This window comes from Cervus elaphus, chromosome X (genome assembly GCF_910594005.1).
Source record: "Cervus elaphus chromosome X, mCerEla1.1, whole genome shotgun sequence".
NCBI classification, from domain to species: Eukaryota; Metazoa; Chordata; class Mammalia; order Artiodactyla; family Cervidae; genus Cervus; species Cervus elaphus.
In genome coordinates, this window is record NC_057848.1 from 166,100,866 (window position 1) to 166,172,954 (window position 72,089).

Below are 72,089 nucleotides of genomic sequence, written 5' to 3' on the forward strand. Positions count from 1 at the left end.
ACACAGTCACAACTGGAAATGGCTTAAGAGTGGCTGGTGATAATACTGAAGGGCTGGGGGAGGAAATGGACAGGGATCCCAAAAGGGCAGGACATGGAGCCTCCTGACATTGTCTCCCACATTGCTGGACACGGGCGTCTTCAGCTACTGAAACACCTGTGTTCCCTGTTTGTGTTAATGTCCCTGTATCTTGCACGAGTGTGTGTACACAGGCGTGCTTGTGTCGCCTGTGTTTGTGCGTGTGTCTGGCCGGCTGCAGACACAGAGGTGAAGGCGACAGAACATGAGACGTGGAGCAACCAGAAGAGGAGGCACGAGGCATCCACAGACTCGGGGAGAGTGGTCGTGGTATCTCCACAGTGCCCATTTCCAGGACAGAAGTGAGGAAAGGATGGCCAATGATAACTGTCCTGCAAGTGCCAGCCAATCGCACAAATAGTAGCTCCTGAACTTCTAGGCCATTGCAATGCAATTGGTCTAGTCTGGTATTCTGCCCTCTCGTGGAGATATAGGAGAATGTTTATGAATGTAATTTATAAAATCCAGATGTATTCTTTACATGTTGAAAAAGATACCGTATAATTTGGATGACCACAAATTGTGGGAGAAACAGAGACAGCATCACCAGACCCCTTTCAATGAGTCCTAAGCCCACTGAAACATGCCAGAACTGGGGTATGACAGGACTCCTTGACATTCAGAAGCATGTCAGGTGGATTTCCCTGCCAGGACTGTGGCATTTATTGTTCCTTCTGCTTGGGATGCTCTTCCCTTAGGTACCAATATGGCCTGCTCTCTCACTTCCTCCAGATCTCTGCTTAATTGCCATCTTTCAGGGAGACTTTCCCTCATTATCTTGAGTAAAAGAATGACATCATACCTACACACACCCTTTCCGTGATCTAGCAACTCATGTCCATCGAGTCTGTGATGCCATCCATCTCATCCTCTGTCGTCCCCTTCTCCCCCCACTTTGATGTGCATCTCTCTAATAATTAGTGATGTTGAGCATCTTTTCATGTGTTTTTTGGCCACTTGTATGTCTTCTTTGGAGAAATGTCTGTTTAGATCTGCCCATTTTTCATTGAGTTTTTTTTTCTTTTTTGGATACTGGCCTACATAATCCCTTTGTATATTTTGGAGAATAATGCCTTGACAACTAATGAGGTTTGTGACATTACACAGGAGGCAGTGATCAAGACCATACCCAAGAAAAACAAATGCAAAAAGGCAAAATGGTTCTCTGGGGAGGCCTTACAAATAGCTGAGAAAAGAAGAGAAGCTAAAGTCAAAGGAGAAAAGGAAAGGTATACCCATTTGAATGCAGAATTCCAAAGAATAGCAGGGAGAGATAAGAAACCCTTCCTCAGTGATCAATGCAAAGAAATAGAGGAAAACAGAATGGGAAAGACCTCTTCAAGCAAATTCGAGATACCAAGGGAACATTTCATGCAAAAATGAGCACAATAAAAGACAGAAAAGGAGTGGATGAACAGAAGCAGAAGACATTAAGAAGAGGCGGCAAGAATACACAGAAGAACTCTACAAAAAAGATCTTCACAATCCAGATAATAATAATGGTGTGATCACTCACCTAGAGCCAGGCATCCTGGAATCTAAAATCGAGTGGGCCTTAGGAACCATCACTATGAACAAAGTTAGTGGAGGTGACGGAATTCCAGTTGAACTATTTCAAATCCTAAAAGATGATGCTGTGAAAGTGTTGCACTCAATATGTCAGCAACTTAGAAAACTCAGCAGTGGCCAGAGGACTGGAAAAGGCCAGTTTTCATTCCAATCCCAAAGAAAGGCAATGCCAAAGAATGCTTAAACTACCACACAATTGCACTCATCTCACATGCTCGTAAAGTAATGCTCAAAATTCTCCAAGTCAGGATTCAGCAATACGTGAAGCGTGAACTTCCAGATGTCCAAGCTGGTTTTAGAAAAGGCAGAGGAACCAGAGATCAAATTGCCAATACCCACTGGATCCTCGAAAAAGCAAGAGAGTTCCAGAAAGACATCTATTTTTGCTTTATTGACTATGCCAAGGGCTTTGACTATGTGGATGACAATAAACTATGGAAAATTCTGGAAGAGATGGGTACCAGACCACGAGACCTGCCTCTTGAGAAACCTGTATGCAGGTCAGGAAGCAACAGTTAGAACTGGACATGGAACAACAGACTGGTTCCAAATAGGGAAAAGAGTACGTCAAGGTTGTATATTGTCACTCTGGTTATTTAACTTATATGCAGAGTACATCATGAGAAATGCTAGGCTGGAATGAGCACAATCTGGAATCAAGACTGCCGGGAGAAATATCAATGAACTCAGATATGCAGAAGACACCACCCTCATGGCAGAACATGAAGAACAGCTAAAGAGCCTCTTGATGAAACTGAAAGAGGAGAGTGAAAAGTTGGCTGAAAGCTCAACATTCAGAAAACTAAGATCATGGCATCTGGTCCCATCACTTCATGGCAAATAGATGGGGAAACAGTGGCTAACTTTATTTTTGGGGGCTCCAAAATCACTGCACATGGTCACTGCAGCCATGAAATTAAAAGACGCCTACTCCTTGGAAGAAAGGTTATGACCAACCTTGACAGCATATTAAAAAGCAGAGACATTACATTGTCAACAAAGGTCCATCTAGTCAAGGCTATGTTTTTACCAGTAGTCATGTATGGCTGTTAGATTTGGACTGTAAAGAAAGGTGAGCCCTGAAGAATTGGTGCTTTTGAACTGTGGTGTTGGAGAAGACTCTTGAGAGTCCCTTGGACTGCAAGGAGATCCAACCAGTCCATCCTAAGGGAGATCAGTCCTAGGTGTTCATCAGAAGGACTGATGTTGAAACTGAAACTCCAGTGCTCTGGCCACCTGATCTGTAGAGTTGACTCCTTTGTAAAGACACTGATGCTGGTAAAGATTGAGTTCAGGAGGAGAAGCGGACGACAGAGGATGAGATGGTTGGATGGCATCACCAACTCAGTGGACATGACTTTGGGTAAACTCTGGGAGTTGGTGATGGACAGGGAGGCCTGGCATGCTGTGGTTCACAGCATCGCAGAGACAGTCATGACTGAGCGACTGAACTGAACTGAACACAACAATGTAAATCAACTATACTTCAATTAAAATGTAGCATGACTGAAAAAAAAGATTGGTATATTTCATTGTGTCCTCTGCATCAGCAGGCAGACTCTCATTCACTGTGCCACCATCTGTTCTCTTAGGTTATTAAAACTAGTGTAAGAGACATCAAAACCATAGGTTTTGACATGAAGAGAGATACTTCATAGGGAATACATGCCCCATGGTTCACCATACCTCTACAGAACTTTATTGACCTTCTTAACAATTTCTGAGTGTAGGGTACACTCTTGCTAACTATGTACACATTGCTCTACAACCAATCTGTAGAAAATTTTCATCTTGCATGATTGAAGCCCTATACCCATTGAGCAACAATTCTCCAATCCTTCCTCCTCACAGACCTTGGCAACCAGAATTATATTTTCTGTTTCCATGGATTTGATTACTGTAGATACTTCATAAAAGTGGAATCATGCAATATTTGTCATTTTTGATGGGTTCATTTCACTTAGCATAATATCATCAAGGCCTATCCTTGATGTAGCATATGACAAAATTCTTTTTTAGGGCTTCAAAACATTCCATTGTGTGCATGTGTATATAATATATATATAAGGTATATATAATCTTTATCTGTTTATCCACCAATGAACATTTAGACTGCTTTCACATCTTGCCAATTGGGAATAATGCTGCAATGACCATAGATGTGCACACTATATATTCAAGATCTCGCTTTCAATTTTTATGGAAATATACTCTAGAGTTGGATTGCTAGATCAAACAGCAGTTCCAATTTTCTGAGGAAACTCCATACTGTTTTCTATAAAGGTTGCAACATTTTACATTTCCAACAAAAGTGTATAAGGGTTCCAATTTCTCCATATCCTTACCAAACTTGCTATTGTCTTTTTATTCATATTGGCCATCACAGAAGGTATGAGATAATTTATGGTGTGGTTTAAATTTGTATTTCCCTATTGATTAGTAATATTGAGCATATTTTCATATGTTTGTTGGCCATTTGTGTATCTTCTTTGGAGAAATGTCTGTTCAGTTCCTTCTCCCACTGGGTTAGTCAGCTCAGGCTGCCATAACAAAACAGACTGCATGGCTTAAACCACAGAATTTGTTTTCTTCCAATGCTGGAGCATGGAAGTTTGACATCAGGGTGCCATCGTGATCAATCTGGTTCTTTTCCTGGCTTATAGGTAGCCTTCATATTGGTGTATGCTTATCAACCCCTTATCAGATACATATTGTACAAATATTTTCTGCAGTCCTGTAGGTGGTCTGTTCACTCCTTTCCTTTGTTTCACTCTGTTCCTCTTGTTTCACTCTGTGTCTTTTGCTGCACAGAGGTTTTAAGGTTAATGAAGTCTCATTTGTCTATTTTTACTTTGTTACTACTTGTGCACTTGGTGTCAGATCTAAGGAATCATTGCTGATTCAATGTCATGAAGCTTCACCTCTATTTTCTTCTAAGAGTCTTATCAAGTCTTACATTTAGGTCTTTAATCCAGTCTGAATTGATTTTTCTTCATGATGTAAAATCTTCATTATTTTGCATATGGATAGTTTGTTTCCCCAGGACCATTCATTACAGGGATTAAACTTTCCCTGATTTCTTGACACCTTTGATGAAGATCATTAGACCATGTATCCAAGAGTTTACTTCTGGCTGTCTATTCTGTTCCACTGATTGGTATGTCTGTCTTTATGCCAGTGGGCTTCCTCCGTGGCTCAGCAGGTGAATAATCTGCCTTCAATGCAGGAGACACAGGAGATGTGGGCCCAATCCATGAGTTAAGACGATCCCCTGGAGAAGGAAATGGCAACCCCCTCCAGTATTCTTGCCTGAGAAATCCCCTGGACAGAGGAGCCTGGTGGGCTACAGTCCAAAAGGTTGCAAGGAGTCAACACGACTGAGTGACTAAGCATGCACTTTATGCCGAAACTACACTCTTTTGGTTACTGTACCTTTGTAATATGTTCTGAAATCAGAGGCCTCCAGCTTTGCTGTTCTAAGTTTGTTTTGCCTATTTGGGGTTCTCTGAGATTCCGTATTAACTGTAGGATAGATTTTCTATATCTGAAAAAAATTCCATTTGGATTTTAATAGGAACTGCATTGAAGCTTTAAATTGCTTTGGGTAGTATGAACAGCTTAATAACATTGTCTCCAAATCCATAACCGTGAGACACCTTTCTATTTACTTGTGTCAGATCCCTTTCAGTAATACTTTGTAGTTTTCAATGTATAAGTCTTTTATCTCCAGAAGTTCACTCCCGATTATTTCATTCTTTTTGATACTATTATAAATAAGGTTATCAGGGTTTCTCTGGTGGACCAGTGGCTCAGACTCCACAGTCCCCATGCAGAGAACTTGGGTTTAATCCCTGATCTGGGAGCTAGATCCCACATGCTGCATCAAAGACCTGGCACAAATAAATAAAAAATAATTTTTTAAAAACTTAAACTCAGCTCCTGACTATAGCTTTAAAAAATAAAAAATAGATAGAATTATTTTCTTATTTTCCTTTTTGGAATGGTCATTGTTCATGCATGGAAAGATATTTGCATGTTGATTTTGTATTGTGCAACTTTCTGTGCAGGTTTGTGTGTGTGTGTGTGTGTGTGTGTGTGTGTGTGTGTGTGTGTGTGTAATTGTAAAGATTTTCTGCACATAAAATCATGCCCTCTGTGAACAGACATAATTTTACTTCTTTTTTTCCAAATGGAAGCCTTTGGTTTCCTTTTCTAATCTGATGCCCTGGCTAGGACTTCTAATATTATGTTGAATAGAAGTGTTGAGAGTGGGCATCCTTGCCTTTTTTTTCTTGTTCTTAGAAGTTTTCAGCTTTTCACTGATGACTATGATGTTAGAGATAGACTTTTCATATATGATCTTTATTATATTGCAGTCATTTCCTTCTGTTTCTACTTTGTTGAGTATTTTTGTCATGAAAGGCTAGTGAATTTGTTAGATACTTTATTGACATAAGATGGAGCACAGATGAAGTTTCATATTTTTTTAAAATTTTAAGATAATTATGTAATGCTCCCATTGGAAGCATAGGAGTTGATGATACAGAAATCACTTTCCATTCCTCCTTTGGTAATCCTTGTCCTTGTCACTCTCTGGCTCAGAATCCTGTGTCCTTAATTAGAATGTCCAACCAAAACACTGATTCTCATCATTTTTTAGGTAAACGTTCTTGGATGCCCTTCAGAGTGGAGCACAGCAAACACCAGAAGGTGAGTATTTCCCAGATCCTGTTGACAAAAATCCTCCTCATGGATCCAGTCCCAGGTGAGAATAGGACAAAACACAGAGATCCCGGAGACTGCTGCCTTCCTGTCCTGAATCTTGAGCACAATGTCTGATATCATCACCATCTTTATAGTTAGTAAGAACAGCAATGATAGTAGGCTGTTCTATTGTTACATTATTTTCACAATATTTCAGACTTGAAGCATTTTATGTGAGTAAACTTACTTAAAAATTAAAACAATCCTACAGTACCTCTAAATAGGTATATAGCTATCACCATTATAGATCACGAAATTGAGGTAAAAAAATGTTTAATTATGTATCACTGGTAGTGCAATCTAATCCAAAGCACCTTCTCCTAACTGGTTGACACTTCCACAGTTCTATAAACTTTATTCATATATCTTATTTATACATCTGTATATCATTCATCTGAGAGATGTTTTCAACCTCAGTTCTTTTGTGCTGTGCTAGTGAGGGATATGCTAAGACATCTGACTAAGGGAAGCTTAAGGACGTGTTGGGCAGTTTGTAAAGTGGACGGTCCAAGATGAAGAAGCTTAAGGACATGCTGGACAGTTTGTAGAGTGGATGGTCCAAGATAAAGAAGGTGACATGATCCCTACCTCACAGCCTCCCACTCCAATAAGAGGAAGCAACTCGCAGCCCTGACAAGCCTCAGGTTTATGACTAAAAACAACAAATAAGAAAATAACTGAAGGACTTCACATAGGTTACCTGCTTTTGAGTAGAAACTCATCATCTGGACATGAATTCAAATGCTCATTCTTGTAGGAGGAAGTAACAAGTCCTTCCTCTGAGCTCTGATTAGACAACTCTTCTGTTTGGAATCATTTGTTTAGCCTGCCCCTGTGTTGTGAGCTTTGAGAGCTAGCCCATACCCATTAATTCTCAGAAGTCCAGGTCCAGCTCAAAGTCGCGAGGGCCCCCTAAATGTTTTGTGAATGAGTGACTCCACATTTAAACGTTCATCTAGGAATAAGAAGGTCAAGGAATGCTGAAGATAGTATTTAGTACAGTTTTAGTATATATGTATATATTCATTTAATTAATTATTAAATTATATTTAATTATTAAATTATTATAAATTAATTATTTAAATTATAATGGTTAATTATTACAATTAACAACATTAACTTTAAAATAATGTGACTAATTAAAAATAATTATACACTATAATATACTTAATTATAAGTATACTTAATAAATATAATCAATTATAATTAATAACCACTAATTATTAAATTATATTGTTAATTACATTTATTAATATGTAATATATATGTTTATATTTTAGTATATATTTATATTTAGTATATATTCAAATATAGAGGCAGTTGAGGGGATATATTGATGGGAAGGGCGTAGGCTCAAATTCACACTGTATTAAATAGCTCACACAACGATTTGTTGAATGTTATTACATTTCATGTTCACTATAACATTAAGAATTAGAATATATACCAACTTATGGATCAGAAAACTGAGGAGAACCAACTAGTCGTAAAGCCTTGTTCAAGCAGATTTGATGAGGCCAGCTACTTTAATTCCAAACACTGTCTCTAAGAGGACATGGCAACCTGAAATTTTCAGCTCATTTTCTTTATTGTCTAAATGAGTTTCTGCTGATTGTCTTTTCTCTTCTCAATCTCACTGCTTTGTCACCCTATTTTCCAGATGTGTTTTGTCCCCTCTGTAATTATCCATAGTTCCTGTTCCATCAAAGCTCCAATAATTAATAGAAAATCTATCAGATTTCTCTATAAACCCTTACCTCCAGCTATTCTCCCTGCCTTGCTCTCACTTTTATGCAGAAAGTTGAAGGGAAAGGACCTTAAGACATGAATTCTAGTTTTTGATTCACTACCCACTTAGGTCCTTGTTTTACACTCCAGTGTTCAGACCACACCCTCCACCAGCTATTTCCAAGAATTTTCAAAGTATTAACTAAAGTCATGCATGTGAAAACACTTCATACAGTCCTACAGAACTAAAGAAATGCATGTTGTCTTTTACTCACACAGAAGGCAATGTCCAGAGGACCATTAAATAAGGTTTCTAGTTTGAAAGAATTGCTGGGAGCAGCAAAATTGCTGAAGACGAGTAGCTCCAAGCAGGCTCAGAAACCAGTACCCCCTCCCAGAGAAGCAAGGACCCCTGGACAGCACCCCAGACAAAAAGTCGGTAAGAGAAAATTTGGGGAGTTCCTCTAATTAGTTCCTCTAATCCCTGTAGAAAAGCTAATAAGTATGGCCTAGGTGTGTGGCATGGACTTTGGGTAGGCATGGCTTTAAGCTGGACTGATCTGAGACATGAAGTTAGCACTGGGGCCTTGGGAAAATCTTATACATTTTCTGAGGTCCTGACTGCTTCTCTGTAAAATGAAGATAAGAATACATAGCTCATACAGTGTTTGAAAGCATTATATTAAATGCAAAAGTGCTGACACCTACAAGTAGTTCAATAAATCCAGTTGTGATAATAGGGACCATAGTGTGTTAGTGTTTATGCCCAGACCTCTGCTTAATCCCTCACGTGTCATGTGCCCTTAACGTTTATTTTCTGAGTAGATGTTTCAGTGAACTATTTTCTAAGTAAGAAGGTTGGGGAATTAAACCTACTAACAGGAAGTGCAGGAAGCTAACACTGAACTGGGCAGCTGTGGTCAGTGTGGAGCCTCAGTCTCCTGAACCAGTAGTTAAAGACAGAACAAACAAAGTATAAAGAAGGGACTTCCTGGTGGGTAAGTGGTTAAGACTCCATGCTTCCACTGCAGGAGGTGTGGGTTCCATCCCTGGTCAGGAAACTAAGATCCCACAAGCCATGCAGTGTGGCCAATAGATAAATAAGGTAAAACTAAAACATAAAAATACAAAAGTAAAAGTTTGAAAAATAAATATGAAAAAAGTTTTAACAAAGTGTATAGATGGACAAGTACGAGATCTCACGCTTTCTGATAAAACAAGTACTAACTCTCCAGACCCCACCAGCCTTGCTTTGCTTCTGTTCTCCATTGTAGAACTCAGAAGAAAGGAGACTGGAGTAAAGAGGTACAGTCTACAAAAAAGGGCCATGTGTACCAAGAGGTCAGCGAGCCCCAGGATGACAACTACCTCTGTGAGTGACCCCGGTGGCCCACTCACAGAGAAGGGGTTATGAGGGCTTGGTACAATAACCTCACCTCACCAATCATCCCCTTCCTCTATGATTTCAGGTACAGGAACGAGGCCAAATGCTGTGAGTACCCCAGGTCGTTCAGAAGGTCTTTACGACCAGCAACATCTCATACATATACTGGGTGTGATGTCATACATACAGTCATTGCGATATCATCAATACAGTGAGTGTGATGACAAAGATACAGTGGATGCGATGTTATATAGAATGAGTATAATGTCATGAATAGAGTGGATGCCATGTCATAATTATTGTGGTTTGATGCCATAAAAACTGGATGTGATGCTTGTAAAGTTCATATGCTTTAGTATATATGCACAGTGTGATGTCACATATACAGAGGGTGTGATATTATTAATAGAGTGGGTGTGATGACACAGATACAGTGGATATGATGTCATATACAGTGGGTGTGATGTCATGATACAGTGACTGTGATGTCATAAATACTGAGGAATGATGCCATAAAGTGTGGATGTGATGTCTTTTATAGTGCATATGATGTCATACATACACAGTTGATGTCTTACATACTTGGTGTGATATCATCAATACAGTGGGTGTGATGAGACAGATTCAGTGGAGGCAATGTCAGATATAGTGGGTAATATGTGAGATATAGTGGTTTTGATATCATAGACTGGTGTGATATCATAAATAGAGGATGTGATGTCATATGTAGTGCATATGATGTCATACATATAGTGGCTGTGATGTCATACATACACTGGGTTTGATAAAATTGACACATTGGGTGTGATGACACAGATACAGTGGGTGTGATGTCAGACATAGTGGCTGTGATATTACACAATGGTTGTGTTGTCATAACACTATGTGTGATGCCATATAAAGTGGATATGTCATAAACATAGAGTGTGTGATGTCATAGATACAGTCATTGTGCGATGTCACACATATAGTGAATGTGATATCATACACAGTAGATGATATGTCATATATAGTGCGTGTGATGTCATGAATACAGTGCATGTGATGTCATAAATACTAAGGATTGTTGTCATAAAGTGTGGATATGATGTCATGTATAGTGCATATGATGGCATACATATGCCAACTGTGATGTCTTACATAGTTGGTGTGATGTCTTCGACACAGTGGGTGTGATGACATATACAGTGGATGTGATGGCAGATATAAAGGGTTTCAAGTCAGATATAGAGCTTGTGTTGTCATACATACACTGTTTGTGACATCATATATAGTGGATATGATGTCATAAACATAGTGGGTGTCATGAAATACAAACAATGGTATGATGTCATCAAGAGTGGATGTGATGTCATATACAGTGCCTATGGTGTCATACATGCAGTGGGTGTGATTTCATACATACATAGGGTGTGATATCATCAATCAAGTGGGTGTGATTACACAGATACAGTGGGTGTGATGTCAGATACAGTGGTTGTGTTGTCATTCATACACCATGTGAGATGTCATATATACTGAATATGATGTCATAAACATAGTAGGTGTCCTGTCATAAGATACAGTGGCTGTGATGTCACAAGTATAGTGTATGTGATGTCATATACAGTGGATGTGATGTCAAATACAGTGGGCGTGATGTCATGAATAGAGTGGACGTGATGTCATAAATACAGTCTTGTGATGTCATAAAGAGTGGGTGTGATGTCATATAGAATTCATATGATGTCATACATAGAGTAGGTTTGATGTCACACATATAGTAGGTGTGGTATAATCAATACACTGTAAGTAATGACACAGCTACAGTGGATGCAATGTCAGATATACTGTGTGTGATGACATGAATACAGTGGGTGTGATGTCATAGAGTGGTGTGATATCATAAAGAGTGGATGTGGTATCATATGTAGTTCATATGATGTCATACATATTGTGGCTGTGATATCATACATACAATGGGGGTTATATGATTGATAATCTGGGTGTGATGACACAGATACAGTGGATGTGCTGTCAGATATAATGGGTGTGATGTGAGATATAGTAGCTTTGATGTCATGAATAGAGGGTTGTGATGTCATAAAGCATGGATGTGATGTCATATATAGTGCATATTGTGCCATACATATAGTATGTGTGATGTCATACACACCGTGTGTGTTATATCATTGATACAGTGGGTGTGATCACACAGATACAGATATGGAGGGTGTGATGTCAGATACAGTGGTTGTATTGTCTTAACACAGTGCGTTTGATGTCAAATATAGTGGATATGAATTCACAAACATAGTGGGTGTGATGTTACAGATATAGTGGCTGTGATGTCACAGGTATAGGGGATGAGATGTCATAAACCGTGGATGTGATGTCATATGTAGGAGATCTGATGTCATGAATACAGTGGCTGTGATGTCATAAATACTGAGGATTGATGTCATATAGTGTGAATGTGATGTCATGTAGCGTGTATATGATGTCATACATATGCCAAGTGTGATGACTTACATACTTGTTGTGATGTCATTGATACAGTGGGTGTGATGACACAGATACAGTGGCTGTGATGTCAAATATAGTGGGTGAGATGTCAGGTATAGTCGTTGTGTTGTCATGAAAGCAGTAGGTGTGATATCATATATATTGGATATAATGTCATAAATATACTGGGTGTGATGTCATACATATAGGGGTGTGATGTTATAAAGAGTTCATGTGATGTCATACATACTGAATACGATGTCATACATACAGTGTGTGTGATGTCATACAGAGAGTGGGATAATTGATACACTGGGTTTGATGACACAGATACAGTGGATGTAGTGTCAGATATAGTGGGTGAGATGGCAGATACAACGTTTGTGTTGTCCTGTGTGTGATGTCATATATAGTGTGTGTGATGTCATGAATACACTGGATGTAATGTGATAACTACAATGGTGTGAAGTCATAAAGAGTGGATGTGATGTTATGTATAGTGCATAAGATGTCATACATAAAGTGGGTGTGATGTCATACATACAGTTGGTCTGAGATCATCAACAGAGTGGTTGTGATGACACAGATACAATGGATGCAATGTCAGATATAGTGGGAGTGATGTCATGAATACAGTGCATGTGATGTCATAAAATGTGGATGTGATGCCTTATATAGTGTATATGATGTTATACATATACTGGGTGTGATGTCATACATACAAAGGGTGTGATATCATTGAAAGAGTGGGTGTGATGACACAGATACAGTGGCTATGATGTTACAAATATAGTGAATGTGATGTTGTAATCAATGGATATGATGTCATATGAGATCTCATAAATACAGTTGGTGTGATATCATCAATACAGTGGATGTAATGACACAGATACAGTGGATATGATGTCAAATATAGTGGGTGTGATGTCATAAAAATGGTGGTTTGATGTCATAAAGTGAGGATGTGATGTCTTATATAGTGCAAAAGATGTCGTACATATGCTGAGTGTGATGTCATACAAAGAGTGAGTGTGATGTTGTCAATACAGTGGGTGTGATGACACAGATTAGTGGCTGTGATGTCACATGTATAGTGTATATGTTGCCCTACATACTGGATGTGGTTTCATATATAGAGGTTGTGATGTCATAAGTACAGTAGTGTGATGACATAAGGAGTGGATGTGATGTTATATATAGTGCATATGATGTCACACATATAGTGGGTGTGATGTCATACAAAAGTGGGTGTGATATCAGTAGAGAGGTTGTGATGACAAAGATACAGTGGGTGTGATGTCTGATACAGTGGGTGTGATGTCATGCCTGAAGTGGATGTGACATCATAAATACTGTGGTTTGGTACATATGCCAAGTGTGGTGTCATCAACACACAGTGTTGTGATGTCATACGTAGTGGATATGATGTCATAAATATAGTGATATGATGTTACACGTATACTGGATGTGATATACATATAGTGGCTGTGATATCATCGATAGAGTGGGTGTGATGACACAGATACAGTGGACGTGAGGTCAGATATAGTGGATGTGATGTCAGATATAGTGGACTTGATGTCATAAAGTGGTGTGATGTCATAAAGAGTGGATGTGATGTCATATATAGTGCATATGAAGTCATACATATAGTGGATGTGATATTATAAATAGTGAGTGAGTTATCATCGATACAATGGGTGTGATGACACAGATACAGTGGATGAGATGTTGATATAGTGGGTGTGAAGTCAGATATATTGGATGTGTTGCCATTAATATGGCGAGTGTGATGTCATATATACAGTGTGTGTGATATCATCGATAAAGTGGGTGTGATGACACAGATACAGTGGCTGTGAAGTCACATGTGTACTGGACGTGATGTCATAAATACAGTGGTGTGATGTCATACAGAGTGGATGCGCTGGCATGTATAGTGTATATGATGTCATACATATAGTTGGTGTGATGTCATACATACAGTGAGTGTGATATCATCAATACTGTGGGTGTGATGACACAGATACAGTAGATATGATCTCAGATACAGTGGGTCTGATGTCATGAATACAGTGGATGTGATGTCATAAATAGCGCTGTTTGATGTCATAAAGAGTGCATATGATGCCCTGTGTAGTGCAAATGATGTCATACATATGCCAAGTGTGATGTCATAAATAGTGTGTGTGATGTCATCAATATAGTGGGTGTGATGACACAGATACATTGGCTGTGATATCACATGTATAGTGTACATGATGTCCTATATAGTGAGTGTAAAGTCATTAATACAGTGTATGTGATGTCAAGAAACAGTGGTTGATGTCATAAAAAGTGGATGTGATGTCATATACAGTGCACATATTGTCATACATATACTGGGTATGATGTCATACATACAGTGAGTGAGATAATATTGATACAGTGGGTGTGATGACACAGGTACAGTAGATGTGATGTCAGAGTTAGCAGGTGTGATGTCAGACATAGTGGTTGTGATGTCATGAACACAGTGTGTGTGATGTCATATATAGTGGATACGATGTCATAAACCTAGTGGTGTGATGCCATAGATACAGTGACTGTGATGTCACAAGTATACTGACTGTGATGTCATATATACTGGCTGTGATGTCATGAATACAGTGGATGTGATGTCATAAATAGAGTGGTGTGATGTCATAAAGAGTGGATTTGATGTCTTATATAGGGCATAGGATGTCACACACATAGTGGGTATGATGTCATACATACAGTGGGTGTGATATCAATACAGTGGGTGTGATGACACAGATAAAGTGGATGTGATGTCAGATATAGTGGTTGTGTTGTCATTAACATAGCGGGTTTGATGTCATATATAGTGGATATGATTGCCTTTCAATAAAGTTTCCTGAAAGTTTGAGCTGAGTCTCGTCTCTGCTCTGGACAGTGGAGGGGAGAGGTTCCAGGGGTAAGGGGAGTGACAGTGGACTGGTACCCTGAGTCGGTGCTGTGGTGCGGTCCTGGCAGGGTCTGAGAACAGTCTGTGTGGCCCCCTGGGCTGGATGGAGCTGGGAGACAGGGACTGTGGCTGGTTGGTGCCCCCAGGAACCTCAGGGAGCCCCCAGGAACAAGTGGATTTGATGTGTGGGAAGAATAGGTTTAGCAGGAAGGACACTAGGCTCCAGGATCCCTGGCAGCTCTATGGGGGCTCCAGGCACCCAGATGGTTCAGAGATCATGTGTGCCATCCCAAGGACCAGCCAGCCACAGAAAGGTCATGTCATGAGGTCAAAGGCCGCTGTCAGGATTGTGGTGCAGGATTTCAGGGCTCGGGTGTTTGCCCACCTTCCAGAGATCAGTCTACCCCTGCTGGCCAATGGCAGCCAGCCCAGGTCTGGGCACCCAGGGGTGGTGGGGGCGGTGGTGTGATGTCCAAGGAAAGGAGGGTGGGCCAGCAAGAGTTCCACAGCCCCCTTTCCTCAGAGGTGGGGAAAGGCTGGCAGCCCTGTCCTCCACCTTGAGTCCAGGGCAGGGTGGCCTGCTGAGAGTCACGGGCACCCCTCTCCCTGTCCTACTCTCCGCACTAGTCCTGTGTTCTGGGAGCAGGCAGGAGGCAGGGTGCGGGGCTGTGAGAAGGTGGCTGCAGACAGGGGCCCGGAGATGGCCCCTTCCTGCCCAGAGGCTAATTCTGGGTCCTCAGCTCCTCCAGAGACCTCAGTGAACAGTGCATTCACCAGGGTGGAGGCGCTACTGATCCAGGAGACACATTCTCGAGCGTGAGGCCGTCCTGCATGTGCCTGCATGTGTGTGCCCCGTGAGGTTGTGCTTTTACGTCCAGCGCCTGTGCCCTTGTGCGCATGGCAATTTCCTGCAGCCAAGAGTTGCCTTGTGGTGCTTATCGGGAAATTCGACCATCCACACTTCAAAATGGCTACCCTGGGCGTGAGAAGCCTCAGCGGCAGTTCCCACGACGGCCGCCAGAAGGCATGCGAGGACCACAATTGGGCCTGGCCGCCTATCTTGGGCGCCCTGGGCTCCTGCTGCCCAACCCCCAATGGCCTGGAGGATCTGGGTGGTCCCAACGGCCTGCAGCTGACACAGGCCCCGTGAACCCCAGTGTACCATCACCGTAGTGCAGGTGGAGGCGGGAGAGAGGAAGGGAGCTGGGTGCCCACAAAGATCCAAGGGGGCTGTTTGGCGAGCTGCTCTGGTGGTCTCTGGACACAGGACGCAGGTCTTCAGAGCTGGCCACGGCCAAGACCCGTGGACACACAGGGAGGACAGCAGGAACCTTCAACCCCAAGGGTCCCTGGGCGGACATGCCTGCTTTGGGCGCCGGGGCTCCATGCAGAGGGAGCGTCTTCATCAAGAGGTGGAGGAAGGAGATGGACCGGTTGGGTGGTCCAATCTGCAGAGCAGTGGCGCCTTTCCTTTTTCAGTGGTAGAAAGTGAGTAGAAGAGAACTGAGAGGATTACCCTGGTTACCAAGTTGTAGACCTATGCTTAAGCCTGTGACCTGTGTTACTTTGATCACAATATATACTGCTTCCAGTTTGTGGGTAGTTACTACTGCTAAGGCCTTGGCGAACCTGGTGGACATGGCTCTCAGGCAGTCGGTTCAGCCATGAGGGAGGGGAGCCTCTTTAATTGTCCTCTTTGTTATCTAACATCCTGCCTCCCAGATGCTTATGTGAGTGCACCAACTCTTCTTTGTAGACATCACATCCACTGTATATGACATCACATCCACTATACATGTGACATCATAGCCACTGTATCTATGATATCGCACACACCCACTATGTTTATGAGAACACAACAACTATGTATGACAGCAAATCCACTATATCTGACATTGCATCCACTGTATCTGTGTCATCACACCCAAAGTATTGATGCTATCACACCCACTTTATCTATGACATGAGACCCACTATATGGATGACATCACATGCACTTTATAGGACATCACATCCACTCTTTACATCACACCACTGTATTCATGACATCACATCCACTGTATTCATGACAACACACCCGCTATATATGACATCACATCCACTGTATATGACATCACATCAACTATACATGTGATATCACAGGCACTGTATCCATGACATCAGTCCCACTGTTTATGACATCATATCCACTATATGTGATATCACACCCACTGTGTTAGTGACAACACAACCACTATATATGACATCACACCCACTGTACCTGACACCACATCCACTGTAACTGTGTCATCACACCAACTGTATCGATGATATCACAAAAATTGTATGTATGACATCACACTCACTATATGTATGACATCATATGCACTACATATGACATCACATCCACTCTATGACATCAAACCACTGTATTTATGACATCACATCCACTGTATTCATGACATCACACCCACTACATATGACATCATATTCACTGTATATGACTTCACACCAACTATACATGTGATATCACAGGCACTGTATCTATGACATCAGTCCCACTATGTTTATGACATCAGTCCCACTATATATGATATCACACCCAATGTGTTAATGAGAACACAACCACTATATATGACATCACACTCACTGAATCTGACATCACATCCACTATAACTGTGTCGTCACGCCAACTATATTGATAGCACACCCACTGTATGTATGACATCACACCCACTCTTGTATGACATCATAGGCACTATATATGACATCACATCCACTCTTTATGACACCAAACTACTGTAGTTAGGACATCAGATCCACTGTATTCATGACATCACATCCACTACATGTGACATCACATCCACTGTATATGAAAGAAAGTGAATTTGCTCAGTCACGTCTGAATCTTTGAGACCCCATGGACTGTAGCCTACCAGGCTCTTCCGTCCATGGGATTTTCCAGGCAAGAACACTGGAGTGGGTTGCCATTTCCTCCTCCGGGAGATCTTCCTGACCCAGGGATTGAACCCGAGTCTCCCGCATTGTAGGCAAACGCTTTATCATCTGAGCCACCAGGAAAGTCTAGACACTGTGTGTATGACATCATATCAAATATACATGTGACGTCATAGCCACCGTATCTATGACATCACACACACTATATTTATGACATCATATCCACTGTATATACCATCACACTCCCTGTGTTTATGACAACAAAACCACTGGATCTGACATCACACCCACTGGATCTGACACCATTCTATATGTTATCACACACACAACATATGATATACACAGCGTATGAAACCATGCCCAGTAGAACTACGATATAACACCCTCTGTATTTGTGATATCACACCCACTGTTTTAATCACATCTAACCCACTATATTTATGACAAAATAGCCACTATATGGCAACACTTGCGTTGTATATGACATCACAACCACTATACATGTGACATCACATGCACTGTATCAATGACATCACACCCACTGTATATATGACATCACACTCAGCATACCTATGACATCACTTTCACTATACATGACATCACATCAACTGTTTATGACATCAAGCAGCTGTATTTATGACATCACATTCACTGGATTTATACCACGTCCACTATATATGACATCATATCCAGTGTATCTGTGTCATCACACCCAGTGTATTGATAATGTCACACCCACTGTATGGGTGACATCTTATGCACTATATGTGGCATCACATCCACTTTTTATGTTGTCACACCACTGTATTTATGACATCACACCTCCTGTATTTAGGACAAAAGGCCACTATAAATGACATCACATGCATTGTATATGACATCACTGCCACTGTATCTATAACATCACACCCACTATGTTTATGACATCACAACCATTATATCTGACATCACACACACTATATCTGACACCACATCAACTGTATGTGTCATCACACCCACTCTTTGTATGACATCATATGCTCTATATATGACATCACACCCACTATGTTTATGACAACACAACCACTATATTTGACATCACATCCACTCTATCTGCGACTTCACACACACCATATCTATGATCACAGACACTGTACTGATGACATCACAACCACAGTATTTATGACATCTCGTCCGTTGTAGGACATCACACAGATTTATAATATCACACTCACTATATCTTTCCCATCCACTACATCTGTGCCATCACACCCCCCATATCTATGATCAAACCCACTGCATCAATGACATCACATCCACTCTATGTGACATCAATTCCAATGTGTATGACATAACATTGTCTATATATGTGACATCACACCCACCGTGTCTACGAGATCACAACCACTATAACTCTGGCGTCATACCCACTGTTATTAGGACATCACACCCAGCATATTTGTGATGTTGGACCCACCATAACTATGATGTCACACACTCTATGTCATCACACCCACTGCATTTATGACATCATACCCACTATATCTGCCATCACACCCACAGTATCTGTGACATCACAGCCACTCTGTCAATGGCATCACACCCACTGTATGTGACATCATATCCACTGGATCTGATATCACTTCCACTCTATCTATGACATCACACCCCTGTATTTATGACAAGACACCAACTACATGTGACATCACACTGACTCTATATGACATCACACATACAACATATGATATCTTATCCACTATATATGAAATCAAGCCCAGTATATTTATGATATCACCCTAATGTATTTATGATACCACACCCACTGTATTTATGATGTCACATCCACTATATGACATCATATATTCTATATATACCATCACATCCACTGTATAAGACATAACCCCCACTGTTTTTGTGACAACACTCCCACTATATCTGACATCACATCCTGTCTGTCTTTGACTTCAAAACCACAATATCTATGAACACAACCACTATATCTGTGACATCACACCCACTCTATTTGTGACATCACACCCACAACATTTGACATCGCTCCCACTCTATATGACATCCCACACAAAACACATGCTATCTTATCCACTACATATAACATCATTACCAGTAAAACTATGATATCTCACAAATTATATCTGTGACATCACACAGACTGTATTGATGACGAAACTTCCACTATATGTGATATTGCATCCACTGTATCTATGATTTCATCCATTGTATGTGACATCACACCCACTATGTTTATGGCATCATATCCACTCTATACATGACATCACACACACTATGTGTATGAGAACAGAACCTCCTTATCTAACATCACATCTACTGTATCTCTGTCATGACACCCACTGAATCGATGATATCATACCCACTGTACATATGACATCACAGCCACATATATATGACATCACATGCAGTATATATGACATAACATCCATTCTTTATGAAATCATTCCTGTGTTTATGACTTCATATGCACACTATTCATGACATCACATCCACGCTATTCATGACATCAGATCCACTGTACATGTGAATCACAGCCATTATATGTGTGTCATCACAACAACTATTTTAGGACATCATATTCATTATATCTGACATCACACACAATGTGTGTATGACAACACAGCCACTATATCTGGCATCACATCCACTATATCTGACATCACATCGACTGTATCTGTGTCATCACACCCACTGTATAAATGACATCACACCACTCTATTCATGACATCACACCCTTGTATATGATATCACTTCCACTGATTATGACATCACATTGACTCTACATGTGACAGCCACTGTCACTGTGACATCACTCCCATGATGTTTATAACATCATATCCTCTATATATGGCACCACACACACTCTGTGTATGAGAACACAACTATATCTGACATCACACCTACTATATCTGATATGACATCCTCTGTGTCTGTGTCATCACACCCACTGCATTGATATCACACCCACTATATGTATGACAACATATGCACTATATATGGTATCATATTCATTCTCTATGATATCACACCACTGTAACTGTGACATCATGAGAGAGTCGATTCCTAGGCAGATTGATAAGAAGTCCAGGGGTCCCCAAGGAGAGCCAAGGAGAGAGAGGTCTGGAATTCTCAAGGAGGAAGAAAGGACAGACCTTTTTTCTTTTTTTCCCTCTTTCCCTCTACATTCCTTAGGATTATATAACAATAATGTATCCTGCTTGAGGACAGTCTCTGGAGAAAACCTTCTGACTAATCCTGTTATCTTCAAATGTAAATTATGGGAGTAGGTCTAGTGAGGTTTTTAAAACCTCCAGACATTTTTTTGATTCATTTTAATAACTAATTTGAGAGTATATAACTTCGTTGCTAACAGTAGCAAGGGGGTACTCTTTCTGCCCCCTTCTGATGCCTATATCAGAAACTTTCTCTATCTCCTTTATACTTTAATAAAACTTTATTACACAAAACCTCTGAGCGATCAAGCCTCATCTCTGGAGGCTGTGACTCCCGGCATCTTTTCGTGGTTCAGCAACAACCATTCTATCGCATCCACTGTTTTCATGACATCACACCCTCAATATATGACGTCAAGTCCATTGTATGATATCACACCCACTATACATGTCACATCACAGCCACTGCATCTATGACTTCACAACCACTATGTTTAGGACATGATGTCCACTCTATGTGCCATCACACACACTGTGAGTATGACAACACAGCCACTATGTGTGACATCACACCCACTGTATCTGACACCAATCCATTGTATCTTTGTCATCATACCCATTCTGTTGATGACATCACACCCACTCTACATATGACATCAGTCTGGTGTATGCATGACACCACATGCACTATACATGACATCACATTCAATCTTTACAACATCAAAACACAGCATTTATGACATCACACCCACTAGATATGACATCCCATCCACTGTATCTGTGTCATCACGCCAACTGTATCGATGTCACACCCACTGTATGTATGACATCACACCCACTCTTGTATGACATCATAGGCACTATATATGACATCACATCCACTCTTTATGACACCAAACTACTGTAGTTAGGACATCAAATCCACTGTATTCATGACATCACATCCACTACATGTGACATCACATCCACTGTATATGAAAGAAAGTGAATTTGCTCAGTCACATCCACATCTTTGAGACCCCATGGACTGTAGCCTACCAGGCTCTTCTGTCCATGGGATGTTCCAGGCAAGAACACTGGAGTGGGTTGCCATTTCCTCCTCCGGGAGATCTTCCTGACCCAGGGATTGAACCCGAGTCTCCCGCATTGTAGGCAAACGCTTTATCATCTGAGCCACCAGGAAAGTCTAGACACTGTGTATATGACATCATATCAAATATACATGTGACATCATAGCCACCATATCTATGACATCACACACACTATATTTATGACATCATATCCACTGTATATACCATCACACTCCCTGTGTTTATGACAACAAAACCACTGGATCTGACATCACACCCACTGGATCTGACAAGCTATGGTTTTTCCAGTAGACATGTACGAATGTGACACTTGGCCCATAAAGAAGGCTGAGTGCTGAAGAACTGATGCTTTTGAACTGTGGTGTTGGAGAAGACTCTTGAGAGTCCCTTGGACTTCAAGGAGATCAAAGCAGTCAATCCTGAAGGGAATCAACCCTGAATATTCATTAGGAGGACTGATTCTGAGGTCAAATTCCAATACTTTGGCCACCTGAAGTGAAGAACCTACTCATTAGAGAAGACCCTGATGCTGGGAAAGCCTGAAGGTAAAAGGAGTAGTGGGCGGCAGAGGGTAAGATGGTTATATAGCATCACTGGCTCAACAGTCATGAGTTTGATCAAACTCTGGGAGATGGTGAAGGACAGGGAATCCTGGTGTGCTACAGGCCATGGGGTTGCAAAGAGTCAGACATAACTTAATGACTGAACAACAACAACATTCTGTGCGGAGTTTCCGTGCTAATTAAATGAGATGATGTTTATAAAGCTGTTTGCAAACTTCAAAGCACTACATCTAGAGCACTGCCTTTCTGTAGGGGTGAAAGAGAAGGGACAAATGGGATGATGCCTTGGAGAAAGCGGAGCTGGGACCAGAATGGCAGAAGGAGTGGAAGAGTCAATAGGGTGTCAGAGATCATGCTTAACCAGAAGACAGAGACTTTTGACAACATGTTTCATTCCGTCTGTGAATGTGAAGCATTTGTAGCCCTGATCTAAGCCAAGCACAGAGTAAGCCATGAGAAAATCTGCCTGAGCGCATTCTGGCAACACTGTATGAGTTCAAATTGGCATTTGAAGATCTGGATGAGAATACAGAGATGTGGGCCTAGAGAATACTCAGAGCAGGAAGGTCTCCTAAGTCCTTAAACAAAAAGGGGGTCTTTTGAAGAAAATGACAGCAAGGGACAAGGCTGTGGTTTTCATGTATATGGAATATACAAAGGAAGAATTGGATTCATTCTAAATGGAATTAAGACTGAAGATGGAAACTATAGAGTAAAATTTCTTCTCAACATAATAAAGACTTTTCTATCCATTTAAACCCATGTTGAACTTAAACAGTCTCTGTGTGTGTGTGTGAGAGAGAGAGAGAAAGAGAGTCATACAGTGTGTCTGACTCTTTGTGACCCCATGGACTGCAGCCCACCAGGCTCCTTTGTCGATGGGGGTTCTCCAGCAAGAATACTGGAGTGGAGTGCCATTTTCTTCTGTAGTATTCTTACTAGAGGGGACTTCATGGAATTTCATTTTATCAGATGCATGGTTGGATTCAGTGACCTGGAATATTTCATCTGACCCAAACATTGAGTCTTTTCACTGGCCTTAGTAAATACTTAGGTGGTTATATAGACCAGCAGTTCTCAAAGTGTGACCTGGGGACCTCTGGGAATCCTCAAGATCCTTGTAGGGCTTTCATAAGGTAAAAACTATTCTCTTAATCATGCCAAAATACTATTTGTCTTTTTTGTTGTCATTTTCTCAAGAGGATACACTGGCGTTTTCAGAGGCTATGGCCACATGACACTCCAACAGACAGAATGCAAGAACAGAGAAGAGATTTCAGCAGCTTCTACTAAGCCAAACAACAAAGAACTAACAAAAATATAAACAAGGCCATTCTCTTCACTAAACTTTGTTTTGTTTTGGAAAACCATTATTTTTCATAAACCATGTTTTTATTAACATATAATCAGTTTATTAAATGAATTAATAAATATATATATATATTTAATTTTGCTCTTTTCAATTTCAAAATAGTAAGTATCCACAGGCATGACCCACAGGAAAAGAAAAGCTCTTCAAGACCCTCAATAACTTAAAGGTGTAAAGGGGTCCCAAGACCAAAAAACGGTTAGAAAAGATTGTCTCTGATAATAAGAAAGGAGGGACGGAGTTTGCAGGTGGTCCAGTGATTAGGGCTCCTAGCTCCCAGAAAAGGGGGTGCAGGTTCCATGCCTACTCAAGGAACTGAGATCTCAGAAACCATGCAGCATGGCTGGAAAAAAAAGAGAGAGAGAGAGAGAGAAAGGAGTGAAGGAAGAAGAAAGAAAGGAAAATAGAAAGAAAGTAGGGAGATGTGAACAAGCTAAAGAAAGCATTCTGGGAGGAGCTAAGATGGCAGAAGAATAGGAAGGGGAGACCACTTTCTCCCCCACAAATTCATTGAAAGAACATTTGAATGCTGAGCAAACTCCACAAAACAACTTCTGGCCCCTAGCAGAGGACATCAGGCACCCAGAAAAGCAGCCCATTGTCTTTGAAAGGAGGTAGGACAAAATATAAAAGATAAAAAGAGAGACAAAATATTTAGGGATGGAGATCCATCCTGGGAAGGGAGTCTTAATAGAGGAAGTTTCCAAACACCAGGAAACCCTCTCACTGGCGGGTCTGGGGGAAGTTTTCGAATCTCGGAGGGCAACCTAACCGGGAGGAAAAATAAATAAAACCCAGAGATTACAAGCCTAAAAGCAACTGCCAGCAGAAAAGTACCCCAGAGGCCCGCATCTGGCACCAGCAAGTGGGGGCTGAATGGAGATGAGCGGGTGGCATTGCTTAGGGTAAGGACTGGACCTGAAGGCCCTGAAGGCAATCTGAGGGAGCTAACGTGAGATAGCAACTTAAACTGTGGGATAGCAAGAGAGAGAGAGAGAGAGAGAGAGAGAATTAACCTGCAAAAAGCCCTAACCTAAGGCACAGCCAGTCTGTTCGCAGAACAAAGTACAGAGAAGAGCTAGCTGGCTGCAGACCAGCTCATCCCCTGCCGGAGGCAGGAGGCAGGGGGGAAGCGGGTGCCAGCCAGAGCCGGAAAGGGGCAAACTCTTCCTCAGAGAGGGCATCCCCTACCAAACTGCAAACAGGCTTCCAGTTTCCAACCAAAGACTTCCTGAGATAATGGATGGTTGACATCCGCCGGGAGGGTCACAGCCAGAGATCAGCTCCCCAGAAGAGACACAAGGCACACTGGACCAGGCGCGCCTGGAAACTGAGGCTGGGGCAGGGAGGGGAGAAGTTGCACTGCACCTGAAGACAGTGCACTCATCAAGCTCCTGGTTCCCTGAGCTGCTCAGATGGGGAAGGCACAAAACGCAGGCCCAACTGAGTCTGCACCTTTGTGGAGTACCCGAAAACCTGAACCTGAGCAGCTTAGACTTGGGAAGTGCACGCAACTGAGGGCCCGCTCCCTATAGAGCAGCCTGGAGCCTGAGCAGTGTAGACGGGGAAAGCATAGGCGTCGTGAGTGGGGGCAAACCCAGTGTGACCAGAACACTGTGAGTGCTCCCCACACACACCAGTGGTATTTGTTTGCAGTGCCCCTCCCTCCCCACAGCACAACTGAACAAGCGAAACTAAACAAGAGACTACCTCTGCCCACTTGTGTCAGGGTGGAAATTAGACACTGGAGAGACCTGCAAACAGAAGCCAAATAAACAAAGGGAACCACTTTAGAAGTGACAGGTGCAACAGATTAAAATCCCTGTAGTTAAGACCGATTACACTGGAAGGGGCCTACAGATACTGAGAAGTGTAAGCTAGAAAAAGGAACTATCTGAAGCTGAACTGAACCCACACTGCCTGCAACAGCTCCAGAGAAATTCCTAGATATATTTTTACTATTATTATTTTTTAATTAAAATTTTCTTCTTTTTTTAAGTCCCCTATTACTCCTCTATTACTCCTTAATTTTCATTTTTATAACCCACTATAACCTTGCAAAAAAAGGACCCTATTTTTAAAGTGATCTTCATATATATTTCTTAAATTTTTTGTTTTTGTTTTTTTAATATTGTATTTTTAAGAGTCTAACCTCTACTCTAGATTTTTAATCTTTGTTTTTCAGTATTTGATATCAATTTTAGACATTTAAGAATCCAAACTTCAGTACGCATTTTTACTCAGGAGTGTGATTACTGGTCTGATTAGTCTCTCCCCCTTTTTGACTCTCCTTTTTCTCCCCCAGATCACCTCTATTTCCTCCCTCCCCCTTCTCTTCTCAATCCAATTCTGTGAATCTCTGTGGGTGTTCTGGGCTGTGGAGAATACTTAGGGAACAGAGTACTGCCTAGATCTGTCTCTTTCCTGTTGAGTCCCCCTTTGTTGGGAGACACCGGGGTGCACCCAAACCATGACAAGGTCACGGGACGAGAGAGGAACCTGCAAGGCAGCTCTTCCTCACATAGGGCTGCCCCGGGGGCCCAATATGTCCCCTCAGGAGCCACCAGGACAAGAAAGGAACCTGCAGGGCAGCTCTTCCCCTCGAGGTTGTCCCGGGGGCCCGGTATGTCACTTTCTTCCTTCTGTCTTACTGTTGTTGGGCTTTCTACTAATTTTTGGAAATATAATATATAGTAATAAGGCCTCCCTGGAAAAGTCCAAGCCTTTTTGGAAATGCTTATGATTGCTCTGGCTCAGGACACGACCATAAACATCAAGTCAAAAAAGAAAAGGCCACAGGTATAGTTTGGCTGCTTGCTTAAAAGATTATAATGTTCTAGAATAGAAAAGAGTAGAGGCATTTAGATTTAGAAGTAGATATACTGCTTTAGTTTACTTGCTCCTTGGTTGAAAGGGTTTTCATTATTGCTATTTCCTTGCTGTTATTTGTCTGTTGTTTCTCTTTCTTTAAACAACTTGGGATATTATGGGTATTTTTATAGAGTTAGGAAATGGGGTACATAGGATTTCGATAGATTTATATTAACCAGCTTCACTGTCATTATCTCACTATTAATAGAGGTGTTTTGCTGCTTTAGAGGCGTTTTTGCTGTTTAATAGTTAATCATTGTAAATCGAGATTTTGTGGTTTCAGGTAAAGAAAAATATCAGGGTTTTCTCATGGTACTATTCTCAGAAATGTCAAACATGTTACTGTGACCCTTCCCATGTATTGTTTTATTACCCAAAGAATTCATACTATATCTGGAATCTATGGAACATTGTTTTTGTTCGAATGAGAATGTTAGGCCATTGAGGCAAGAAGACTATGTACGGGACATTTAAGAAAAAACCCTATAATCGGGAATGTTCTAGATGAATTCACAGGGGGAAAACATGGGGAAAAAATATTGACGGAAGCACAAACCAATATCCGATGTAATATGTGGTGACTTAAGGGGGAGGTAATGTTCATTCTATAAAAACTGAGCTATCATAAAAAATAAAAAAAAAAAGCTACCTCTTCTACGCAACCTTCTCTGTGTGTGTCTGTCTTCTTCCTCACCAACACCACTCATCCCTTGGGTATTCCTGGTCCTGCTGGGGCTGGACATCAGACCCCTTTTTCTCCTCCTGCTCACCTCTATCTCCTTCCTCCCTCTCCTCTTCTTCATGTAACTCTGTGAACCACTCTGGGTGTCCCTCACTGTGGAGAATCTTTTCACCACTAACCTAGAAGTTTTATTATCAGTGCTGTATGAATGGAGAAGTTTTGAGGCTACTGGAAGACTAAGACTGAAATCCAGCGGCAGGAGGCTTAAGCCTAAAAGCTGAGAACACCGGAGAACTCCTGACTACAGGGAACGCTAATTAATAAGAGATCATCCAAAAGCCTCCATACCTACACTGAAACCAACCACCACCCAAGAGCCAATAAGTTCCAGAGCAAGACATACCACACAAATTCTCCAGCAACACAGCAACATAGCCCTGAGCATCAATATACAGGCTGCCCATAATCACACCAAACCCATAAAGCCATCTCAAAACTCACTACTGGACACTCCATTGCATTCCAGAGAGAAGAAATCCAGCTCCATGCACCAGAACACCAACGCAAGCTGCCCTAACCAGGAAACCTTGACAAGCCAATCGTCCAACCCCACCCACTGGGAGAAACCTCCACAATAAAAAGGAACCACAGACTACCAGAATACAGAAAGGCCACCCCAAACACAGCAATCTAAATAAGACAAAAAGGCAGAGAAATACACAGCAGGTAAAGGAACATGAAAAATGCCCACCAAGCCAAACAAAAGAGGAGAGATAGGGAATCTACCTGAAAAAGAATTTAGAATAATGATAATAAAAATGATCCAAAATCTTGAAAACAAAATGGAGTTACAGATAAATAGCCTGGAGACAAGGATTGAGAAGATGCAAGAAATGTTTAACAAGGACCTAGAAGAAATAAAAAAGAGTCAATTAAAAATGAATGATGTAATAAATGAGATTAAAAACACTCTGGAGGGAATCAACAGTAGAATAACGGAGACAGAAGATAGGATAAGTGAGGTAGAAGATAAAATGGTGGAAATAAATGAAGCAGAGAGGAAAAAAGAAAAAGGAACAAACAGAAATGAGGACAACCTCAGGGACCTCTGGGACAATGTGAAACACCCCAACATTCGAATCATAGGAGTCCCAGAGGAAGAAGACAGAAAGGTCATGAGAAAATACTCGAGGAGATAATAGCTGAAAACTTCCCCAAAATGGGGAAGGAAATAGTCACACAAGTCTAAGAAACCCAGAGAGTCCCAAACAGGATAAACCCAAGGTGAAACACCCCAAGACACACATTAATCAAATTAACAAAGATCAAACACAAAGAACAAATATTAAAAGCAGCAAGGGAGCAACAACAAATAACACACAAAGGGATTCCCATAAGGATAACAGCTGACCTTTCATTAGAAACTCTTCAGGACAGACGGGAATGGCAGGACATACTGAATGTAATGAAAGAGAATAACCTACAACCCAGATTACTGTACCCAGCAAGGATCTCATTCAGATATGAAGGAGAATTCAAAAGCTTTACAGACAAGCAAAAGCTGAGAGAATTCAGCACCACCAAACCAGCTCTTCAACAAATGCTAAAGGATCTTCTCTAGACAGGAAACACAGAAAGGTTGTATAAACGTGAACCCAAAACAACAAAGTAAATGGCAATGGGACCATACTTATCAATAATTACCTTAAATGTAAATGGGTTGAATGCCCCAACCAAAAGACAAAGACTGGCTGAATGGATACAAAAGCAAGACCCCTATATATGCTGTCTACAAGAGACCCACCTCAAAACAAGGGACACATACAGACTGAAGGTGAAAGGCTGGAAAAAAATATTTCACGCAAATGAAGACCAAAAGAAAGCGGGAGTCACAATACTCATATCAAATAAAATAACTTTAAGATAAAGGCTGTGAAAAGAAACAAAGAAGGACACTACATAATGATCAAAGGAACAATCAAAGAAGAAGATATAACAATTATAAATATATATGCACCAAACATAAGAGCACCACAATATGTAAGGCAAATGCTAACAAGTATGAAAAGGGAAATTAACAATAACACATTAATAGTGGGAGAATTTAATACCCCACTCACAACTATGGATAGATCAACTAAACACAAAATTAACAAGGAAACACAAACTTTAAATGACACAATGAATCAGCTAGGCCTAATTGATATCTATAGGACATTTCACCCCAAAACAATCAATTTCACCTTTTTCTCAAGTGCACACAGAACCTTCTCCAGAATAGATCACACCCTGGGCCATAAATCTAGCCTTGGTAAATTTTTTAAAAAATTGAAATCATTCCAGTCATCTTTTCTGACCACAATGCTGTAAGATTAGATCTCAATTACAGGAAAAAAAAAACTATTAAAAATTCCAACACATGGAGGCTAAATAACACGCTTCTGAATAACCAACATATCATAGAAGAAATCAAAAAAGAAATCAAAATATGCACAGAAACGAATGAAAATGAAACCACAACAACCCAAAACCTATGGGACATGGTAAAAGCAGTGCTAAGGGGAAGGTTCATAGCAATACAGGCTTACCTCAAGAAACAAGAAAAAAGTCAAATAAATAACCTAACTCTACAACTAAAGCAAGTAGAGAAGGAAGAAATGAAGAACTCCAGGGTTAGTAGAAGGAAAGAAATCTTAAAAAATAGGGCAGAAATAAATGCAAAAGAAACAAAAGAGACCATAGTAAAAATCAACAAAGCTACAAACTGTTTTTTTGAAAAGAGAAATAAAATTGACAAACTGTTAGCCAGACTCATCAAGAAACAAAAGGAGAATAACAAAATCAACAAAATTAGAAATGAAAATGGAGAGATCACAGCAGACAACACTGAAATACAAAGGATCATAAGAGACTACTACCAGCAGCTCTATGCCAATAAAATGGACAACTTGGAAGAAATGGACAAATTCTTAGAAAAGTATAACTCTCCAAAACTGAATCAGGAATAAATAGATGATCTTAAGAGACCCATCACAAGCAGGGAAATTGAAACTGAAATCAGAAATCTTCCAGCAAACAAAAGCCCAGGAGCAGATGATTTAACAGCTGAATTCTACCAAAAATTTAGAGAAGAGCTAACACCTATCTTACTCAAACTCTTCCAGAAAATTGCAGAAGGTAAACTTCCAAATTCATTCTATGAGGCCATCATCATCATATTACCAAAACCTGACAGAGATGCCACACACACACACACACACACACACACACACACACACACACACACACACACACAGAAAAAAAAACTACAGGCCAATATCACTGATGAACATAGATGCAAAAATCCTTCACAAAATTCTAGCAAACAGAATCCAACATCTTTAAAAGATCATACATCATGACCAAGTGGGCTTTATCCCAGGAATGCAAGGATTCTTTAACATCTGCAAATCAATCAATGTAATACTCCACATTAACAAACTGAAAGATAAAAGCCATATGATTATCTCAATAGAGCAGAAAAAGCTTTTGACAAAATTCATCATTCATTTATGATAAAAAAAACTCTCTAGAAAGCAGGAATAGAAGGAACATACCTCAACATAATAAAGGCTATATATGAGAAACCCACAGCAAACATTATCCTCAATGGTGAAAAATTGAAAGCATTTCCCCTAAAGTCAGGAACAAGGCAAGGGTGCCCACTCTCACCACTACTATTCAACATAGTTTTGGAAGTGTTGGCCACAACAGTCAGAGCAGAAAAAGAAATTTAAAAAATCCAGAAGGGAAAAGAAGAAGTAAAACTCTCACTGTTTGCAGATGACATGATCCTCTACATAGAAAACCCTAAAGACTCTACCAGAAAATTACTAGAGCTAATCAATGAATATAGTAAAATTGTAGGATATAAAATTAGCACGCAGAAACCCCTTGCATTCCTATACACTAACAAGGAGAAAACAGAAAGGGAAATTAAGGAAACAATACCATTCACCATTGCAACAAAAATAATAAAATACTTAGGAGTATATCTACCTAAAGAAACAAAAGAATTATATATAGAAAACTATAAAATACTAATAAAAGAAATCAAAGAGGACACAAATAGATGGAAAATATACCGTGTTCATGGATTGGAAGAATCAATATTGTGAAAATGACTATGCTACCCAAAGTAATCTATAGATTCAGTGTAATCCCTATCAAGCTACCAATGGTATTTTTCACAGAATTAGAACAAATAATTTCACAATTTGTATGGAAATACAAACAAACCTCAAATAGCCAAAGCAAACTTGAGAAAGAAGAATGGAACTGGAGGAATCAACCTGCCTGACTTCGGGCTCTACTACAAAGCCACAGTCATCAAGACAGTATGGCACTGGCACAAAGACAGAAATATAGATCAATGGATCAAAATAGAAAGCCCAGAGATAAATCCACATACCTATGGACAACTTATCTTTGACAAAGGAGGCAAGACTATGCAATGGAAAAAAGACAATCTCTTTAACAAGTGGTGCTGGGAAAACTGGTCAACCACTCGTAAAATAATGAAACTAGAATACTTTCTAACACCATACACAAAAATAAACTCAAAATGGATTAAAGATCTAAATGTAAGACCAGAAACTACAAAACTCCTAGAGGAGAACATGGGCCAAACACTCTAGGACATAAATCACAGCAAGATCCTCTATGACCCACCTCCCAGAATATTAGAAATAAAAGCAAAAATAAACAAATGGGACCTAATGAAACTTAAAAGCTTTTGCACAACAAAGGAAACTATAAGCAAGGTGAAAAGACAGCCTTCAAAATGGGAGAAAATAATAGCAAATGAAGCAACAGACAAGGGATTAATCTCAAAAATATACAAGCAACTCTTGAAGCTCAATTCCAGAAAAATAAATGACCCAATCAAAAAATGGGCCAAAGAACTAAACAGACATTTCTCCAAAGAAGACATACAGATGGCTAACAACACATGGAAAGATGCTTAACATCACTCATTATCAGAGAAATGCAAATCCAAACCACAATGAGGTACCATTACACGCCAGTCAGAATGGCTGCTATCCAAAAGTCTACAAGCAATAAATGCTGGAGAGGGTGTGGAGAAAAGGGAACCCTCTTACACTGTTGGTGGGAATGCAAACTAGTACAGCCACTATGGAGAACAGTGTGGAGATTCCTTTAAAAACTGGTAATAGAACTGCCATATGACCCAGCAATCCCACTGCTGGACCTACACACCGAGGAAAGCAGAACTGAAAGAGACATGTGTACCCCAATGTTCATCACAACACTGTTTATAATAGCCAGGACATGAAAGCAACCTAGATGCCCATCAGCAGACGAATGGATAAGAAAACGGTGGTACATATACACAAACTCAGCCATTAAAAAGAATTCATTTGAATCAGTTCTAATGAGGTGGATGAAACTGGAGCCCATTATACAGAGTGAAGTAAGCCAGAAAGAAAAACACTAATACAGTATACTAATGCATATATATGGAATTTAGAAAGATGGTAACAATAACCCTATATGCACGACAGCAAAAGAGACACAGATGTATAGAACAGACTTTTGGACTCTATGGGAGAAGGCGAGGGTGGGATGTTCTGAGAGAACAGCATCAAAACATGTATATTATCAAGTGTGAAACAGATCACCAGTCCAGGTTGGATGCATGAGACAAGTGCTCAGGGCTGGTGCATTGGGATGACCCAGAGGGATGGGATGGGGAAGGAGTTGGGAGGGGGGTTCAGGATGGGGAACACATGCAAATCCATGCCTGATTCATGTCAATGTATGGCAAAAACCACTACAATATTGTAAAGTAATTAGCCTCCAACTAATAAAAATAATTGGGAAAAAAAGAAATCTGAATATACATAAAGAAATAAAGACACTGGGGGAAAAAAGGAAACCAAAATTGAAAGAGACACATGTATCCCATTGTTCATTGCAGCACTATTTACAATAGCTAGAACATGGAAGCAACCTAGATATCCATCGACAGATAAATGGATAGAGAAGTTGTGGTATATATAAACAATGGAATTTTACTCAGCCATAAAAAGGAACACATTTGAGTCCATTCTAATGAGGTGGGTGTACCTAGAACCTATTATACAGAGTGAAGGGAGTCAGAAAGAGAAAGATAAATACCATATTCTAACACATATATACGGAATCCAGAAAAGTGGTACTGAAGAATTTATTTACAGGGCAACAATGGAGAAACAGACATAGAAAATTGATTTATGGACATGGGGAGAGGGGAGGAGAGGTATGGAAAGAGTAACACGGAAACTTATACTACCATATGTAAAATAGATAGCCAAAAGGAATTTGCTGTATGTCTCAGGAAACTCAAACAGGGGCTCTGTATCAACCTAGAGGGGTGGGATGGGGAGGGAGGTGGGAGGGAGTTTCAAAATGGAAGGGATATATGTATACCTATGTCTGATTCATGTTGAGGTTTGACAGAAAAGAGCCAAGTTCTGTAAAGCAAATATCCTGCAATTAAAAAAAAAAAGATTAATTAAAAAATAACCCTGAATAGCTACTCAGTATTCTAAATAATTGAAGCTGCCTTGCTTGAAATCAATTACATTGTTGGTGGTGAAAAATAATTCATCCTTTCTTGTATCTGGACAATGTGGACAACTTCCTGGAACAGGCCTTATTACTTGAAAATCACACACCTTTGGGTCACATTACATATCTCTGAGCTCAGACTAAGAATGATGCTGATTTTGCCTTAACAAACGTATCAACATTTGATGTTCTTCCTCCTTTCTGTCTTAATTATAGATAATTCTCAGGAATCAAAGTGCCAATATTTATAGAACACCAATCCTGTACTCAGCACTGTGTGAGCCACAGATGCAGATGGTAGCCTTTATTCCCTCCAGGAACACAGAAAATAGTTGGGAGAGTTAAAATAATCACATTTGAAAAGAGAGAAAACTATTCAATAGTCACTAAGCCCTACTGTGTTCTGTTGTTGGGATGGGAAGATAAGTGGGGGTACATGCCCTCCAGGGATCAGCCTACAGTGCAGGAGATATGGCAGCCATGGGTTCAATCCCTGGGTCAGGAAGATCTTCTAGAGAAGGAAATGGCAACCCATTCCAGTATATTTGCCTGAGAAATTCCATGGACAGAGGAGCCTGATGGGCTATAGTCCATGGGGTCGCAAAAGAGCTGGACAAAATTTAGAAACTAAATAACAACAACATGCCCTCCATAGCAGAGGCGTTTTCTTATTGGGGGATAGGGGGAAAGTTTCTAAGACTTGTAGAACTTCAAAGGAAGAGGAGACTAATGAAACTAGGCACAATTAAGGAAGACATTGTGGCTAAGGGATGTTTTGAAGGATGAGAAGAAGTCAGACAGGCAAGCAGTGGGAAAAAAAGATCATGAAGTAGAAATGACCAGCTTTGCATGATGCCCAGAGCCGGGGGCAGTACACAAGCTGGACACCCATATCCACTAGCCCTGGAAAGGTCCTGAAATGCTCATAGTAAGAGGAAAAAGCAAAGCACATTGAGCAATGGAGAATGAGAGCATGCTGGGCTGTGTGGAACAGGCTAGATTGTGGAGGGCCTCGAAAGTCCAGCAGAGAAAAATGGAAGGTGTATGGTAATCCATAGGGAGCACAGTATGTTTCTTAGTTGGGGATGGACACGGTGGAAGCATGTTTGGGGATAATTAGCAGAGAAACAGGAGGCAGAGGTGCCTGGAATATGTAGAATTAAGATCAAGGAGGTGGACTTGGAGGTAACCACAGGGACCCCCCAGTTGAGGTGATGACACCTGAGGCTATTAAACAGTCTAAATGGTAGTAGAGAAGCAAAGTGGAGGTGAGCATCTGGAAGGAAAACCCGACCAGATGGGATCAGAAGATGAGAAAGGATTCGGGCAGGGATTAAACACTATGGTGGTAGAACCCTGGCTGACTCACATAAATCCTTTAAGCCAGCAATACTTCTTAGGATCAATGTGCTAATAGCAAAAGATTCACAAAAGATGTGGCGGAGAAGTAGCTTCTGTGACAAAACCGTTCCTCTTGGGGCAGAGACAGGTGATCCTGTCAGCAAACCAGATGCAGAGGCTACATGCACGGTCAGGTGAGGCATGGCTAATGCATTCATCCACAGATTTGTCCCAGGGCTCATCATTCCAGAACTGTGGGCCTGGCTGTAAACAGTTTCGGGGGTTAAGGGAGCCTAGAAGTTTGAAAGTTACTCAATTTAGAACATCCTTGACCTTGTTCTGAGTAGTCACTGGGAGGACCTCAACCTCTGGCATGCTCAACAGCAGTCTGAAAGTAACAAGAAAGGGCTTAGGGTCAGTGGGCTTAGCAGAAGCTTAACAGCACACCCAGGGCAGCTTGCACTGTTCCTCAGAAGTCTGTTTCTCTCATAGTCGCTTGGACCACTATTCAGAAGCAACTCCCCCAACTGCACCCCCATGGACCATGAAAACTTCACAGCAGGTATTAGAGCAGCCCCATAGGGAAACATGTGGCTCAGGCACAAGATAACTTATTAAAACCACTCCACCCTGATGCAAACACACCTACCCATCATGGAGATGTGATGCAAGAGTGCAGGCTAGGCAAAGCCAAGAAAGACACAGTGGGACGAGAGGAGGGAGGTGAGATGCATGGAGAGAGTAACATAGAAATTTAAAAGACTTTATGTAAAATAGATAGCCAATGGGAATGTACTCAGGGAAGTCAAACAGGAGCTCTGTGACAAACTGAAGGGTGGGATGAGGAGGGAGATGGGAGGGAGGTCGGGAGGGAAGGCAAATGGGTGTACCTGTGGCTGATTCTTGTTGATGTATGACAGAAAACCACAAAATTCTATAAAGCAATTATCCTTCAATTTAAACATTTTTTTTAAAGCCAATAAGTACTGAAAATACTGGGCTTTGGTGTTTATAGAAGGAAAAAATGCAGCATCGATGATTTGACACAAAGGCATTTCCACAGGCAGGACTTTAGAACACCCTTTCCTGCAAGGAGAGGCTCCAGGGTTCAACGGTCGATGAACCACTTACGACCACCTTGCCACAGAAAAAATTGGATGCAGTGTTGTCGTTTAGTTACTAAGTCGTGTTTGACTCTTTCATGACCCCATGGACTATAGCCCACCAGGTTCCTATATCCATGGAATTCTCCAGGCAAGAACACTGGAGTGGGTTTCTATTTCCTTTTCCAGGGATCTTCCTGACCTAGGGACTGAACCAGAGTCTCCTGCATTGGCAGGCAGATTCTTTACCATTGAGCCACCAGGTAATCCCCAATGCAATGTATCATCTTGTTAAATTAGAAACTACAACAACATCTTGAAATATGGATGTTTCATATGAACACACAGGGAGCTAGAAGGCAGGTGGCCCTAGTTTTGGTTCCCCCAGAGTCACACCCTAAAATAAGAATTCTAGAGCAAGTAGTTTCCTTGGGAGATGTGCTTTCCAGAGAAAGGATGGAGAGCTTCAATAGAGATAGGAAGGGAGCCAAGAAAAGTTGCATTTCAAGAAAGATTAAGGGAGCTTCATTCTACTGGAGAACTCTGCTAGCCTATGGAGAATTACCTGAGTTATCATGTTTGAGGCTGAGGGAGCTGGGGTATTTATACTCCAGTTCCTATGGGTCACAAAGCATCACGTCTCTGACATTTCCAGTCTGCCCTAAGCACTGACAAAGTAGGCTTCAGGCATGAGGGAAAAACCTCCAAGCCACTGACGAGCTGCTTGCACTTTAGTAACTGGCTGGTATGTGCTGCAGCCACGAGGCAGAGGGGACATGGGCAGGATCTGCCACACACGTCTTCCTCAGAAAATCTCCCAAATGTTAGGCCAGGAGACAGAGTTTTTAGGCAAACATGTTGTTTCTCCCAAAGTATATTTTTCTCTCATTTCCTTCAAGCAGATCCCCATTTCCCATTTTCTGGAGTTCCACCACTAGGAAGAGGCAAAGGTCCAAAAGAAGAATCAGGTATTAGTTTGCTAGGGCTGCCAGAACAAAGTGTCACAGACTGGGTAGCATGCACAATGGAAATTCATTTACTTTTTTTTTTAAATAATTTTATTTGTTGATTTATTTTTTGCTTTGCTGGGCCATTGTTGCTGCACAGGCTTTTCTCTAGTTATGGCGAATGGTGGTTACTCTCTAGCTGTGGTGTGCAAGCTTCTCACTGTGGTGGCTTCTCTTGTTGCAGAGCACGGGTTCTAGGGCACACAGCCTGCAACAGTTTCGGCTCCCAGGTTCTAGAGCACAGACTCAACAGTTGTGGTGCACGGGGTAGTTGCTTTGTGGCATGTGGGGTCTTCTAAGATCAGGGATTGGATCTGTGTCTTCTGCATTATCAGGCGGGTTCTGTACTACTGAGCTACCAGAAAAGCCCAAGAAATTAATTTTCTGACAGTACTGAAGGCTGAAAGTCCAAGATGAAGGTGTCAGCAGGTCAGGTTTCTCCTGAAGCCTCTCTCCTTGGCTTGCAGATGGTGGTCTCCATCCTGAATCTTCAGATGTCACCTTCCCTGTGCCTGCCCAACCCTGTGTTCCTTTATGTCTCCAAACTTACTCTTCTTATAAGAACCACAGTCAGAATGAATGAGGGCCCACTCATATGACCTCATTTAACCTTAAACACCTTTCTTTTTTCGTTGTTGTTGTTGTTTGTTTTTTAAATTAATTTATTTTAATTGGAGGCTAATTACTTTACAATACTGTAGTGGTTTTTGCCATACATTGACAAGAATCAGCAGTGGGCATACATGCGTTCCCCATCCTGAACCCCGCTCCGAAGTCCCTATATTCAAACAGAAACACATTCTGAAGTGCTGGGGTTAGGGCCTTAACATGTGAATTTGGAGGGGGAAACAAAATTCACCCCATGACAGAGTGTAAAAATCATAGTCATCAGTTAGATTTGTACAATTTCTGTCAAAAAGCAAAGTAGTGTTTTTACCAGTCTCAAGCAAACAGTTACAGGGAAAAAATGAATAAGTGGACTTTAACTGCTGTTTTAATTTGGAGGAGAATTTAAATGGTCTTAATTTGGTTGAGAACTGCACCCTGGGTGGTCTGACTCAGACCACTTACAGGTCTACCCTTGAGGGGTTTACTCAGACCCCACAGGGGTGCTCCTCCTGGCTGGCCAGTCCCCTTGCTACCTGAAGGAGGAAGTGAGGTGGTTCCCCAGGATGCAGATAGCACAGCTCGAGATTTCTGGTAATGACAAGGTAGGGGGATTAGGGCCTGTGGAATCCCCTCCTCACCTTGACTCCTGGCACTGCCTGGACCTTCTTTGCTCTCTGACCTCAGCACACAGTCCTCAGACCTCTGTCTTCACCTCCTGGTTCCTGGAGCTCCTGTGAGAGAAATGGAGGTGACACATCAAGGGTATCCTGTGGCACAGCCTTGGGCCTTCTGTGATGGTAAGAGGGGTGGACTCTGTGAGGTCCCCCTGTTGTGCAGTGGGAGGGCCTCTTGGGGCCCCCTTGTAGTGCTCAGCTTTCCCCTGACCAGCCTGATCCCTCACCTTTGGGGGCCTGCAGTGAAACTCGTCTGCTTACAATGCGGGAGACCAGGGTTCGATCCCTGGGTCGGGAAGATCCTCTGGAGAAGGAAATGGCAACCCACTCCAGCACTGTTGCCTGGAAAATCACATGGACAGAGGTGCCATGTAGGCTACAGTCCACGGGGTCGCAAACAGTCAGACACGACTGAGCAACTTCACTTCACTTCACTTCAGTGAAACTCAGATCAAGACCCGAGTCTGAACAGAAATGGTGGTGGGGCCCCACATGCAGCCGCACCTGCCCAGGGCCTCCCACGGGTCTTAAGCTGGTGAGATGCTCGGTCATCAACTCCTCCTCACGTCCTGCCTGGCCTCCCAGCACGGACCACGGGGGTGGGAGTCTGCTCAGTCCTCCCTCGGGGTTAGGAAGTCCAGCCTCTGCCTTCTGCCCGAAAATCCTCACCTCCCGAGGTCCCTAAGTCAGCGATCAAAAAACTGCTCGCCCTGCACACCCAGTTCTAGAGCTTCCAAGAGTCCCCACAAGGGCCAGGATCCCTGCCTCCCTGTTGGGGTCTAACCCCCTCAGTCCATCCTTGCATGGAGCCTGAACTCCAGGCAGGACCAGGGACTGTCCCATGCACCATTTTGAGACCTCGCCTCTTTCACGAGGTCCCCAGGCTCTCTGAGACCCTCATGTAAGGAAGGCAGACATGCCTAGTGTACTCTTCTCACCCCAAGGTCTTCCAGATGACTACAGGGACAGGAATCTGTGGGGTTCCATCAGTCCTCAAGCAGGGTCCCCTCAGTCCTCCTTCAGGCACCTCACCTTGCCTCCGGGCAGGACCTGGGATTCTCGGCTCTCCTGAGCTGAAGCCCGACTCCTTATACCAGGGCCCCAGTCTCTCCAAGACTCGGATGTCAGGAATTCAGCACATGCCTATTGCACTCATCCTACCCCCATGGTCACCCTGGACTGACAACAGAAATGGGCTTCTCTGAGGACTCCTCTGACTTGGGTCCAGGGTCCCCTCAGTCCTCCATCAGGGTCCTTAACTTGAAACTTGGAGGAGCTGGGTTTCTTCCCTCTGCTCACCTGAGGCCACACCCCCTATCATGGGTCCCCAGTTTCTCTGAGACCTGGATGTCAGGAAAGGCAGCATGTGCTCATCCACCCTCTGTGCTCCCTGAGCCTTGATGTGAGGGTCCCGCCTCTGGTCAACACAAAGGGCATTCCCGGATTCACCAGGGCTCAAGATGAGGTCCCTGAGGGAGGATATAAGGAACCCCACAGATCCCTGACCCTGCTGTCAGCCCTGGGCGACTCTTGTGGTGGGATGAGCACTTGGCAGCCTGTTTTGACTTCTGCATCCATAACTCAGAGACATTAGGCAAATGTGAGAAGGGGCAGGGCCTCAGATGGGCAGAGGGGAAGATCTTAGTTCTTTTGAGAGTCAAGGTGAAGACACTGAGGGGACCTTGGACCCAAGAGCAGAGTGGGCTCTGGGAAGACATAGGGCAGATGAACACATGCTGCATTTCCTGACATCCAGGTGTCAGAGAGACTGGGGACCTGGTATAGGGGGCTGACTTCCCATCTTCCTTGTCTCTGAGAGACTGGTGTCCTGGTGTAAGGGCTGGGGCCTTATTAGGGGACAGGAGAGAATCCAAAGTCCTGTCCAGAGACAAGATGAGGTCCTTGAGGAGGACTGACAGGACCCTGAGGGAGGACTGATGGAACCCCACAGATCCCCACCCCTGTCGGCATCCCTGGGAGCCCCTGGGGTGAGAAGAGCACACTAGGCCTGTGCTGACTTCCTCACATCCGGGTCTGTGAGAGACTGGGGACCTGGTACGAAGAGCAAGGACTCAGGCGGGGAGAGGACAAGGGCCAGGGGAGTCAGCTCTTCCCATCAGGTGACCAAAGTATTGGAGCTTCAGCTTTAGCATCAGTCCTTTCAATGGATATTCAGGGTTGATTTCCTCTAGGGTTGACTGGCTTGGTCTCCTTGCTGTCCAAGGGACTTTCAAGAGTCTTCTGCAGCACCACAGTAGTACTATTTTATACACAGTAGTGTGTATCTGTTAATCCCAAACTCCTAATTTATCCCTTCCCCTGCTTTTCCCCTTTGGTAACCATAAGTTGTTCTCTGAGTCTGTTTCTGTTTGTAAATAATTTAATTTGTATCATCCTTTTTTCCACATATAAGTGATATCACAGATTATTCGTCTTTCTCTTTCTGACTTACTTCACTTAATACGATAATCTCTAGGTCCATCCATGTTGCCACAGATGGTATTACTTCGTTATTTTTCATGGCTGAGTATTCCTCTGTGTGTGTGTGTGTGTGTGTGTGTTTACCACATCTTCTTTATCCAGTCATCTGTTGATGGACATTTAGGATGTTTCCATATCTTGCCTGTTGTAGATAGTGTTGCAATGAATATTGGGGTGCATGTATCTTTTCATATTAGAGTTTTTGCCTTTTCCAGGTATATAGTCAGGAGTGGGATTGCTAGATCATATGATAGTTCTGTTTGTTGTTGCTTAATGATCCTCCATACTGTTCTTCATATTGACTGTTCCGATTTATGTTTCCACCAACAGTGTACAAGTGTTCCCTTTTCTCTGCACACTCTCCAGCATTTATTCTTCATAGGTTTTATTGATGATGGCCTTTCTGACCAGTATAAGGTGATACTTCATTGGAGTTTTGATTTGAATTTGTCTAATAATTAAGAATGTTGAGCATCTTTTCAAGTGCCTCTTGGTCATCTGTGTCCTCTTTGGATAAAGGGTCTTCTTTGGAGAATGGCTTTTGTGTCAGGGTCAAACAGGCTGGGTGGCTCAACCTGTGAACTGTGTTGGTTCAGGAGGCTAGGAGCCAAGGCTGAGGTGTCAGCTGACTTTGGCTCTCATGAGGGCTGTGGGGAGAGTCTGTGCCATCTCTACCACCTCACTTCCAGGTCATTGCTGGCCATGCTGGGTGCGTCTGGGCTTGGAGAGCTCTGCCTTCCTCTTCACCCGGAGTTCTCCTGTGTGCCTGCCTGTCTGTCTGTAAATGTGTCCTTCATATGGGGCCAGGCATCCTGTAAGAAGAGGGTGCATCATAATGGGCTCAGGTGACCTCCATCAGCTCTGTGAAGACCTTTCCTTTGTCTGTAGTGTCACGCTGAGGTACTTGCAATTGAGATTCCAGCACCTGACTCTGAGGGGCATGATGTGTCTCCTCATACCCTACAAAGGCTTTGAGGGAGGAAGACGCTGGAATGTTACAAGTATGGAAGGATGACCTTCATGGCTACTGGTGGTGAATCCAGAGGTGAGGAGAGCAGGCCGCCAGGGTAGGAACCAGAACTCATGGGACCTCATGGACCTGTGATAACTGTGGCTCTGCTGTGTTCAGTGAAGAAAAGGCCTGGGAGGCCCTGGGCTGGGTTCCTCTGGGACCTTGTCCTCATCCTCACAGCCATGTGGAAACAGAGGCTCCCTCGGAGGTGCTGAGACCCTGCTGAGGTTCAGGCCTGCGGCTCTGCTTCTCTGACTCCAACCCCCTGCAGTAAACAGGGACCCCTCTCCAGGTAAAAGAAAAGAAGGTAGATTGGAGGTGTGGTCAGGCCCCCTGCAGTCATGGGCTATCTTTCTATCTCTCAGCATCTCCCCAGCCATGGAATGAGGTGATAGTAACCTAGCAGATTATTTGAGGTTTGAATTCTGTGACCCCTGTGTGGTGCTGTCCCAGGCCCTGGTGATGACACAGAGTGTGCCTATCCCAGTAGTCCCTGCACTCCTTTGTTCTTTCTTGAGGTTCTGGGCGAGGGCTGTGGCATCAGCTGGCAGTGGAGGCCAGGGTGTGTGAAGGGTTTGGAGGAAGGTGGCTCCCAAAGGCATGGGGAAGACCCCTGGCAGGGCCGTCTGAGGTCCAGGGCAGCCCCAGGGCCAAGGCCAGATTGGTTAGCATGGAACTGCCCTCAGTAGCCCTGGGCTGAGATGGGGGATCTGCAGAGCATGGGCAGGGATGGGGCTGGGAGCCAAGGGGTGGGGTGGTGGCCTGGGTGGGGGAAGTCAAGCCCAGGACAGTGCCTGTCTGTGCTGGGAGAGGACCAGAGCCCAGCCTCTGGGCTGTGAAGCCAGGGGCTTGCCCTCCCTCCTCAATGCTCCCAGTGTTTTGGGGCCCTCTGTCTTGGAACTCACCACGTGCCTCTCTCCTGCTGTCTCGTCCTCCTTCCTGACCTCCCCACCGTCTCCATGTGATGGATGTGTCCTCTGGGTCACCATCCACCTGTCATCAGACCATGTGGAGACAGATGGAAGGAGTCAGCCCTCTCTGACCACCACCCCCCATTTTGTGTCAGCAGGCTTGGATGAAGCTCAGGTTCATAGGGCTGAGGTCCAGCCCAGGGCTGTGAGCTTGGAGACTGCTGTATCAAGCTCCAGACCTTTGTGGTTCTGTATATCTGCAGCAACAAGAGGCCCTGGGAGCCCTGGGAGCCCTGGGAGATTAGGTTTAACTGTCTGTCCTTCTGACAGCATTTTTCAGGTTTCATCTTAAAGAGTGTCAAGACCCTGGAGATACAATGGTGGCCCATTCTATGTAGTCCCGGCACTGTACCCTGGCCGTCCACATGGTGCACCGGGGACTGGGAGGACGTGGCCTGGTGGGAGCTGCTGAAGAAGAGGTTGGGGATGAGCCCCGCCCAGATCCAGGCCTTGCTGTGGGATGGGGACAAGTTTGGCTGCACAGTGATTGTGGGCAAGTGATGCCCTGCCCTGCACTGCCTGGCCGCAGTGCTGCCCTGGATCTCAGCCAGGTTGTGATCATTTGTTTTCTGTTGAACCAGTTGGTGGGGTGTAGGGGGGACTGGGGGTTCTTCAGAGGGACAGAGAGGGTGCCTGGGCTGGGAGACAGTGGCTGGGTTCCCTGACCACCACTCTGGGCCTCAGTCCCCATTTGTGCTCTGAGGCAGAGGCACATCCAGGTCTGTACGTGGCACTTGCCTCTGTGTGTGTGTGTGTGTGTGTGTGTCCCCACGTGTGTGTGTGTGTGTCCCCACATGTGTGTGTGTCCCCCCACGTGTGTGTCCCCACGTGTGTGTGTCCCCACGTGTGTGTGTGTCCCCCGTGTGTGTGTGTCCCCACATGTGTGTGTGTCCCCACGTGTGTGTGTGTCCCCACATGTGTGTGTGTCCCCACGTGTGTGTGTGTGTCCGCACGTGTGTGTGTGTCCCCATGTGTGTGTGAGTGTGTCCCCACGTGTGTGTGTGTGTCCCCACGTGTGTGTGTATGTGTGTCCCCACGTGTGTGTGCCCAGCAGAGACCATGAGAGGCAGCACAGCACCCAGCCTGGGAACCCAGGCAGTTCCACCCCCACTGCCTGCGGCCCGGCCTGAGTAAGTCCCCTGACTCCCCAGCGGTGAGGCCCCACAGCAACACCTGTCTGCTGGAAAAACGTTTGGGGACCTGATGTTCACAGGCTCCCCACCGGGGCCCTCCTGCTCTGTCCCTGCGGCCTTCAGTGGGCAGAATGAGAGCTCCCCATGGCCTGGTGGGTTCCTGGAGCACCAGGCCTCTCTGTTTCATTTTGCTCCTTCCCTCGCTTGGTCTTGCCCTGAATTCCCTTTGCCAAGGTGAGTCAGTCTGAATTGCTCAGCCAGAGGACCCAATTCACCTTGTGTCCCCTCCATGATACAGTCTTCGTCTCTAGGAGGCACGGCTTTGAATGACCTTGTTCTCTTTCTGTCTCCTGTCTTTGCACACAGGTCTTGCAGACACTGGGGACACTTTGCTATGCCCAGAAAACCTAGGTCCCGACGAGGTGGAAGAGCTGGAGATTCAAGCCCTGCTACCCGACCTGCGACAGAAGTAAATGACTGTGCTAGCCAAGTCCCGCTGGCTGTTGCAGGCCTTGCCAGGGAGGGGTGGGAGGGACGTCTTCCAGGTGGACATCCCCTAGCACCTGAACCCCTTTGGGCAGGAGTCCTGTCCAGACTGGGCTCTCAAAAGGGAGGTGACTGAGAGATCAGCACATGGTGACACCCTGAGTTACCACCCCACCCTGGACATGCGCATCTGGTTCTGCTTGAATCAGTCATGCCCTGTGGTGCCCACTTGGTGTGGGGCCCAGGGCAGGGACTCCCCTCATGCGGTGTTGCTCTGGACTCAGTGAGAGTTTCTGGGCCTTTGACCTTTACGGAATGCTAGCGTTGCCACTCACTTTGGCTCTGCTGGATCTGGGTGGTTGAGAGAAACGTGTTGTTAGGAAATCGGTTAGTGTTTTCCCCTCTCTGTTCTGGTCCAAACTCCCTGATGTTGGAACAGTGCCCAGGGAGTAATGGGGGAAGTCTGGGGGCAGGCTGAGCATAAGCAGACAGTGAGGCCTCGGGCTGGTAGAGAGGCCCGCAGGCCCAGAAACAGGCCGCGGTGTGTCCTTGCAGGTGACCCTTGCCCTGCTGTAAACTGTCTTGTGAGCCAAGACAAGGCCTGCATGTTGGACACGCTGCCTGTACGCATCACATCCAAACACAGGCTCGTCAATACAGCTGTGAGGGCAGAGCAAAAAGGGCTGGTGTTCACCTTGTGGGAACCTTGTACTTATCTTTGGGTTTGGGGTCATGCGTTTGCAGGGCTCTTGGCGGGTGGGGTGAGTGACCCTATTTTCTGCTGAGCATCTTAGGGAGGGTCATGGATCGAGAGTTGGAGATGCTCAGCTGCTGATCAGAAACTTGTGGTATCATCGGGGGATTCTTGAGGAGCACCTTCCGCTTCAGGATGCATGACTCATGGAAAGGGACACCCCCACTGTCAGGAACAAGCCCATCCTGTGCTGGCCTCTGCACTCAACTCAGCAACCACACTCTTGGCTGAGCGTGTGAAATGTTGCTGCTTCAGAAAAAAGGGACCACAGGGACCAGACCGAAGCCTGCCTGGGGCATGGGCTTGCAGCCTCATTGGGCTCATCCTGTGCGGTGTGAATCACATGGACAAATATAAAGAACACAGACTCGCAGTTCTCGTTTGATACTTTACTCCCACAGATAAATTGATTTTTTTATTACAAGAGAGTGATTTTGAGTGTCCCTAGGGATCTGGAAGCTCAGGAATTTTGTTTGTGCTTGAGTTGCTCACGGAGGGCACCCTTGTAATCTGAGGACTCTCCCTGCTACTCCTCCGCCTCAGAGGCCTCATCTGGGGCCATGACTGAAAGGGCTGCCATCATGGTGGAGTAAAAGGTCTTGTACACAGCCATCACCAAATTGTAACTTGGGTACTCCAGGGGGCTGTCGGTCAGTTCCCCTGCTCCCTCCCTTCCAGCAGTAGCCAGGGGTACAGACGTGGCATTGCTGGACATGCCCTCGTCACTGGGGCCACCCTGCTCACTGGGAAGATGGTTTCCCCTGGCCCACCTGGCTTGATTGCACACAGATCAAAGGCCAGAGAACAGAAATGAGTGCAGGCTGGGGGTTTCTGGGGTTCCATTCTGGGTGTTCTTGTCCATCTCTTGGGTGAACTCATGATGGAATTGAGGAGAGCATCTGGTCTCCACCGCTCGCTTCTTTCTCTTTGGGGTGGTTGTTGCGCTGGTGGTGGGCTGAGTAGTTGTTCTGGGGTCGCCTTTCCTCCGGATGTTCTGCAGGAGGAGAGGCTTGTCTCTCTGAAAGTTGAAGTTGCGATAGATCTGAAAGGAAATGAATCACTTTAGACAGCAAGGGCGAGAAGAGCCTTCCTCACCGCCCTCCTCCCTACCACCATCCTGGCCATGCCTAAGTATGGAGACAAGGTCTCTTCATTCCTGGCAGGTTATGAGGCCCTAGCACGCTGCTCCCTAGAGCTCCCCTGGGGCCAGCCTCACTTAAGGTGTTACTGGTGGTCCCTGGCATCAAGTGGCCCTGCAGGGTCTGGAGTCACCCCTGTGGATCCTGTCTAAGGGGGGTGGTGGAACATGACAGACCCTGCTTCCTCCTCTTTCCTTAACTACCCTCTCATGATAACAATGTTCTTCTGGGAAATGAAACCTGTCCAGCCCTCAGCTCATCTAGTCTAGTCTCCCCAGGAGGGCTTTCTACCTTACCATCAGCTTCTTCTTCCCTGCAGAGCACCTCGAAGGGCAGATTTTACTGAACCCATACAGGTTAATTTCATGAATGAAGCTCTTGATGCTGTCTGTCTTGAAGATCTGGTCTGCGCCCCTGAGCTGGAGGACCGCCGTCTGGAAGAGATTTGCCTCAATGACCACAGTGTCTCCCTTGTCGCTGCAGTGCACAGAGGTGAAGGCCGCATCCTCCATGATCATCCAGAGCTTCCTGGGGAAGGACAGCCCAAGGATGGTGTTGTTATCTTCCTTGTTGACCATTTCTGGGTTGGGGCCCTGTGGGGTCAGGTATACTTGGGAGCCCGGATCTGGGCTCTCGGGTTGGTCACCCTGCTTCTCCAAAGGCTCCCTTGAATCCACGTTTGGAACCGGGGAGTAATCATGGGGGTCCCCTGCTGTGGGCTCCCTATCAGTTGATGGGGCCAGCAGGGCTGCCCATGCCTCCTGAGAACTCTGACTAGCCATGGAGTCAGTTTATCTCAGGAGCATTCTCTACCCAAGCATTGAATGCTCAGGGCAGAAGGGCCTCACACCAGGGTTGGGGTGCCCCAAAAAAGCTCTCTGGAGAGTCTAGAATCTGGGTCATGGGACAGGCAGCCAGTTAAGTGGTCAGCTTCCTTAATTGTTTCATGATGTCACAGAGGTGATGTGGAGAGGCAGCCTTGGCCCAGTGTGGGGGAGGCAGTCTGGGGACAGAGATGGGATCCCCAGCTTGTCTCTTGTCTGAAAGCACAGAAGCTAGGTTTCAGGTTGCCTACAAAGGCTCCCATCTGCTGCCAGTTGCCTTGTTTCAGGGGGCCAGGCCCTGGATGGGTTGTCAAATGTTCCCCTGTCTCCACTCCCCTCACTAGCAACATGCAGGCTTGTGGCTGGCTTCTGCTGAAGGGCTAGGCCCTGGCAAGTCCTAGGTCTGCTACCACCAAGAGAGATCCCAGGGGTCAGATGGGCCCCTGGTGACTGTCCCTCCCAGAAGATGGGGTCCATAGTGGGCTGATTGGCTTTGCCTGAGTTGGTGCCCCCCTCCCACCCTTTTCCCCTTCTGGCTTTGTCGTCTTCTGGCTGGTGCTGCTGGCTGGTTGGTCCCACTCAGTTGGCCCCAAAGTCAGATTCCTGTTGTCCTGCCCCCACTGCCCCCCAGGTCAAGCTCTCCCCACAGGAGGGCTGTGGTTGAGCACAGTGGAGTGACCTCATATTCCACTTGACTGTTCCCAAGCACCTGAGACATAGATTCCCCAGGATGTCATGTGGGAGGGCAAAGCCAGGTGCTCCACTGAGCTTACAGCCTCCTTCATTCTGCCCACCCCCAGGCATCATCCCACTGCAGATCACATGCTGTTGCCTTCAGTTTCCAATTTTTCCATAAACACCACTCTGGTGGCCCTAGAGCGTTCACTTTGGGAACACCTGCATGTGCTTTTCCCCTCCCCAGAGCCTTGGATTCAGACTCCTTGGAGGCTGCTTTGAAAGCCCTGTTTCCTTTTGTCAGTGGGGTGCTTGGGCTTCTGCTACCTGCAGTCCTGGCTGCCCACATCCAACTTGAATCTATTTGGATAACTAACCTTTGAAGTACTTGACTGGGGGCTCAAGGTACAGCCTGTTCTGTTGAAAACAAGCACTTCACTGGTCCTCTTCGAGGCCAGCTCTGATCTTCCCTGCCCCTGCCCCTGTTCCCACCACCACTGTGGATCTGTTCTCAGTTACCCAGATGACAGGTCCATCGAATGATTTTGTTGGCTCACGGGTTAGGTGTTTTTCAAGGGCCCTGCTTTACACACACTCACTCCCAGGGACATGTCTGACTTGTTGAGCTATATGTGACCAAAGGAAACCCCAGTCTACCTGTATTTGAAAAAGGATGAGAGGCTGGGTGTGGGCCACAGTTCTTGAAAAATCACTGTGTAGGGTACAGACTGGCACCTTGGAAAGGCCCGTATTCCAAGGCCCCAGGGCACTGTCTCCCATCTCTGCCAGTAGCAAGGTCATTTGCCCTGTGTGAGGGCCAGTCCCTGGTGTCTGAAAGGGGAGATCTAAGAAGGTGTGGAAGAAGCTCTCCCAGGGGCCTCTCTGCCTAAGGACTGGCGGCCTGGATGAGCTCCAGGTTTCGACTTGGGCTTCTCTGTGGCCTTTCTGCTTCTAAGCAGGTTGACAAATCTTTGCACCTGGTCGGTTCATCTGACTGGGACATGACTCTGGAGGCTGTAAACATTGGTAGGGGCCCCTGGTGGCTCCTTGGAAGGGGACGGAAGGTCATGGCATCTGTGGGCAGCCTGGCTAGGTGGTCTTTCTTGCTCCCTTTCATGCTTGGGGCCCCTCCTCATGCCCTGGGCCCTGAGGGAGCTGCTTTTTCTGGTCCCCCTTCTCCAGGAAGCACTCAGGTCCTGGAAGTGGATTTGTGTGTCACCAAGGGGGTCTTTGTCAGCCGTGGCTTGGGACACTTGTGTTGTGCACACACAAGCTCTCGTGGCATCCAAGACCTGCTTTTCTCACCCTCACTCTCCTGCCCCTGTGCTTGGCGTCTGCATGTCAATGTCCCCAGACCAAAGGCCCTCCACCTGCTCCCCTCCCTTGCTGCGGCTGCAGAGACCTGGAGCCTTGGGGGTCCACCTGTGTTCCCTTCCCTTCTGTATCAGAGGAGACTCCTGTAGGGCCTTATCCCAGTGGGCACTGGAACCATACAGTCAGGCTCTCCCTCCCTCCTGCTCGGTGAGAAGCTGGTCAGCCTGGCAGGTTCCAATGGGCAGGAGGCCCCATGGCAGCAGCAGGGACAGGGTGCTGCCCTCATGCAGGAGGTGTTTGGACTGGACAAGGATGCCGGCCCCCAGCAGAGTCAGTTCTCAACAAACCACAGAGCAGCCCCATGGTGCTTCTGATTCTCCTTGTCCCCTTCCTTCTGTGGGCCTGCTTTTTGTCACCTCAGAGGCATCGTGTAGCACTAAGAGGAGGAAGGCATGAGAAGTTGGAAGGTCAGGCTGTGACCTGGGGTGTGCGGGAAGGGCGGGGGCTCCAGAGAAATTGAGACCAGAGCTCTGAGCCCACCCTGGCCCTCACTAGCACACACGTGGTCTTGGGAAGATGCCCAAGCCCCGTGGCCTCAGGTCTCCATCTGTGATGCGAGCGGGTGTGAGGAGCCCTGTGTGTTGGGCTACAGGATGCATGTGAGTGATGAGACAGAGCTCGCAGGGCCTGGTGACTGTTGGCCCTGTGAAGGCGGGGCAGGAATTTCTCACACTGTTTCCCCCAGACACTCCTCCTCTCTCCACTGGATTGGGTTGGCTACTTTGTGGTCCAGGGTGGGTTAGAGAATATGCACCTCAATAGGATGTCTAATTCCTAATTAGCCAAACAGGATGTTTCATAAATAAAACTAAGAAACTTTTCTACTTAGACCATAGTGGACCATACTGTTAGTCACTTAGTCATGTCTGATTCTGCAACTCCATTGACTGTAGCTTGCCAGGCTCCTCTGGCCATGGAATTCTCCAGGCAAGAATAGTGGAGTGGGTTGCCACGCCCTTCTCCAGGGGGATCTTCCTGACCCAGGGATTGAACCCAGGTCTCCAAAAATGCAAGCAGATTCTTCATTGTATGGGCTACCCAGAAAGGCCCATTTCCAGTTAGAGGACCTGTGAAATTTGGGTGTGGAGGAGTGTTCCAGCAGGACCCAAGGAAATAAAAGCAAGAACCACCCTTTGCATGTGTCCCAGCTGGTCTTCCATCACAACCCTTACTTTTCGTCATTGTAGCACCAATAAATGTTGAGTCTTTGATTACAGTGCCCAATTACAATGAAGATAATTAAAAGCTAGTTAACACCTTGAGTTCTGGATCCCCAGGGCCAGGAAAGAGAGGGTTGGTCCATGGATTTCTGGGCATCACTTCAAGGGAGTGTGATGGGAGTTCTTCAGGATTCCTAACAGATACTGGGGAGAAAACACCTACGCCATCCTTGTGGTCAGCAGCAAAGTGACAAGAGCCAGGATCCCTTCCATGCTGCCCCAGAAAGAGATCTCTCTGGGGTTTATCCAAGACCCAAAATGCCACCTTACAGCAATGGAAGGTCCCATTCCCCCTCACTCCCACGATGCACCTCATATGACTGTGGCTCCTAGACCATCACTCTAGGTGTGGGTGTGTCCTGCTTCTCCCAGTGTCCCCACTGCTAACACAGGGCCTTTCACGGAGCAGAAGCTCCAAAAAGGTCTTTGCAATAAATGAGCCAGTGAGGAGGGGACTGCTTGACTCAAGATGAATTGCTACTTCCTTTGATAACCCAGGAAAATCCATATAAACCGAGATCACTTAGCTGTACAAAATGACACACAAAAAGTTTAAGAAGCAATAATTCACTACTATCACTTTTTATTTTCTAATTTTCCACCAACTATATCACTGCTAAATAAATTCACATTTCCAAAATCATGCTAATTCTAATTCCATGTCATCTTGTGCAGGACCATGGAATAAAATGAAAGTGTTCTTAATCTCTTTTACAGAACAGGAAAACTCTTCATCTTGAACTGGTTGAGTACAAACAAAGTGTGATCAACGTCATTGACATAGTTAGGTACTGGAGTGCACTGTCTTCTCTAAAAAGGAATAACATTTGAAAAATTCCTAAAGAAACAGAGATGAGTCTCCATGTCATTGTAGAGAACAGGACCACAAAGATGCCACACACCGGGTTACCCCAATGGGCCCGGACCCTCACTGCTGAGAAGGCTGACTGTTCCCTCTTCAATCACAGAGGGAAGGATCAGCCTCCTTTCCTGTCCCCAAGAAAAGCTGTTGGACGTGGGCCTGGAAGGAGCCTGGCTGCTGCTCTGGCTCAGAATCCTCCCCCTCCTCCCTTGCAGCCTCTGCAGAGGGGGTGGAAGGAGCTGGGACCCTTTCAACTGACTGTCCAAATACTCCAGGACTTTAAACCTGCTGGTCTCCGCATAGGCCTGGGGACCCCACAGGAACTCGTAGCGAGCAGGGTCACTGTCAGGCACCAGCTGATATACCAGGTACCCCTCCTGCACCCACACTTGGGTCAGCAGCTCCCTGGGCTCCCCATAGATGAAGTGTTCCTACCGGGACACACCCCCATCATGCTGAGTGCTGCCCAAATCTCCTCCTCAGGGGCATGGTCATCCTCCACAGCGATCAGGCACAGGATCACCACCAGGAGGCTGGCCTTGGGCAACCTCTGCCCATCCCTCAGCATCTCATTGAGGGTGAGGCCCAGGGAGGGGACCAGGATATAGGTATGCTCACTGGGGTCCACCTCCTTCACCTCCAAGCCAAAGACCAGCTGCAGGTACTGTGAGGTTTGACTGAGGACCACCAGGAAATGGTCCTGGTAATCTTTGAGCACACTATTCAGCACTTCTGCCTTTGTGATTGGCTCCTTGGCAAGTTGCTGCCTGCAAGACACCTTATGAGCAGGAATTGCACCAGCTCATTCTTCTTCACCCGTAGTGCATCTCGGAGCCAGGATCTGGCATCTTCCTGGTCACATTAGGTGCTTGGCACTTCATCTTGCCTGCTGAGACCGTGGTCTTCAGGTGGACTCCCCAGAGTGGCAGCCATGGCAGTGGGAGGGGGGCAGACACCCAGAGGGCTCTGGGGAAGACTGGGTATTGCAGCAGCAGCCACTTCCTTCAGGGGTCCTCCACCTCCTCCTCCTCTTCCTCCTCCTCCTCCCCCTCCTCCTCGTCCCACCTCCTCCTCCACCACCTCCTCCTCCTCCACCTCCTCCTCCTCCTATGTTTTGGCAATAATAAGTAAAGTCTCACTTCTTTATGAAAAATGCTTTTGTTTTGATCAAGTGTTTTTGCAGCTTCTCCATGTAAAGTTTCCATCTGCTCTTCTGCTTGATGCTCCCAACACTGCTTCCTTTCTGGCTGCTGTTCCTGTTGCTTGTGCTGCTTGGAGGCAAGAAGGAACTGAGATGCATTGTGAGTTGTGAACTTGTTGCCATAATTATCGTAGAAGCCTGCCACCCCCACGGCAGAGGGACAGTTGGAGGCTGGTTAGAGGGCAAGATGCTCAGATGCCTGTAAGAACAGTGATGGAGAACTTGGGGTCTGCAGCCCCCACTCTGCTTCTGTAGCCAAAGGCATCCATAGGTTTTCACATCCACTGATGGCTCCTTCCTGGGTGGCTGTGGGACCTCTGTCCCAGGAAGAATTAGACTGGGGAGCAGATTTATTCCTGCTCAATGGGATCCCAGGTTTTGGTCGTGGGTTTTTTAGTCTGGGTCCAGGACCACGCCTTTTTTCAGGGCCAAATTTCTCTAGCTGTAAAACCAATATGAGATGGCCTGCCAGTGGTAGAAAACTATCTTCTTCAGATGAATACAGAGGGTCTGGAGAGCTTCAGACAGGAGTGTTGTCAACATGAAAGTGCAGTTACCCCAAGAGGGGCAACCATAACACACATGTACTTTCCTGTCTCTGGCTGTTTAGTAAGAAATTAGTAACTAGCGTAGGAGATAACCAGGTGGTTTGGCCTAAAGTTCCTATTGATTAAATCTAAGTGTACTTTCAAAATAAATCGTGATGTACCTCACTCCTGGCACACCGGCAGAATCTCTGGGTATGATTGACAACTACACTGTGTCTGACACTAGGTACGAGGCAGTGTGCTGGCCACTTTTCACCAAAACCTGAAATACTTGTCCCGTGTGGGGGTTGGGTAATTCAGAGAGACACCCTGGACAGGGGCATGAGCACCCACAGCTCAGCCAGGATTTGAACTTATTCTGTCTAGTTACAAAGTACATCCCTTTCACATCACAGTATCTTCCACCTCAACAGCACCCAGCTCTCTTGCCGCTGACCATCTGGCACCAGGGGATGACTCCACTCAGGAGTCCTTGCAGTGACACCACGTGGCAATACCTCTCTTAGACCTATTTGAGGAAAAGCTGGACCCCTGTGATGTCTGGGAGCTGCTGCTGGAGCGCTTCCCTGGACAGTGGCCTGATGCTTAGGGAAGGTCACGTGCACCGACTCCATGGACGAGCCAGGTTGATGGACTTGAGCAAGTCGGAGGAGGCCCTCCTGCCGTGGTCAAGGGACAACTCATCACCCAACTCCACCTTTCCTGAGTAACTGCCCATGATGTCGTCTTTGTCCCAGAGGCCATGACACTGAAGAGGCAGGGACGGGACAGCTCAGCCAGCTGTCCAGCCAGAGGCTGGGACTTGGTCCTGTGACACCCTAGCCACCAGGATGTGTCCCTCAGGATAGGAAACCACATGTCAAACAGGGCGACTGCAGCCAATGACCCTGATGGACAGTGGAGACTGCTAGGAGAGCACAACCTAAGTGTTCCTACCAAACACCGACCAATAGGCAGGTGAGGAAGTGGTGGATGTGTTGACTAACCTGACTGGGGTCCTTTCACCATATATACGCTCATCAAATCACCATGTGTACACTTCTGACAGCTTACAATTTCACTGACCAATTATAAATTAACAAAGTATCCTTTAGTTAAAGTTATGGTTTTTCCAGTAGTCATGTACGGATGTGAGAGTTGGACCATTAAGAAGGCTGAGTATCAAAGAATTGACATCTTCAAACTGTGTTGCTGGAAAAGACTCTTGAGGGTTCCTTGGACAGCAAGGAGATCAAACCAGTCAATCCTAAAGGAAATCAACTCTGAATATTCACCAGAAGGATTGATGCTGAAGCTGAAACTCAAATACTTTGTCCACCTGATGGGAACAGCTGACTCATTAGAAAATATCCTGATGCTGGGAAAGATTGAGGGCAAGAGAAGAAGAAGGTGACAGATGAGATATTTTGATGGCATCTTTGATTCAATGGACATGAATCTAAGCAAACTCCAGGAGATAGTGAAAGACATGGGAGCTTAGCATGCTGTAGTCCATGGGATCACAACGAGTTGGACATGACTTAGCAACTAAGCAACAATACATAAACAAAGCTGAAGTTACAAAAAAAAAAAAAAATAGAAAACAAAAGCAAGGTCAGGGATCCTAAGAAAGCTTATTATCTACCTATATGTAGCATTTCAAGCTCATCACACCCCAATGACTCAGGAAAGACCCCCTCAAGTGGAGGGTTAGGGACTGGCAGTTTGCAAGGTGGCAGAAGGCAAAGTGAAGGTCTTGGTCATAGTCCACATAGACAAAAGCCAGTGTGAAACAGCCCACCAAGTAGGATAGAGGCTGAAAACACATTTACATGTATGTGTGTGTGCATGTATGTGTGTGTTGCAGCCTGGCGGAGCAGAGACCAGAACCTGCCCCATGACTCAAGGGTGTGGCAAACTGCGTCCTCATGATTGTCCCAGGAAGCATGCCAAATAGACATTCTTGGGGAGGGACGTGCTCTCTGGTCCACTTCACTGTGTACCCCTGCGTCCATCCCCATAGAAACAAAATAAGATATTCCTGATCAACGGCAGAGCCTTCGCTAATCAAACTCCCCAGGGTAGCTATTCCCTAATGATCTCATGTGACTTCTGCCAATAAAACTGTGGGCTGAAAGGAGCCATTTTGTCTTCCTGTCATGGAGAGCAAGAGGGGCCCCTGACTCCCCGCTTGCCAAATTATATGTGTCTGTCTTTTCATTATGTGCTCACCCCCGTTTCAGGTCTTTCTCAACCACTGTGCGGGATGTGGCATGTGTGTGCCTTAACTTAGGCCAAGCTTGTTCTGAAAAGGAACTAACAAAGACACTACTTGATAAAATGAATGTAAGATATGCTATATCAATACAAGGAGACACAGTTAAAACAAGGGAAGGAAAGTGAGATTCTGACCATAGGCACATCACTACATCCAAAGCATGCTGTGTGACAATCTCTAACATGTAGAGTTGAGTGGCGTATCACAAGTTCAGCTTATGTTTCACAGTGTCTGAGATCAGAAACCCTGCAGGGGCTCAGCAGGATGACAGGAGGTACAGATCCCGAAAAGGTTACCTGCAGACCTATCTTCCCAGAGCAATGCAGGCATGGCTTTCTCAGAGGTGGCCTCTCTGGGAGTGCAGCCTGGCATCCCCAGGCCCATGGATTGGAGAGTCTCTCATTAAATCAGTGGTTTCAGAGCCAAAATCCATGAGAAAAGCAATGCTCCTAAAAGGGGGTGGGCCAAGGTCAAACTGGAGAGGAGACCCCAAATACTAACTCCCCAGTGATCTGTCTTCAACTCAGGCACGACTTGGTGAATACAGCAATAAGAACCACACACCTTTTGTGGAATCCCCACAAACGTGGGATCATTAGGGTGCCTTCATCCCAGGGTGTGCTTTGCAGGTGGCGCTAGTGGTAAGGAACCTGTCTGCCAATACAGGAGACATAAGAGTTGTGGGTTCAGTCCTTGGGTCAGGAAGATTCCCTGGAGGAGGGCATGGCAACCCACTCCAGTATTCTTGCCTGGAGAATCCCATGGACAGAGGAGCCTGGCAGGTTATAGGTCACAGGTTTGCAAAAGTGTCAGACATGACTAAAGCAACTTAGCATGCAAGCATGCCTCCCAGAGTAGAAATAGGGGGAAATCTCCCCCGATTGATCACAAACTCAATTATTGAGTACACAGTGTTGAGAAAACGAATGGCATGAACAAAACTGTTAACAAAGAAAACAAGAGCACACAGATAGACCCTGCCTGTGGCCCCCCAGCCCCTCGTGATCCCAGCTCAGGGTTCTCGGGAATATCCAGGGGTAATGGGCGGGCAGTACCTTCAGGATGGAGCTGTGGAAGAAGGTGCCAGAAGCTTGATTAGATCATAGAGCATGTAGGATTCTTCGTCTCCACCCTGATGCTGTTGGGTGAGTGGTAAGACTTGTTCTTGTTCAGTTCCACATTCTTGTTCCAGGGGAAGAGCCCAAATGGGAAGAAGTACTTGACCACAATGGCAATCTGCATAGATACAAGAAATTAGAAGAAATGACTCCCTTTAAGAATAGTTCTAGATGAGGAAGAGTGATGCAAACATTAAGGGGAAAAGTCTCAGTTTTGGTGCTGGGAATGCACACAGCATGCGGAATAACAAATTCTCCTTCCACAGATATCAACCTCAAGACAAGGCCAGAACCACGTCTCCAGGTCCTGTGACTGCAGACACACTGGGGCCATGGAGGTTACTCCTGACTTGGCTCAAATGACTTCTTCTATTGTCAGGGAGTGGGCTAGTTTCTGGGCTTCCCAAGTGACACCAGTGGTAAAGAACCCACCTGCAAATGCAGGAGGTATAAGAGATGTGGGTTTGATCCCCGGGTCGGGAAGTTCCCCTGGAGAAGGGATTGGCAACCCACTTCAATATTCTTGCCTAGAGAATTCCATGGACAGAGGAGCCTGAAGGGTTACAGTCCATGAGGTTGCAAAGAGTCAGACATGACTGAAGTGACTTAGCGTGCATGCAAGGGCTAGTTTGTGTTGATTCAATTAGATGCTTATACAAATATTCAGCTATTAAATGAGGTGATTAGGACCAATGTGAACAGGAGGCTCTTTATTCTGCAAGCATGGCTTTAGCTCATAATCTTTAGGAGCAAACTGCACAGACACTATAGACAATTTTCACTTTATTCTGCTGTCTTTCTTCTCAGCATTTTATTGCTCACTGGAAGTTCTCCTCAAGAAGAAATAAAAGCAAATGAAACAAAACCTTGCCAGCTCAGAATGTAAACACAGAGATGTTTGTAGAGATCTATGTTGAAACAGTCCTCCAATGTCTACATCATCAGGGTTAATTGCATCCAACTGTGTTTCAAGTGCTAACTGTATTGTTTGACTCAATGTCCACTCACTGACCATGCACTGGCCCTGGCACCATGCTTGTGTCTGCCTCACACTTACTGTCTTGCTGGTCAATATCACAGGGCAGACACCAGACCTCAAAAAGCCTCCCCCACCACTCCCCAGCTGGGTAAAATGAAAGTGAAAGTGTTAGTCACTCATTTGTGTCTGACTCTTTGCAACCCCATGGACTGTGGCCCTCCAGTCTCCTCTGTCCATGGGATTCTCCAGGCAAGAATATTGGAGTGGGTAGCCATTTTCTTCTCCAGGCAATCTTCCCGAGCCAGGGATCAAACCTGGGTCTCTTGCATTGCAGGCAGATTCTTTACCATCTGAGCCACCATGGAAGCCCACTTTGGACCAATTATTTAATCTCATAAAGGCTGTTCCTTATCCCTGTTGTACAGAATGATATTAGCTCCTCTGTTGTATGAAGTGTGAGATGTGAAAAGACAACTAGAGTACTCAGCGCCAACAACTGCTGGTTATAATCACGGGCTGACCTAAGATGATCTCTCTAACTATTTATGTGAAGCAGGGGTCAGGCAGGTCCACTGGAGGGAAGCCTACCTCCTTGTAGACGACGGCTATCATCCAGAAGCGCCTGCTGGGCCAGGGGATGGACAGCATGGCCCAGAGGAAGATGAGGATGGGCAGCACGAGGCTGATCATGGAGGTGGAGACCATGTGGCCGAGGATGATGACAAAGTAGCACACCATCTCGGAGCGGGCAACCAGCATGTTGTACAGTGCGTAGAAGAGCAGCAGGAAGCGCGGCTGCCCCATGTACACCTTCTCTGACTCCTCCAGCTCGTTGTCTTGGAACATCCTGCCAGAATACTGGCCTCAGTTCCTCCTGGGCACTGATTCCATACGGTGAGACCCTGCCCTCCACTCCCTGCTGCCTGGGTCCCCAGGCATCCTGTGCTGTCAACCTCCTATCGTGTTACAGAGAGAGATGTGAGCACACATGTGGTTCTAAATGTCTGGGGGTGGGGACTTTTTCCACGTGGTCTTTGCCTCCAGCAGCCCAGTGGACACTAAGGGTCACTCCCAGCTCCATCGCTGTGGCCACGGCTCTTACTTGTTCAGCAGCAGCTCGCTGGCTGCAGCTGGTGAGTCAGGGGTGGCAGGATGCTGGCCTCCAGTCAGTCCCAGCGGCTGTCATCTGGGCTGACCTCCATGGGGGTTTGGCCGGCCGAGTCACCCTGGGAGTTGAAGGACAGCTGCTCAAAGCTGATGGCCTTGCTGTAGGATGGCGGGGCCTCCACGTCACCATCCTCCATGGGGTCCTATGGGGACTTGGACTCCTGGGCCCACTCGGGCGCCTCCTCATCCTGCTCAGCCTTCACCTCCTCGATGGTCTCTGTGCTCCCCTGGTGGAATACAGCATTGTGCACTGCAAGGGCTCGATGTAGGGAGACATGGAGGGTGCCGCCTGACCTCAGGAACCCCCCAGCCTCCTGTGGCACCCACCACATGCCCAGGCACATAGGGGGACACCCCCTCACTCCCCACATTCTATCTGCTTTGCTCCTTCTGGATAATCAAGTCTGGGTGCAGAGACAGGGGAAGGGTGCTGGGAGGCGGGTCCCAGGGCACCAAACCCTCCCGTGCATAGCTTTTCGGTCCCACTGATGTTCCTAGGCCGGCTCACCTGCACAGACCTGCCTTGCCCAGATATGTACCACGCTCAGAACGAGGTGAGAAGCAGTCTGGGGGTGCAGTGAGGGCTGGGACTGGGGGTGGGATGGCTGCACCCCAGGGCTCACCATTCACCCCCACAGTGCCTGGCGCCTGGTGCCCATGGTTGGGGTGGACAGCATGCTCCCAGCCCTGCTTGGCCCAGACGAGGACCTGCTCCAGGGCCTGCAGCTGTCCAGCGCCACAGCATGTGGGGGGGGGGCCCGAGCCCCAGGCAGGTGGGGGAGGCAGGGGCCCAGCATCAGAGGGAGACCTGTGCCAGCCCCCACCCCCCGAGTGCCCAGGTGAGGCGTCCCACTGGGGGGCTTCAATCCCAGGGGGCTGGAACCTCTTGGGCCTCCCAAGGCAAAGGGGTGCTTTTGTATTCCTGCCACAGTGGACGAAGCTTGGAGCCCGAGGGGACCATGGTCTCCCTGTGACGTATGCCTGGGGCAGTCCCATCACAGCCGAGCATGCAGCTGGCCTCCCACCTCTGAGGGAGGCTGGCCCTGCCCTGCGGGCCACAGGCAGAGTCGACCCTGCCAGGGCAATTCCACTCAGTGCACAGGTGAGGACTTCTGTGGAGATGGTGGGTGGTGGTGGTGGCTTGTAAGGCTAGGGAAATGCTACCTCTGAGCTTTGACCCCCTGCATCTGACCCTCCCCCGCCCCTGCATACACACATGCATGCCACTTCCTTTGAGGGGGAGCCCTTAGGGCACTCACCCTGTGGAACTGGGCGAGTGAAGGTCCTAGCAGGTGGTGGGCATGACAGGAGGGCTGGTCACTCAACTCTCGGGACCCCCCGCCTCAGGATGGACCCCCTCCCAAACCTACCCACTCTGCTTCCCTCCTGCTGCAGACTCTGCAGTTAGCCAAGGTCTTCTCCCGTATGGGCAGCCCTGCCTCCACTCCTGTGAGGACATGTCTCCCCAAGGTCGTGTGCCAGCCAGACTCGACAGGCTGCCAGCAGCCCAGCTGTGGGTGACCCCCAGGCCAGCTGTCCCAGGATGGCCTTTGTGTGCCCCACCCTGCCCACTGGCCCAGTGCCACTGTCAGTACCAGCCCAGAGGCATGGGTCAGTGTCTCCCCCAACCGCCCCCCAAGCACAGCAGTGCCCTCCCGCCTGGCCCCTTCCACTCTGCCCACAGGGGCCAGCCTGGGACTGTAGGATGGGAATGGGCAACTCTTGTGTCCCAGGGCTGGTGCCCGATGGGGCTTCTGTGTCCTCCACCCACCAGGACCCTGGTCCCCGTGGGTGGAGACAGCGGGGTAGAGCCCTGAGCAGGGTTGGTGATTGGCTGAGCCATCTGAAGCACCTGCCCCCCTCCTGTGCCCTCAGGGATCCCTGAGAACCAGAGTCGCTCCGTGGGGTCTGGGCTCAGCTCCTGGGAGAGCCTGGAGCCTGGAGAGGTGATGGTGGGCCTGTGTGACAACTGGTGAGCCAAGAGCACCAGGGAGGCGTGGGCTGCCAGCTGGGCAGGAGGGACGCCGGGGAAGCAGGCAGGACCCTGTCTTCTGAAGCCCCGCCTTTATCCCCAGCACCTGTGAGGTGAGCATCCTGCAGTGTCAGGCAGTACTTGCCTGCCCCGGGCCGGGGGTGTGGGGCTCCTGGGAGGAATGTAGCATCACCTGTGGCGGACGGGAGCGGCTGCCCGGGGCCTGCCCGCCAGAGCCCCACCTGCTGCACCCAGGTCTGCAGAGGTGAGCACCAGCCCAGGCCCTGTCTGGGCACTGTGACTTCACTCCTGATCCCCATCCTGGCCTTTAACCCTGACTCACAGGTTGCCTTTTGACCTCTCCCACCCAATCCGCCACATGCCACCCCTCACCCAGGCCAGTGGTGGGCAAACAGAGGAGGAAGCAGGCGGATTTGTGGGGCAGGGGAGACTGTAGGAGCAGGCGTGACCTAGGGTCTGGCCCAGGGAGGGTGTGGTCTGCATGACTCCGGGGGCCACTGGAGGGGATGGGCACTGGGGTGAGAGGAGGTGGGCAGAGCAGGCCGTGAGGGTGGTGTGGCCCGGGCGCTAATTCAGGTTTCAGCTGGTAAAGCGTCTTCCCACAATGTGGGACACCCAGGTTCGATCCCTGAGTCAGAAAGATCCCCTGGAGAAAGAAATGGCAACCCTCTCCAGTACTCTTGCCTTGAAAATTCCATGGACGGAAGAGCCTTGGGCTCCACTTGAGCTACAGTCCATGGGGTTGCAAAGAGTTGGACACAACTGAGCGACTTCACTTCAGAGGCAGGCTGCCTGGCCGGGGATGTGTACCGCGAGTGCCTGCCCAGTGAGGGGTGCCCCTTCTCATGGGCCCACTTCACCGGGCTGGTGGGCTACTTCTCCGCTGGCTGCGAGGAGGGCTGTCACTGCCCCGAGGGCAACTTCCTGCACCGCTTGGCCTGTGTCCCGGTTAGGACTCCCCCTGCCAGGAGCCCAGGGCCCTCCCCTCATCCATCAGCTCTCACCTCTACAGACCCTGTGGCCTCTGGACGGCCTCTAAGTGTCCTGACTTAGAGCTGGTGGCCCTGAGATCCCGGGCAGGGGAAAGGAGTCAAGGGACATTTCCCAGCAAAGCTAAACTTAAAAGCATGTGTTCCCATTCCTGGCTCAGACCGTTTTTGCCTCCCTCGTTCCCCCCTCGTGGGTCCCATCCTCTAATGGCCTATGTTGACCCTGCCTTGTCCTGGCTCAATGCTCTGGTCAGGAAAGAGCCTGGCCAGCCCCGGTCAAGCCATAGCCTTACACTGCTCATGGTAAGCCCCCTGACGCAGGTACACAGTCCAACTTGCTACTGGAAGTGCAGTCTCAGGGCCCAGAGCTGTATGGAGTCTCCTTCCCATCCATCTCCTTCTCCCCACCCCGCTTCCAAGGATGTCCACAGGGGGCGGCGGGCAGAGGACTGGCCCCTGGCAGGTGGCTCCAGCCCGTGTCTCTGCACTTCCTCCCCTACCCCAGGAATGCCCCTGTGTGCCCACCGCCTCACACTGCAGGAGCTGGAAGCTGCAGGTGCTGAGCCAGGGGCTCACCTGTCTGTCCTGGGAGAGGAGGGTCAGCCTCTTGGGCCTGGCAGTGAGTTGGGCTCAGGTCAGAGCCTCAATACAGACTTCCATAACTGGTGATGGGGTGGGAGGTTTGGGGTGGGGGAATTTGATAGATTATGAGAGTGTAGGAGATTTGGGATGGGGGTAATTTGAAGGGGATGATGAGAGTGTGGGAGATTTGGGGTGGGGAATTTGAGGGACCCCTGAGCACCCCTATATATATCCCTCCCCAGGGGGCAACACCCTTATACATTATGAGGTCAGCAAGTCACTTCCCCAACCAATGGTGACCCTGGGTGAGCCTTGACATCACAAAGGCCCATCCTGACACCTCTAGGGGAGGATGGGGAGAAATTAAGATGGTTTGGTGGGATAAAAGAGGCATTTTAAATGCCCCTTATGAGCCCATGAAACTCACCTGCCATCTTCATCTCTCTGACTCTACACTGATGTGTCACATGGCAGGGGTAGTGTGTCTCCTCCAAACCTTGTTTCACAGCCACAGTATTCAGGCTTCCCTTTCTCTTCTCTCTCACCTTTCACCATTATCTAGTCTTTTAATAGCTTGCCTTAAATCACTCCTTGATAATTAGGCTGTGTTTGAGGTCTTAAACCACCTTGAAGACCATTTAATTCTGGGCCACCTACCAGAAAACTTCCATCCCACCTTCTCTTCTCAGTGTTCAGGTAGCTCTCCTGAGTTTTACAGTTTCCAGTCGGAAACCCCTGTCTTCAGGCTGGGAGAATGCACTGAATACACCTGCCCTTGCTCCACTTGGAGCTGTCGTTTGCCATTTTGAAGACTCGCAGTTGCCTCCTCCAGAGCCCCTGAGCACCCCTATATACATGCCTCCCTAGGGGGCCACACCCTTATGCTTTACGAGGTCAGCAAGTCACTTCCCTTCCTTTTCAACATGTAAAGAATCAATTTTCAGTTTATAAATGACACTCATAAGCATTCTTCCTTTGGTCCAAGATTGGGCAGCATAAGCACAGTAAATATATATGCATAACCATATATACATATGATAGAATACACCTGGATTTTATAAATTCCATTCTTAAGCATTCTTATATTTCTCCACATGAGGGGAGCATAAGCACAATAAATTTTTATTCATACCCACATAAACTGTTGAGAGTGCTTGGATTGAAAGGAGATCAAACCAGTCAATCCTAAAGGTAATCAGCCTGAATATTCCTAAGGAGTGATGTTGAAGCTGAAACTCCAATACTTTCGCCACCTGATGTGAAGAACTGACTCACTGGAAAGTTCCTAATGCTGGAAAAGTTTGAAGGTGGGAGGAGAAGGGGACGACAGAGGATGAAATGGTTGGATGGCATCTCCCACTCGATGAACCTGAGTTTGAATAGACTCGGGGAGTTGGTGATGGACAGGGAGGCCTGGCGTGTTAACAGTCCATGGGGCCGCAAAGAGTGACATGACTGAAGGACTGAACTGAACTGACTGACATATACATTCATATAAAACCCTAATACAGCCTCAAAATGGACATATTATCCCAAGAGTGGTGTACTAAACACGTTTCCATAATATATTCATCAAAATAACCACAGATGAATACTTCTATGTATGCTTAAAAAGGATGCAAGAAACTGTACAGCTACAACAGTCAGGCCATTTGAGGCAACATGGATGGACCGATGGAAGATCATACTAAGTGAAGTGAGTCAGACAAAGACAAACACAAAATATCACTTAAACGTGGAATCGAAGATATGACACAAATGAACATACGTATGAAACAAACACACTCATGGACATAGAGAACAGACTTGTGGCTTCTAAGGCAGAGAGAATTGGGGGCGGGATGGAGTAAGAGACTGGGGCTAAGAGCTATACACTGGAGTACATGGAATGGATGGACAAGTTCCTACTGTAGAGCAAAGAGAACTATATTCAGTATCCTATGATAAATCATAATGGAAAAGAATATATATGGGACTTTCCTGGCAGTCCAGTGGTGAAGACTCCATATTTCCATCTGAGGGGATGCAAGTTCAATCTCTGGTCAGTGAACTAAACCCACACACGGCACAGTGTAAGGATTAAATAAATGAATCTGTATATATACACGCACACCCACAGAATGCATATTGCACATATATGTGTATAACTGAATCACTTGGCTGTAAAGCAGAAAGTAACACAACATTGTAAACCAACTAATCTTCAACTAAAAAAGAACATGACTGGGGAAAAAAGATTGATATATTTCACTGTATGTAAAGCTTACATTTCAAAGAAAACTGCTATAAACAAATACAGCTCACTACTTGATGGTAGGCTTGCTGAAATACAGAGACACATACTGATGTCTGCAATCTCCCACAAAATGCACCAAGGAGTGAGATCGATTAATGGATGGATATAAGGATGGAAAAATGGATAGATGCATGACAAAGGAAGTACGGAAAATGGTTACAGTAGAATCAAGGTGGGATGTCTTTGTGTATTAGCTAGAAAAAAATTTCCACTTTGTTGAATGTTTGGAAATTTTTATAATAAAATCGTTGGGAATGTACAAAGCAAACCAAAATGCACATGAAGTCTAATTCCAACTTTACAAATATGAGCTGAAACATGATGGGGAGAAATGGGCTAGAATATGCACTGTGGCAAAAGTAGTCATGGTTCTTCCTTACTTTCTCACACTCTGTGCACTGACCAAGTTCTTTTCCCAATATCCACAGACTACATTTTCCATAGTAAAAGTAGCATCACCTTTCCTGTGGCCCAGGGGAGACAGGCCTACTGTGCAGCATCATCGTCCTGCTTGTGCCCCCCTCCTGGTGATCTTGGCTTTGAGTACTGCTGGGGCGCCCAGAGTCCTCCAGTCACAGCTCTAGAGACGTGTCCCTGCTGGCTTCACAGGGCTGACCAAACTATGGCTGACTCCTCTGTTTGGAGTCCCAGGTGCAGCTCCACCCATCCTGGCTTCATCTTGGCCCATCATGGAGCTACCCGCCTCCACTTCATTTTTTTCTCTTTATACATATATATCTATATATCTATATCTGTATATATCTAGATATATAGATATATTTCAGGGTAGTTTATTGAAAAGTACATGTGGAAAGGCACACAGGGAACTCAAAGAGAGTTGCTACCCCTCACCACAAACTTTCAACTTACACTCTCTAGGTCCTTGGAATTTTTCTCAGTTATTTAAATTGTTTAATTTAAGTGATCTTTGTCCAGTAGCTAAAAAGGGAAATTTTGCACTTTGTAGAAAAGTTTCTGCAATGGGTAAATGAATAATAAACAAGGAATTATAAAATGACAACTGAGAAATATTTGGTAGATAGCTGACAAAGGGTGCATTTAGCTAATTTATGCAGAGTTCAAAAATTAAAATAAGAAAAGATGATGAAAAACCCAATAGAAGACAAACATGAAGTAAACAAAGAAATACAAATTACTTAGAAGGAAAATAAGAATAATTACCAAAAAGCAGGAGGAAATCTTTAACCTAATTGGTAATCAAAGAAGTGAAGTCACTCAGTCGTGTCCGACTCTTTGCAGCGCCATGGACTGTAGTCTACCAGGCTCCTCCGTCCATGGGATTTTCCAGGCAAGAATACTGGAGTGCGTTGCCATTTCCTTCTCCAGGGGATCTTCCCAACCCAGGGATCGAACCTGAGTCTCCTGCACTGTAGGCAGATGCTTTCACCATCTCAGCCAACAGGGAAGTTCCAATGCAAACCAAAACAATAATGGAATACAATTTCTCACAATGCAAATTGCCAAAAGTTCAATGAAAGCTTTGAGTGATACCAAATATTTCCTCCTAACTGAGGATCAGAGGTTGGAAAATGAATGTTCATGCATCGCTGTAAAAGCATAAAGTGATGCAGCTTTCTGAAGGACAATTTGACAGTATCTAGTAGATTTATAAATGCAGGGAGCTACTTAAGAAGAACTTGTTTGGCATTTACATTGCAGAAGTATTTATGCAATTTCACCAAGATTTTATATATATATATACACATATACATGTCTATAGGGTATATATATCATATAAATCATATATCGATCTTCCCTGCAATATATTTTCCCATCATCCTTGAAAATCTCTTGGGACCCATCCCCACAATGCCCTTACCCCATGCAACCCCTGTTCTCAGTTCTTTCAGAAGAGGTTAGTTTTGCCTGATCTAGAACTTTCTACAAGTGGAGCCTACAGTATGTAAGTTGTGTTACTTCCTGCTTTACAGCAACGTAAGTCAGCTGTGTGTAAGTGTTTTTTTTTTTTTTTCTCCTAATTTCCTTCCGATTTAGGTCACCACAGAGTACTGAAGACAGTTACCTGTGTGAAGATAGTTCTCATTAGTTATCAAGGCATTATTCTCCAAAATATACAAACAGCACATGTAGCCCAGTATGACAAAAAGAAAAACAACTCAGTTAATAAATGGGCAGATCTAAATAGGCCTTCTTCTAAAAACACACAGATGGCTAACAAACACTTGAAAATATACTCAACATCACTAGTTACCAGAGAAATGCAAATCAAAACTACAATGAGGTATTACTTCACACCAGCCCAAATAGCCCTCATCAAAAATTCTACAAGCAATAATTTGGAGAGGGTGTGGAGAAAAGGGAACCCTCTTGCACTGTCGGTGGGCATGTAAATTGGTACCAACACTATGATGAACACTATAGCAGCTCCTTAAAAAACTAAAAATATAATCACCATATGACCTACTCCTGGGCATTTTCCTGGAGAAAACCTTAATTCAAAAAGATTCATGCACCCCAATGTTCATTGTAGCACTATTTACTGTAGCCACGTCATGCAATATTTTTTAATCATAGCAAAAATGGCAAAAACAACAACATAAAACCTTGAAGCAAACAGTCTCTAAAAAGGGGGTCAAATTACTAGGTATTTATAAAATTAGAGGCTGAAAAATAAGTAAAGAAAGCAAGAATCACTTATCAGAATCAAGTTCTATGTTGGCATTCAAATAGCAGAAAAGATAATTTTATACTAAAAGAACTAGTGCACCCTCATCTTTTTATCTCCCTGTCCCAGGAACTCAGAATTATGAGCTAATGATAAATGATATCATGGATGACTTTTTTCTATCCTTGTATTTTTCTAGCAACTTTACATTTTCTGTTATGAGTATGTATTAATTTTTAATAAAGTTATACAGTATCTTCTTCAACATGTAAAGAATACATTTGGATTTTATAAATTACATTCATAAGCATTCTTCTATTTCTCCATGAGAGGGCAGAATACCAGACTAGACCAACTGCAGTACAATGGCCTAGATGTTCAAGAGATACTGTCTGTGCGATTGGCTGGTACTTGCAGGACAGTTGTCACTGGCCATCCTTTCCTCACTTCTGTCCTGGAAATGGGCACTGCAGAGATACTTCGACCAGCCTCCCCAAGTCTGTGGATGCCTCGTGCCTCCTCTTCTGGTTGCTCCACATCTCATGTTCTGTTGCCTTCACCTCTGTGTCTTCAGCGGGCCAGACACATGCACAAAAACAGGCGACACAAGCACGCCTGTGTACACACACTCGTGCAAGATACAGGGACATAAACACAAAACAGGGAACACAGGTGTTTCAGTAGCTGAAGACGCCTGTCTCCAGCAATGTGGGAGATGATGTTAGTAGGCTCCATGTCCTGCCCATTTGGGGTCCCTGTCCATTGCCTCCCCCAGCCCTTCAGTTTTATCACCAGCCAGGCTAAAGCCATTTCCAGCTTTGACTGTGTGTTGGTGGTGAGAGGCCAAGCAGCGGATGTGGAAATACAGAGAAGACTCCAAAGTCAGCACACAAGTGCAATGTGACACCAGAGAGAAGCCCGTTGCAATTGGTGGGGCTTCCCAGGAGAAGGGGTGGGGGTGAAGGGCCCAGGGAATCTCAAACTCAATGAGCAGCAGGAGGCCTGTGGATGGCAGGACCCAGGGAAGGCAGATTCTGATGAAGGAGCTGGATTAACCCTGCCTCTATCAGAATCACGTAGGACTCTCACGCTGTAAGCACAGCTGCTTCATTTGTGACTTGGACACGAAGTGACTGGAGGATGACTTGAGGATGAGGTCCTCAATCATCCAGTCTATGTGCATGACACGAACCAAGGCTCCACATCCAGCCTGCATGAGCCTGAGATTCCCCATGTGGGAAAGGAGTGTCCTGGCCTCTACACGGCTGTGCCTTCAGGGCCCAGCTGCTGATCCCCTCACAACCCATGTTTCTCTCAGTTACCTCTCGTTTCAGAACCTTCTACCTGGGTAGTGCTGCAGGGGATCGATCAACAAGTCTTTGTCGATGATCTGCTGGCAACACAAACAAGGCCAGCACTGGGCTGACCAGGCCCCAAACCCTCCCATGAGCAGCCAAGAACTCTAATAGCAATCACCAATTCTGCAGAGGCCCAGAGAGACTCCACCTCAGCAATCCTGTTTGATCCTGGGCAATTGTGGTCTGACAGCCAGTTGAGGAAGTTAAGGCTGCTGCTGTGCAGCCCATTGGCTGGGAGCTCCCCTTTCATAATCCCAGAGTTAGTGGACTAGAGGTGAACGACACACCCTGGAGGAAACCTGGATCCTGGAGGAATACAGGGGAGACAGGGTCGGATCATGCAGGAGGAGCATGCACTCCCTCTCCCACCCACTCACACTGCACTGGGAGCTAAGTTGTGCCAGTGATGTCAAGGTAGTATTCCTTAATGATCACTGTCTTCCACAAGTAGGGGTTGTTCCAAAAGGAAAATATCAGCTTGCAGCGAGACTGGGGATGGCTCAGCTCCTGCACATTTCAGGACCAGGAAGAGGGAAAAGGTGCAAGCTTCTAGGGTCCTCAGCTTGCCTGCCAGGCAGGCATCAACAGCTTCTGCTACTCCTCTCCAAATGGTCACACCACACGCACAGGGATAAAATGATTCCTCCTCATCCTTCCCCATTCAGCTGCCCTACCCACCGGTCCTCTGAGTCTCCCTCTGCTGCTGCTGCTGCTGCTGCTAAGTCGCTTCAGTCATGTCCGACTCTCTGCGACCCCATAGATGGCAGCCCACCAGGCTCCGCTGTCCCTGGGATTCTCCAGGCAAGAACACTGGAGTGGGCTGCCATTTCCTTCTCCAATGCATGAAAGTGAAAAGTGAAAGTGAAGTCGCTCAGTCGTGTCCGACTCTTCCCGACCCCATGGACTGCAGCCTACCAGACTCCTCCATCCATGGGATTTTCCAGGCAAGAGTGCTGGAATGGGAGTCTCCCTCACTGAGCTTCCAATCCATCATGTCGTTCACCAAGTATTTGTCTTGGTTACTGATAATGATGGACACCTGGGGGTGGTTCATAATCTGCTTTACGTCAAGGAGCCAGTCATGTCACGTGCCGGGCAAGGGAGTGCCACGAGCAAAAGGGCTTGTCCAGGGCAGACAAGGACGCTGACACAGGCATCTGCAAGGGCTCTGGGCACTCCTTCGTGCCCAGCCACCCCACCGCTGTCCCCAGCCCCTGCCATACCATCAGACATGCTCATGAGTCTCGGTCCCCCATGGTCTCCTGCATCTGAGGCTATCTGCATCCGCCTAGGGAGAGTGTTTCTGACTGCTCCTGATTTCTTCCTGGCCTGTGTTTGTTGGGTAGTGCCATGTCACCGTTTAGAATGTCAGGAACGGCAGTCTCTGTGGCACATCGTGTCTGCGGGCAAGTGTGTACGTTGTGTGTGGGTACACTTGTGTGTCTGTGTGTGTGTTTAGCAAGAAAACCCTGGGTCTCTGATCTGCTACCCGTCTTTAAAAGGAGTGGCAAGGATGTGTCTGCAGTCATCTTTCACTCATAGCATACAAGGACAGCAGTCCCTTCCAGCTCCACAAGGGTGGACAACCTAGTCCTTCTGCACTGCACTCGTGGGGAAACCTTCAGGGGCTCTGATGGACTGGGATGGGTTGTGAGACTTCTGCTGTCTCTACCACTTTCCAGGATTAACCACAATTGCGATGAAAGCTCTCTGGGAATGTTCCTCTGGCCTACTGTCACTGGTAACGCCTGACATAGTGTCCCCGCCAGGAGACTCCTGTGCATCTGCTCTTCAGATGCAGGGGGAAAAGAGGCACCAAGAGTCATGCCTCTGACACCTACAGCTGTGATGACCCTGCCCAGGCTCTCCTCTCGAGGAGCCTTTGGAGACTGCCACTCCAGCAGCCCCTCTTCCCTCAGCCCCCTCACCTTGCCTGTGCCCTCTTCCCCAACCTTTCTCCTGCTGCTCCTCCATGTCCTCATCCTGAGAAGCTGAACTCATGGAGTGGAGGTCAGGATGCGGCTTTGGCCCAGAAGCCAGGGATGCCCTGGATGATGGCACTTCTTCCAGCCAAGTGAGCCTTCTTCCTGTGTCAGTTCTGCCACCTGATAGGAGTGCAGGTCCTGTGGTCTTTTTCATGCCCAGAGCTCATCTCCACCTGCAGGGCTGCCAGCACCTCTAGTCCCTCCAGCGCAGGCCATTCACTCGGGGCTCCTGGCCTTGAATGTTCCTGGCTCTACTCCTTTGGCTTCTCCTCACACACCTACGAGGACATCTGCTCCTTCTCCTTGTCAGTCACCACCTCCATCTCCTACATAATGTCTACCACCAGCAGCTGGAACCAGCAGCAGCACAATCGCCGCCAATTCTGCCCCCTCCAGGTCCGTGAGTTCCACACCGCCTTCAAACTGAAGAGAGCAACCTCCTCACCTGGAACGTCCCCTGGTGCCTGCAACGTTCCTGATGACCCCACGGTGCTGGCAGGTCACAGAGGCCCTGCCCCCTGAACCCAGGATCACAACTACAGAGTTCCACAGTCCTCCACGGCTCCGGCCTTCTTCTGGCTGTGTCTCACTCTCCACGTGGCCCTGGCCTTGACCCCAAGCTGGGGCAGCAGTTAAGGGGCTGGACATGACAACACGGCAGGTAGCATGCCCAGCCTGCCCACAGGCTGCAGTCACCCTCTGGAGATAGCTTCATCTTTCTGGGGGTGCTCTGAGACTGAAGAAAAGGGCGGGGAATGGCCTGGGGCATGGTGTGCATTCCAGCCCCAATCACCCAGGCACTCGGGCCCCCTAGGCTGCTGGAGCTGTGAGTCACGCGGAGGTTGCTGGGCCAAAATCTCGACCAATCACAGAGAAGGTAGTGGGAGGCACCTTCCAGGGACACGCCCCTAGCCCAGAGGGAATTGCTCCAGGGGATCCTGGGCTCCAGCGCCCACACGTGGCTGCCTTTGGTCCAGTCAACGTGCCTGTCCACATACTTTCCCTGCCTTGTATCTGGCACCTCCCGGGTGCCAACGGCCATT

The 72,089-nt window shown here is 46.1% G+C and overlaps 1 protein-coding gene and 3 pseudogenes across 1 annotated transcript; 1 reads left to right on the forward strand and 3 right to left on the reverse strand.

Annotated features, from left to right (window-relative positions):
* Window positions 1–15,921: 15,921 nt before the first annotated feature.
* LOC122690560 lies at window positions 15,922–45,365 on the forward strand (annotated as a pseudogene).
* Window positions 45,366–46,292: 927 nt separating this feature from the next.
* On the reverse strand, window positions 46,293–47,753 carry LOC122690561 (annotated as a pseudogene).
* Window positions 47,754–51,970: 4,217 nt separating this feature from the next.
* Window positions 51,971–52,807, reverse strand: LOC122690562 (annotated as a pseudogene).
* A 4,117-nt stretch (window positions 52,808–56,924) lies between these two features.
* Window positions 56,925–58,747, reverse strand: LOC122689296 (piezo-type mechanosensitive ion channel component 2-like). The gene is made up of 2 exons (XM_043895585.1): window positions 58,618–58,747; window positions 56,925–57,168 (listed from the first exon to the last, which is right to left on the reverse strand). The coding sequence occupies exons 1-2, from the start codon at window positions 58,732–58,734 to the stop codon at window positions 57,028–57,030; spliced, it is 258 nt and encodes an 85-aa protein (XP_043751520.1). The 5' UTR covers window positions 58,735–58,747; the 3' UTR covers window positions 56,925–57,027.
* Window positions 58,748–72,089: the final 13,342 nt, after the last annotated feature.

Bases quoted from the DNA above. Each gene is read 5' to 3' on its own strand.
- LOC122689296 (XM_043895585.1), bottom strand. From the start codon at position 58,734: ATGGTCTCCACCTCCATGATCAGCCTCGTGCTGCCCATCCTCATCTTC. The intron at 57,169-58,617 runs GTAGGCTTCCCT...GTATCTATGCAG, and splicing joins TAGCCGTCGTCTACAAGGAG to ATTGCCATTGTGGTCAAGTA.